The sequence below is a fragment of the Pipra filicauda genome, unplaced genomic scaffold, assembly GCF_003945595.2.
Source record: "Pipra filicauda isolate LSUMZ 115617 unplaced genomic scaffold, ASM394559v2 scaffold54_size4384275_pilon, whole genome shotgun sequence".
In the NCBI taxonomy this organism is placed as follows: domain Eukaryota; kingdom Metazoa; phylum Chordata; class Aves; order Passeriformes; family Pipridae; genus Pipra; species Pipra filicauda.
This window is the reverse complement of record NW_024104698.1, coordinates 380,548-452,636: the sequence shown is the minus strand read 5'-3', so window position 1 is coordinate 452,636 and position 72,089 is coordinate 380,548.

Genomic DNA, 72,089 nt, shown 5'->3' with positions numbered 1-72,089 from the left:
TTCTCTTCAACACTTTTATAGCAAATCATATATTAAAAAACCCTGTAAATTCAGCTCCTTACCTAGGAAGCACAGTGTATTTTGAATAGTGATGCTGTAACAGGTAATGAGCATAGACAAGAAAACCAAGTTCAAAGATATGTCTCAGCCTCATACAACGTATTTCAAGTTTTGTTGACCATGATCAAATGCAGCCTTTTTAATTATCACAGATCTTACTGGCTGGCTGAATTTCACAGAACTTAATGTTAGAAATTTTTACATGAAAAACCAAACATCTTAACCAGACAGGTTAAGATGTAATTACATCCTTGCACATGCTAATGTGGGATTTGGCACGTACAAACAAATGCACTCACAGATTTCATAGTACAGCAGTTAGAAGAGCCTTCTCAAACTTCTGTACTACTTTTGGTTGTTGTGGAAAATTAGGTAAAACAGCAGAAAAGACATCCCTGAAGTGAGAGGGGAAAATTTAAAGGTTTGCTTAGCCACTACATGACCAGTCTTATACTTGTTCAGTCCTAATATTGGAAATGAGGGTGCAGCAGTCTAATTCATCAGACTAATGAAAGTGGCAATGCAAGTGAAGGGTAAGACTCCAGTTCATCTCCTGCCCTTTGAGGAGAAAAGCAATTTCAGTCACCCAGTGAAGTGTTCATGGTTTGCTTTGACTGCCATTTTGTCTCTAACTGTTGGACATTTCTAAAGCCATTATATGACATCTAACAGTCTTGAGGATTCAGCTCCAGACCCTGTCCTGACAGACTTTAGGTAGATTGTCCCAGGCACTAGTTTTACTGAAAAAATGTTTGTTATTCATTCCCCAAATTGAAATAGTTTTTATAATATTATAAATATTATCTTTTGTAATCAGTTTGTCACTGTTGAAATTGGTGTTATTTGAAATTAAATGGTTATTTATTAACCTCATTTCTGTGTAATTCAACTTGTGTGCTAAAGACATTAGTCTAATAACATTTTGATGATCACAACACCTAAAATTTGCTTTTTCCTTGTCATATAGCAAAAATCTTCAGTGTGCACAAGAAAAGTAAGCATATATTTCACATTGGAATATTTTTTTTTAATTGAATTGTTGTTGAACAAAGATAGAAAGTTGCATATGAGATGAAATTAATTTATGTATGTAGATACGAATACAAAGCAATATCAGAAAAGCTGTTGCTCATTAAAACTCAGAAAAAAATAATACAATCCTTCTTTTCCCTTATGACAGAAATACATCTAGTTCACCACAGGAATGAAATCGAATGTCTTTTCCTGAGGATTTCACACTAATTTCCAGGGACATAATCAATTGAAACAAGATTTTATACAGTTCCTTAAATACGTTCAGGTTGTTTCATGTCCTTCTAGCAATGTTATCTAAAAGCAAAACAAAATATTGAGACTGTTAATAAATTTACATTCTTGTTTTATCTACCACAAACAAGGGAAACAGACATTTTAAGTAGAAAGAGGAAAATAGTGAAACTAATGATGCATAACATGCCAAACAACCCAAACATTACAGGAACTACTCTTTTAGTAAACTCAGCTTCTAGTAATCGTAGGTATTATTGGTAATAGTAAATACTTTTTCTACATGGTCTTAAGAGCTTAATTATTTTTTTAAGCAATCCTCAAAATTGTTCCCTTATTCCATTTTATTTTTAGTGTAGGCAAATAAACAACATTAGGAGACAATAATTTACTAGCAGCTCCCACAGCCACAGGATATCACGGGTGTCTTCTGGTCATCCAGGATCTCCTGCCCCACTTCTGATCACTGTTGACTCTGCATGTGTCTGGAATGCTTATCACATGTCATGCATGACTGCTCTCTATCTTTGGGGAATCCTTTACTGAATTCTCTTAAAGTCTTATCCTTTAAGTCTGCAGTGTTACTCTGCCCACATGCCTTTTTCTTCTTCTTTTGATATGATCTGGTTTTCCTAATTCTCTGTACTTCTTTATGTCTACCTCATTTACGATCGGTTTTCTTTTTCACATTAAGGATAAACTGACTGTTCTGCAGTGCTGCTGCGTCTGCTGAGAGTTAGGTTCAAACATGGGCCTATCACTGCCCAGTTTCTTGACTCAAGTCTTCTCAAAGAGGTGAAATTTCAGGCATGGAAATCTTGTTGGAATCATGCCCCCTGATTTTAAAGGGCCTAAGAGTTCCCCCATGAGCTGTGGGAATAAAGCATCAGGCACCTACAGCAAACATGAACCACAAAAATAATGGAAACATTTCATTTTCCTTCTTTGACCTTTTCCTTGTGCGCCAGTGGCAGGGTCGGTTGGACATACAGTATTCATGGTGGTGAACAAAAGCTGTGTGTTACTGTGAATGGATAGGTGTTCTGCCTTGCAGCCTAGTCCTGCCTGAATAGATGCCTGTATCCAGCACGTGTCTGGGCAAGGATTGTGTTGATCAGTTCACAGTACTGTCTTTCCTCCTAGCTTGTGCTCTGGACATTTGGGGAAGCAAATTCCTCTCTGTACCATGGACTGATTCAAGATTTACCAAAGAGAGAAGTGTCATTTAAGATCTATTTAGAGATGGTGAGTTAGACAAACATTTTGCAGACCTTCTACTGGCCTTGCACAGGGACATGAACTTCACCCTGAGACTGTGGTTTGGCAATATATTGTCTGACTTTAGAACTCCTAACACCAGATCAAAAAATCTGAAGTATTGTTCCATCTGTGACAGTTCAAATGCAACAAAAAATGCTAATGTTCTGGCAGGCTTCTTGTAAGATCAGGAGCATCTGTCCCTAACATCTTAACTTGAGCTTTGGTCAACCCTAAGCAAATCTATCCCAGGAAGGTAGCAAACCCCGGTGCCGCACTAGCGTGACATGATACCTCACCATAACTCGTGGATAACTACATGGCTTGTGCAAAATTACAGCGTTGTGATAGATCTGATTCAGGTCAGGCGTGGATAAGTCTTGGTTTAGTTTTTAATGACTGTGGAAATGCTGCCTAGTAATTGTAGGCAGCAAATCAAAAGATTTGAAGGGTTAAGTGGACTTGTAATATTGAACACCTCCTTCAACGACTGAAAGAAAAAAAAAAGAAGAAAATATAACTCATTTATGGGTACTGAAAGACAGAATATGATTTATAAGCTAAGAACAAATCAGATTGTTCTACCCCTTCCACTGATTCTTTGTGGAAAGGTATGATCAAGATGATCAAGATGAAAATTCTCTGGTTTGAATTGAAAAGAAAATCCTGGGTTTTGTCCAGATAGAATTTTTTCACAGAAAAGAAATGAACAACAGAGTCCTTCCTTTTGATTTTCTTCAAGGCAGAAATGATGTCATCTACCAAGTTGTGTGGCAGCTGATGCTGGAGTCAAAGTGGGAAAATTCTTTTTCATTCATTCACCAGCCACTTTCAAGCACTTCTGTTAAGAAATAGAGAAGGAAATTGGCTATAAATAAGGGTAAACCATCTGTGCATAATTTCTAGTGATCATGGTATTACTATTTGGGTAGCAAAGCATCTTCAGCGATGGTTAAGGCATATCACTTATCTGGAAATGCCTAAAATCAATATAGAGTATTTCAGCTGTTTACAGGAGGTGCCTTAATGATGCCCATTCTAGTTCCACTGAATGATTTTCATTGTGTAGTAGTATTACCTACTTTTTTACATAAAGAATTTGTCTAAAACTTGAAATTTAAGTGAATGTTAAGTGCTACCACTCTGCAGAACTCCATCTCTATATTTTTTTTTCTGATCTGTTGAAGTCTCCTAAAGATAATCCAAAATTCAGATTTAAACCCAAACTTTGTCATGGTTCATTGACAGCTGAGGTTCCCACTGAAACCTGCCTCTTGCCTCTAGCATTTCCATACATTTCTTTCACAGTACTGTTAGCAAAATGTGAATAAAGCATTCTGCAATGAATCAATTGATGTTATTCTATTGACCTAAGTGGAAGCATTTGTTGGAACAATTTGGTGGTCTTTGCACTCCCAAATGTGACAATAGAAGCCATTACACAATGTCCTCACGGTGTGAGATTTCCAGCTACTGTTACCTTCCCCAAACCATATTTTGTCTGAAATTCCCCTGTTGACAGCTGACCTGTTGAAGCAAGACCTTTTGCCTCAAACAGCGAGTGAAATACCACCTAACATGATGTGTCAGATTTCGTCACACACCCCTTGGCATCTTGCTAAAGTAGCACAAACTAATAGAGTTTTCTCTTTCCGTTCTAACATAGCATATGTATGCCTAATATTAGGTGAATATCAAGAGAAACTTAAAGTCAACTGGAAAAGTTTAGCCACAGGCTCCAAGGGCTTTGGTGACATGGAAATTCAATGCCATTTAGGGTGCCATCTTGGCTGTGATGTGAGCTGGGAAGAGAAGCATACTTGGATCACCACCAACTGTTTTACCTTATTAAATTTAGGTGAAATCAATGGTATGCATCTAAATTTTGAATGAAAAAAATTTATTAGAGCCAGCCCCTTTTTTTCTATTTTCACAAAGGACTTGGGATGTGTGTAAATTTCTTGAAAGAAATTATATTTTAAAGTAAGTAGAATTTTTGTTTCTGATTCAGCCTTTAGCTTTTGCTGTCAATACTTATATTTATATTAGGATGACTGTGTTAATTTTTGCAACCTCAAATGTTCACCAAAATTCTTCACAGCCTCACTCTTCTTTTATGAAGTTGATTTGTTTGAGTACAAGTTCTGTCAAGCTTTGAGGTTAATGTAATTTCCCCCTCTTCAACAACAGAAAATATGAAACATTATAAAATTTCCTAGCTTCAGAATCCAGACTAGATCTAGACCTTATTTCTTATCTGTGAAAATAAAAAATGACTGAGATACAAATTTAAATGTCTCTTGTTTATTATTCACTGGTTGAGGTTATTTGATAGAAAGACAATTTCCATGACAGCTCATCATCTCAGCTGTTCATTACTTTGCAGTCACATTCCTCTCCATTTGATGTCTATTTTAGTCCAGCAAGGTCTGTTTATTTAATTTTCCTTAGTAAGAAAAAAAGTTATCTATTTCTTCAAAAAAAAAATATGTTCCAAGTGCAAAGTAACTGTTTGGTATCTGAAACAAAGATTATCCTTGCATAAATTATTTTTGTAATTTTTCTATGTCATAACAGATTAACAAAAAGAGAAATGAGGGAAGATGATTCAGAAATACTGTCTCTAAAAGTACTCAAGGTTTCATCCTTTTCCAGCATTAGCAGGAATTTCCATTAGACATCCCTGTTTGATACTGGGACAACTTTTTCCCACTTAATTGGGAAATGCCAACAGTGGCACTGAGTAGCAGCTGCTTGAAGAGTACCGTTATCTTAATTTGCAAGAACTTTAGAAAGACGATACATTTTAGCACTTTCAGAAAATGGAGGCATGCCTACAATAGAAGAAAAGAGCTTTCATTGCAGTGAAATCTATATGTGTGGCATGCTCATATGCAAAATACCACTTCAGCTAGAGAGTACTGTCTAAAATTCAGAACCTCAGATCACTTTCATCTGTTCTTTGCTAACGACAGGATACATTTTTACAGGATCAGCTGCAAAACCAGCTATATTCTCCTTTGCCAGAACAGAAAGTCTGTCAGTAATAGTCTCTTTCTGAAAGCAGATAAACTACAGCACTGCACAGAGGTGTGTAAGGATGCATAGAAAGGGTCAGAGGAGGAGTAATCTAAATGTCAGCAAAATACCTCATTACATGTCTCGCAAAAAGGGTAGGGGATCACTGCTCTCCTTTTCACTGTATAACTGGCAGACATTCATCCACATAGGTTTTTATGTGCTCTGGTCAATGAAAGGTGACTTATCTGTTTTACTGCACATATCTATCTCAGAAGGAGTTGTATCTCACTCCCCTCTGTCTCTCTCCCTGGCTAATGGACTTGAGAAGATCAGTTTTGACTGTGTGACCAACTCTGTAACAGTGGGAGTTGAATAGTGTGGAAATTATATAAAGAAGGGAATGTCTGATACACATGTTGAAACCTCAGAAGTTCTGTGAAGTTGGCTAGAAGTATTGATCCTTACAGCTCCTAGCCTCTTACACAAAGTTTAGGCATGGAAAATAGGGAAAATTATTAGGGTATATTAATTTTGAAGGCCAATATTGTTGATTTCCATACACAACAATTAATTTTTATCACCTAGAATGAAAAAAGTAATGTCTAATACATGGGCAGAAAAAAAACCCAGAAGCATTTGAGAAGCTAAAAATTAAACAGAAGTCACATTGATTGAATTTTTGGTTGTTTACAGACAAAATTCTCTTGCTGATATTCATCTGTTCCCTGTGCTAAACAGGAAAAGTACACATCTCTTGCATCTATCAGTCTTCTTATGAAATCACGCTCATTTCCCTGCTTTGATAAAAATGATACACCATAGCTGTTACTCACACAGCTATTCCAGTTTAAAAGTTAATGCTGCTTAAGATTTAGTCATGTTGAATTTTAGCTTATACAAATGAATCCAGTATTAAATATTTTGTGCAACTCCAAACTCTACTTTTTATCCACAAATAACACAAAGATACCTTAGCAGTATTTTTCTAAGTAAGCCTCTTATGGAATTTAGTAATTTGCCCTGGAATTTCACTTAAAAACCAAGCAAAGTTAATTTATGCTTGCTCACAGACGTGCAGGTACCCTTTCGAACATCATATCCATATTGCTCCCAAAAATTGCAGATTATCACATTAAAGCAGACATTCTTTAGTCCAGCTGTGCAACATAGTGACAAAAAAAGAAATTCTTGAGTTTCAGTCCCAGTGGAGTAAAAGATCTGGATACAGAGTTAAACTGACAATATATAGTCAACAAATGTTGTATATAAACACTTCATAAGATTTAGTTAGTATGTGGTTTTACTAGTAACACAAGGAAATTCAATATGAACAGAAAAGTAGAAAGAATTTCTATTTCCTGGTAAAACATTAGCATAAAGATTCATCATTAAGGTGATAATATTTTTAATGTAGACCTAACAAGACCATTTTCATTCCAATATGAACATTTCTCATTTTCATCATAATTTAAAATGTCCTACTTCATCACTAGTATATTTTGTAAAAATATCTTTTATTGTATGATGAGAAGAAAGCAGTAATTCTTCTTTTTTTTGATCCTTTAATTTTTTGAACGGGAAGACAAATAGTTTTGTGCTTTGGAAGACATCAGAGTATTTTCTTGGTTGAGTTACTACACAGTAGTGTCATGGTCTCTTGAATTATCTTCCTCTTCATAACACTAAAAACATTTCCAGTTTCTGCTGACACTGCCAATTCTTCAGAGGCCTGATAATTATGACATCGCTTCTTGCAAAAAAGGGATGGGTGTAAGTCTTTATATATATCAAATAAATACTTTTACTCTCATAGTGCCCTTGGACAGCAACCAATGTGTTTCTTTATATCAGTTTCTTTTACAGCAATTTAATAATGGTTGTATTTGTTGGCCTTTTTGGCAAAGTCAAATGGAAGATAAAGTCCTTGAATTTTTTGCCTCACTCCTATTCCTTATTTTTCCTATATTTTATCGTATAGTGGACGTGTGTTTGTATGTATGGTGTGTCACAGATTTGTTCATTTGTGAATACTGGGAACACTTTCTGCTGCCTTAACAGATGGAATCAAATGCCTGCACTTGCCAAATTTTTGTATTGATTGTTTCTAAGATGCTTTAACTGTGTGAGATATTCCTATGAGTTATAACAAAACTACTTAAAAGTGACAAATTTATGAAAATGTCAAACCTTAGAGCGCCCTTCTTTTTACATTTCATATCATCAATTTAATGGATATGACTTATGCAGGTAACCTTTTCCAAGGTAATAATTAGCATCTTTTTTATCAAAGGTTTGCTTTTTAAAAGGTGCTCACCACATACTTTTGTCCCTAAAATGTACAGAGTTTTCCCATTATCTACTCACTTGTTTTTCTTGTTTTCTGAAACCTCAATGCATGTACATATTATGTAGAAATGTGGCCTCCTGTAGGAGAGAAGAAACATTCACACACCAGTATCTGCTTTAATAACGTGTTTGGCTTTCAAATTTCAGCATATAGTTAAAAAGTATACCAGATCCTTTATCAATATCCCGTCAAAATCAGCCAAAGCTTCCTCAGGGCTCTGATGCACTTTCATATCAAGTCCTACTGATATTAATAATTATATGCAATAGTGATTCTGAGGATTACTCAGGAGAAAATCATGCTTTATTGTATTATAAATCAAACTCAACAAGTAAAGAACTAAGTAAGACAGTTACTTTCTTGCCCAATTGGTATTTTGTAAACGCTGGTGTTTAATATCTAGGTTTGTAGAAGCACACATTCTATGTTCAGGACAGGTCACAGAGTGGTTTAACCCATTAGGATGTCACAGAATACAATGAACTTGATCATCTTATTCCAGAGCATACCAAACATTTTTTTTTCATCTGATGACTGTCCACTATTCCATTTGACGTGACTGACTGGCATTTAATCAGGCAAGGTTAAAGACTTTACTGGATTTATTAGACACAGGTTTGCATTCCATTGCCAAAAATGTTGAGAGTTGCACAAACACTAATATGATTCATGGTTGCTTAGATGTAATTCATACAGATCTTTCATTTACTTTTACTCAACAGCACCACTCATATTCAAGAAACTGTCATCACATGAATGTAAAGAGTGAAGGTTTTCCTAAACTGTTGCTTAAACTTCCAATTCATGATCAAAGAGTAGAGATGGGGGGAAATATGATAAAAGAGGATTAAAAAGTACTAAAACAGAATTTCAAGTGAAAATTGTAGTGGTTTTCCCAAATCAAAAGTGTAACTCATGAATTTCACATCAAAGAACTCCTTTAGTAATCTCAAAGCATTGTGATTTGATTCAAACTTTTACTCTTAGTAAAAATTAATTTATATTTCATTAAAATGTTATTTCTCATGAAAAAATGTACTCCCCATTTTGAGAGATCAAGATATGCTACTCTGAACTTTCCTGAAATCCATGTTTGAGCATTTATAACTGACAAAAATGGCTCTTTTCTTGAAACAGTCTTTTGGTTGTTCTTTGATGAAAGTTTTTTTTTTTCTGTGAAAAAAATTCTGATTTTTCACCTGTAGGAACACAATATCAAATACTAGGGAATCCAGTGTGTCAAAACCAGCCCATGCACTGTAAATCTGAATGACAAGCAAGTGAACTGTAAGCACTTCCTATCTAAAACCTCAAGTCTTTAAAGGACAGAGCAACAGGAGAGTACTGATAGAGCTATCTAGAAAAAGTTGGCATATTTCTGTTACAAAAGCACTCCTGAACAAAGCTGTTTTATCCTCCACTTCTCCCTCTTCTGGAGACTTTCTTCATCACTGTAATATGACTGATGACACTTTAAATGTCTTGTCAGTCTTGACTGAAAGTCCCTCTGGTTATACCTGTGTTATCTTCCCAGAGTAGATCTGAGGCTGGAATGATGGATAGCCATTAGTGATGGATGACTTGATGAATTATCATTTTCCCTGTTGACATTAAAGAGGACCACTGAAGGTGGATTTACTATTGATCAGGTTTTACACAAAGAGTTGGAGCTGAGGCAGTATGTAAGCTATTGGCATTGCAGGAGAGCTGTTAACTGCATTTCACACCAATTCCTGGCCGGGACAGATTCCAGCGTTTTTTTTAATTGGGCTCTCCCCATGTAGGTATATGGAAACAGAGGTGATCTGCCATTTCAGTATTGGCTCATCACAAGTCAACATGCTGAGATGCATAAGTCCACACAGACCTTGGTTTTTAATAAGAATGCCCACTGAACCCTAACCACAGTCATGTGAGAAAATCTCATAGAAATTTTTTTCTTCTCCAATAATGATGAATCATGTTAAAGTTAGTTGGTTATGAAAGACTTTCAATACTGCAGTAAATCAATATATTCTTTTTGTTACCAAATCTCAAAACACAAGCACATGACATTGACACTTATAAATTCTTATTTTAATAACCGTGAAAAAATTGTTGATGGAAACTAAAAATATCACATATGCCAGTGAAAGCAAAAGTAACAGGACATTTATAAATTTCTAGTGTTGGATCTTAAGGCAAGAAATTATCTCTCTCTCTGAAACAGTTTATTGTACACAGGACAGAAGTAATGCATCTCCCATTCTAACTGAAGTCTCAGAAATTTGAGAGTATTAGTGTGTTTATAGAACTAATTGACAGTAGATGAATTGCTACCATTAACAACATGACTCAAACATCATGACTGTCTGACAAAAATCATTCTCATTATTCCTTTTCAATCTAAAACTTACTTTTTTCTCTTGAATAGAGCTGAATTCACCTTATTTGACTGAATATTAAATAAGTGACAGAAATTAAGCTGCATATACTCTTTAGACTTTATATTAATTTAAAGTCATTAATGAAAGTATATATCCTTTATAGTGAAGGCAGAAGAATTCTGTCAATTTTAGGCTTTCATAGAAGAAAATTATAAAAATACAGGAAATGGGCATTTTATGAGCATTGGGGTATTCTGAATATATGACGCTAACCAACATTAGTGCACCTGAAATTGTGTGGTTTATGAACGTCTGAAATGTATAAAATACTTTTAAAGTATACTTATAGAGAAAGTACTTGATATAACGAACTTGTAGGTGAGAATTACTTGACCTTATAAAAGTAGCTTCTGCTTTTAGAAGGCAAAAGCAACTTATTTAGTACTCTTCTGATGAAGAGTAACATTAATAGGATGATTATGAGCAGTAATGCACATCGATTCAATCAACTCAAAACATTCTGCAGTTAATTACTATCTGAAAATCAGTATCTGAACATCCAAAAAAACAACACAAGTTGCCTGCACTCAGTATCTAGACTCTCCTCAGGACATGTTGGATGTCACAAAACAAATGAAAATGTTAATACAATTTAGTGCTGCAGTACTTTCTCGCTGCTATTGACTATTAATGATCTCATTGTACTTCTTGCAGTTAATTAAATGCTTGTGTTTGAGTCAGACTTTACACTGTCATTTCACTCACCAGTGTCTGTTAGCTGTCTATGATATTCTTTATGTTTTTGTTTTCATATTTTTGTTCCATTGGAAATAATCTAAGCAGTCTAAGGTATACCTCTTTTGATTCCAGTAGTAGAGATTTACTGGTAATTGTCACCTCAGTACTTGTTTAATGTGCATCACAGCCCTTTAGGTTCCTCCTCAGAACTGTAAATACACTAGTTTATAACATTCAAATCTGGTTTTGTGTTACCTTTAATCTACTTTGCTCTAGTTCCTTCCAAAATGGACAAGACAAGTAAATGAGGAAGCTGTAGGAGAAACTTGGGTATAGTATAAGAACATTGAATTTAGAATAAGAACTGAAGTATCCCTGAGTGGTCTTTCAGCTGTTTAAGGTACATTTCAGTCATGCCTCAAAACAGCTGCAAGTCTGGATACATTGATGCAAAACTGGCAAGTTTTAAGTGTGCATATAAATTGTTAACAGACTTTCAAAATCCCATTATCATCAAAAAGTGTCCATAATACAGGCAATGGCAGCTCTGTCTTCCACGTGCTTTGTACAGCTCAGGAGAGACAGAAAACTTTGATACAGTATTCTTGATGATTACTCTGGCTATTTTCCATTGATCCTGCTATGCAGAAATCCTTTCCCTTGGCTACAGGCAGCTTAGAGAAGCTTTGATCCCTTATTCCCCTTTTAATTCTGTCAGAACAGATATTATCACTTTACCATAGACTTACTACAGCTCAGTCCTGACCTTTCTAACTAAGTGGCACACCTCTAATAACAAAATAATGTTCCCTCACCCTGAAACCGAATGTTGTAACATAGTTCAGATCAGGCTGGTTAGACTTCTTCCAACAAGTAGATTTGCTTCATCCATACCCTTTACTGGCCCTCACATTGTCCCTCTCATCATACCCCTAAACTGTTTGCGAATATGCTATTTGGCTCAAGTCAAGTAACCTGCAGATAAGTTGATCATAGGGCAGTGCTTGAGCCTGACCCCACTTAGTTTCTTTGTGACGATATAGCCAGTAATTTCACAAGCAGCAAACTCAAATTACAAGTGAAAAAAGAGAAATCAGAACTGAATCCGTCCTGCAAACACCCATAATACCTTACTCATGAAAAAAAGATTAGCTACTGCAATAATGTTTGCTTTTTTGAGAATCATTGTTTTAGAAATCAGGAAGAACTGCAGTGTTATTGATACATTAAACAAAGCAGGAATGCAAAGAAGCAAAGAATCACTCATGCTAATGGTACACATAAAGAAACTGCTCATGAAATAATTCCAGATAATGCATTAATGTGAAGCATACAGTAAAGACCCTCAAATATTTACTCATTTCATAATCCAAATATCTAATAACATGGTTAAAAGTGGTTGATTTAAAAGATAGCTTTTACTCAAGAAAATTAATTTCTAAAATTTGTTGCAGTGTTTGTATTTAATATAATAAATCTGATATGGTTTAGAAATAAAATGCTCTAAGTATCTCGGTCTCTGATGAGTAAGGTCCATGCTAGTGGGGCTCCTAGTGTAACATTATTTTGGTGGTGCCAAATGCATCAACCATTTCATTAGAACAAAATAAACTTTCACTATCAGTACTAATCTTTGTAAATATATGCTGTTTGGAATTGATCATCTGTTGCTAATTAGCAGATAAGAATGTCAAGCTTCTTGTTTTGACTAACACTACAGTAAGTGATATTTTTTTTAGTCTGAGAGAACATTTAGTAATAAAGTCACCAATAAAGCGAAAGCAAAGGCCACAAGCAAAAGCAAAGGCCCCACACAGAAGTAAAGTAAAGCAAAAGATTTATTCTCTAGTTCCCATCAGCAGGTGATGTCAAGCTGCTTCCTGAGAAGCAGGGCTTTGATATGTTTAGTGTGTAGCAGTCACTCCAAAAAAAAACATCCTGATAATTAATGCCACACCTCATCCCACCCTGACTCCCATTTCCCCTAGACTTTATCACTGAGCAGATGCCATACAGTATGGAGTATTCCTTTCCTCATTTAGGATCAAGTATTTGTGTTCAGATTGATGTTATGTGTATGTTTAACTTTCTTCTAAAACAGTAAGGATTTAATATGACCTTTATTTTAAACATAATTCAAAGTTCTCTAGTGAATGAAATTAAGTAAAAGTTGAAGATTGGGCATATGTTAATTGATTTACAGAATCAAAATTTCAGATTTCTGGGTAAAAAATTATTTAAGTCCTGACCGACATAGAAAAATTAACCACGTTCATTGTTACACTGAAGAATACTCATTTCATAATTCAGTTAGGCAGTAAAGTGGTTGGATCACTATAAATTGGGCTTTAACTAATATAATTACATAAAGTAAAAGGATGCATTAATATTCTATGGATTAGCAAGCTAAATAAAATTTTTAACCTCACTAGTGAAGTTTCCCCAAAACTGCAGTAAAAACATGCCTTGCAATGAAAGTACAGTGGTGTTCTAGACCCAGTCAAGTGTTAAATCATTGGGCTACAGAGTCAGACCTCATCTGGCTCATTTTTTGTTCCCAAAAACATTGAATTTTGCTGGCCTAATGTGCAGAAATAAATGTTTTGTAAAAGTAATGAAGGATGTCCCAAAATACAGTTTCCTTTGAACTACCTTCCCATTTGATCCTGTGCCTATATAGCTCGTACACATGTCCCAAACGTGTAAGTTCTAGATTTAAATTTCTACATTTAATGAAGTGGATGGATTCAGATCTAGCATTTTCTAAGTGACTGATCTACCCAGATATGATAATAAAGGTATATACTACTATCCTCCTTCTCTGTCAGTTCAGCTAAGGGGATGTTTCAGTCAATTATCAAAAATAGCCTCTGAGAGAAAATTCTTTGGTAGAGTAAAGGAAAACAAACAAAAATCACCAGAAAAGAAGAAAAAGTGCAATAATTTACATATTTAATCTTTCTATTTTTCATTTTTTGTTCTGTTCATTTTTTCTCTGACACCAGTAAAATTGGATTATTTTTCATATGAGTAGATGTAGCTAAATACTTGTTGGGCTTTCATAAGACTTTTTAATTCAGGTGGCGAGTGTATATGTATATATGATTAAATTTATGTGTGTGAAAGATTTTACACTTCACTGTTACCCTGTAAGGTTGTTTACAGCTAGATGAAAGGAAACAAACCCAATATTTATATTACAAGATTGGTAGGAGGCCAATGCATTACAGTTTTATTTATTTTTACTTCATTGCTTTGCTTTTCAGATTATTCACTAGCAATGCATGGAGTTGTATTATGCTGTGTGATGAGATTCTTGCTGGACAAACACATTTTGTGACTGTCCACTGAAATGCAGGAATATTTTCCTCCCTGTCTGCAGCTCACTGGTGATTTTACAGATGGATTTTGAATTATTTTTGGACCCAATGTTTTAAGAGATGCTAGTGATAACTTAATTTAAAGTAAATCAGAGGTGTAACTGAAGATGTCAGAGGACTTGTCAGACAGAATGAGAGAGTATAATACTTTTTTTAACCATACGTTTTAAAGCCTTTCAGTATATTTCTCCCATTTATTTTTGCACTATATTAAAATCAGTCTCAACCAATGTTTAGCATTTTCAGAACGACAGAAAAATGGACTGGAGGGTTCTGTCTTATGTGTGTAATAATAGTACTGGTTATGAGACTGTGAGAAATATGAACACACAGACAGTTAGAAAAAGACCAAGGTGGTGTAGATATGAGTGAAGGTCAGCTATGGACATTGGAGGCATTGGCTTAAATACATATATTTTGGATTTGAGAAAATGCACATCTTCTGTTTGAATTTGACTTTTAAGAATTTCCATCAACAAATATCGATAAATCAAAAGGCACAACTGCAGTGGAAGTGTGTTACTGCACTTTCACTATGAATAGTTTTGTCAAAATTGTTTAAAAGGGAAAATCTAAAAGTTGATGTGCTTTTTTAGTACAGAACATTACTAAATGTCTTCGAGTTGCAGCTTGTAGAGAACCTTAAAACTACTACTGAAAATATTACTGATCTTTTACACTAGAACAAAGAAGTGTCATCATCTATGTTTTTTCTTAGATTTCCTCTTTTGCTGAGCTAGAAATTTTCAAACAGCAACAAACGCTGCCACTGATCTGTGCCTATGCAAACTTATCTGATAAGAAATCTGATTCAGAACCAGTTTAATTTTCAATGTAAGTGCAGAATTGCAACATAATTATTGGCAGTGATGAGAAATCTTCTTGCAGTCTTACGCCAAACTTATTTTAAGACCATTGTGGTTCATTCTTGCTGACGCCAGTCTACATCAATTACCATTACCAACAGTTTGGATCAGTGCCATTGATTAAGAATCACTGACCTTTGCAAAGATAACTGTGTAGAATTTACAAAAACCTAATTTCTGCACAATTTTAAGTAAAATACATGCGTCTTTTTTTTTTTTTTTTGAGAAATACATCATATAAGATGAAGGATTTCCCTCAGGGATCCAACTCAAACAGCTAGAAGTACTTGCCATGATGTTCTATATAATCAATTTTGACTGTTAGAAGTGTTCAGTTTGTAAATTTTAGCTAATTATGTATTAGATAATGCCCAATTGTACTAACTATGCAAGATGGATAAAAAGTTTTATTTTTCACCCCCAAAACTCTTTAATGATTACAATTCAGCTTTTTCATTTCCTCTTCCTTTAGAATTAGCATTTAGTTAAGGTTCAGTTGACTGATGTTTTGCTTCATAATTAGAAAAGACTTTGCTTAAAAGTAATCATCCTTTTACATTTGACTGGTAACAAGGGGGAATGATGTATACAAACTGTATAATTGAAGACAGGATACCACTTAAAATTAATTTAGATGATTATTCACTGTAAACATGATAAAAATTACTGAGTTTTTTTGGTATCCATAGGAATTTGATTTCTGGAAAGATTTCATATGTAGGGTAAATAATTCCAGAAGTCTCTATGTAAGAGGTGCAAAAATACTGCATCATGAGTCAAATTTATTAATAACACCATCAGCAAAAGTATAATGTTTCTCAATGTTTATTTTACTTTGTAGAGGCATAAAGGAATTTTGATTCTCATATCCCTATTTTTGGATTGCTAGTAAATGTCCTGTATTAACAATTTAAAGAAAATAAAATTCAGGATTTTTTCAATGATAAAAAGACCATCAAGATTTTACCTTATCTACGTGACCATTTTGCATATAACAATTTAATCCATTATCCTTAGTTGTATCCAGCTCATCTACTTGATCTTTTAAATCAAGTATCAGAATGCATGATTAACTGAAGTCAACCCTTGACCTTCTTTATGAATCTCTCAAAATGAAAGTCTAAGCCTGTATACTGCCTTTAAACTTTTATGAAGCCACCTAGCTTATTTCAGGATTGAAATTACAGGGTTTAATATATTCAAAGCTAATTATAAAGTCATTCTGAGTAGAACAGAGACAACCAAAGCAGATGGAATCCATTACCAATCATACTCCCGAGACTGTGTGGCATTATTAAAATGTATAATATTTCCATGTAGTGGTGTCTGTTTTGATCAGTTTCTGTTTAGGTACCAACACCAGAGCTACTTCTATAAGCTTTACATAGATGTTACCTCCACTCATTGCAGCAACAGGTTCTGTCCTACTTGACTCTTTCATCTTAATTAAACGAACAAGTCCAAAATAAATTCGAATGCTTAAAGAGCAACAAAACCTCAGAAAAAATTAGTTCAGGATTAATTGAAATAAAAAGAAATATGAGAAGTATGTTTAACAGTTGATGGGTAAGACAATGTTACTTTGGATGGACTAAGAAAGAAATTGTTTTCCATTTGGAAGACCCAAGGAAAAATCTGGAAAAAAAAAATTTCTTGTTAGCATGCCTGCCCCCACTCCCCCTGCTTCCTTCATCTTAAGGAAGAGAAAAAGTAGGGAAGCGGGACAGTAAATGCCACTAGATTTTTAACTTCTAGTAAGCTTTCAAAATTCATTTAGCCAGACTGAAATATATTTCTTATTGAGACAGAAGTGTACTTAACCATCTGCACTCCAAACTAGTCCACACTATCAAGTTGTGAGTGCAACTTAATATATCTTGCCTTCCATAGTAGCTGGTTAGCTGAATAATACCCTAACCACTGCTATATCATTTCCATCGCAGAGCTGGTTTGGGTCCACAGGTCCTAGGGCTGGTAGAGGGGTCTGTTTATCTGCAAAATCCACTTTGACATAATAGCACAGGAAAAAAAAAATTATCAGTAGGAAATAACTTCTATTAGTTTGAAAAATTATCAAAATCAGATATGAAACTAAGCATAAAATTGCAAGTTTAATCATCTTAGCAGGAAACATAGCCAACATGTCCACAGGACTATTGATTATTCTCTACTGTTTTAAGTTTCACAGCTGAAGAACAGGCTCATGGGACTGAAGATGTGGAAAATAAGATTTATAATTTATAAATTAAGATAATGATGTCTTAAATTCCTGCCTCAACATTATGTTACTTTCCATTGTATATCACTCACACTTGAGCAAGTCTCCTGGTTCCTGCTGTCAGCTTATTGGAGACAGTCAGAAGAGCTTCAAGTTACTTATTTTGATCTATAATCCTTTTTATCCAAAATTCATACTGTGTATGCTAGTTACACTTTCCAAATTAGATCATTAGTTAAAGAAATTGGGAAACAATTTATCAAATACTGTAAAATAACACAGTAAATTCTTAGTGACTATCTGTTAAAAAGTCACTAGGAAAAGGCCATAAATGGCACTAGAAGTAGATCCCATTTAAGCAGAGAGATGAAGATTAGTCCTTTTTCTTGAAGAATAAGAGCAGTAGACTCAAGACAACTGAGGCTCATATTGGATTCAAAGGTGAAGTTTCTGTTTCTTGGCATCTGCTCACCATGTGGATCTAGTATGGAAAAACCTGCCTCTACTCTGGTGTGCAGCACCTGCCCTCAGGAAAGGATTTTCAGATCTGAACAACTAGGTGGAGATGCTCATTGTGATGTTCTGTGTTGAACTTATCTATTTAGACCCCATCTGATATTTTCTGCAAGCTAGCCTGAAGCAGTGCACTCCAGCCACTGAGTTGTAGTGCAACAACTTCTAGCCTTTGCGTGGGAAGAAAACATGCTTTATTTAGGAGTCCTAATCCAAGGTGCACCTTTAAACCTGGCTGGCTTCCACTGATGTGGGATCACTTCAGCACAAAAAACTCTCACACCTGAAATCAAGGGAAAAAAGCCCCAGCCCTAAAATTTGTCTTTATGGAGGAAATTTTCTAACAGGGTAGCTTTTTTCCAAAGTCCATCTAGGAAACTGTTATAGTTGCCACTAAAAAGACTGCAACAGCACCCAGGTTGAATGGGTTCATGTTATCACTTCTTCAAAGTCTTAGCTCTTCATTCATCCAAGATGGGAAGTAGTAAAAGTGTAATACTACCCAGGAATTCCAAACTCCTGGATTTTTCAGTTTACTTTGAAGTACCACAAGTGAGATGACTCACCAGCTCAAGGTGCTTCTTCACTCACTGACCATAGCAGGGGTCTAGATGACTAGGTCAGACTAGAAGTCTAACTCTTACATAGCAAGATAAATCCCAAATTGACTTCATTGAGGTATATCTAGAAATTTCTTATAGATCTAACTCTGGATAGGATAACACAGAGAGTGAGGAAAAAATATTTCAGCAGTAAGTATGCATCAAGCTATGTTCCATAAAACCTAAAATTATTCTTAAAAATAAGAAGGCTTTCTCCACTTGGGCAAGACAAAAATAAGTATTTAGCTGAAATGGTGTGAAAGCCAGCTTGTTTCTATGGTTGCGTATTACTGGATTTCTCATTTATGAACTTTAAAATTAATGTATGCAATAAAGCCAACCGAGTAGAGTTCAATATGAAGCCTATGAAAAACCTATCACCTGCCCTTCTTATAAAGCAGATGGAAGACATGTAGCACAAAAAAAACCTAATAGGGGAAGCAAACTGATTAATATGGTAAAAATTCCTGCACTTGCAGCACTAATGTGTTTATTGGCAGAGATGCAAATATGCATGTAGCCTACTTTCATTTTCCCAGAGCACAACCGAATTAACACTGTCACATTGCTCAGGGTAACAGACTCCCACCTAAGAGTCCTCCTACGTCACAAGACCAATTGGACTCTGGAAGTTACAGCAGAAAGAAATTATAATGTGCACAAAATTATTGGAACTGATAAAGAAAACACATTTACCCTTCATGTATTTTTAAAGAGATTCTTTTTCATTATGACTTGTAAATGGCACCTCTGTGAACTGCACAGATAAAATTAAAAGAGGCTTTTTTCCCCCCAGCTTTTGGAACTCTGCATGGATCCTGTCTCGAGGATGTTAATATTTCAGGATTATAGATTAAGCTAGTCCACTTCCCTGTTTTGAGTCAAGGTCGAGTATAACTGAACAGCTTCTGACAGATATTTTTCTCCTATGTTAATCATAAAAACATTCAGAACAGAGATTCAACTTCCCAAACTAGCTTGATCCTCTGTTTGAAAACCCTTACAATTATCAATGTTTTCTAATAGCTCATCTTATTAACTGTTGAAGAAAATTTAAACTGATTTTTGGTTTGTTTTTTTTTTTTTTTCCTAGACCTGTGCTCTACGACTGTGTAATGTTATTCATTACCATTTTCTTTATTAAAATGTCACATATTTGAACTTCTTTGTGGTCCTTGCTCTGATTTTCTTTCTGACACTGTTATCCTACCTTTTCCTCTGCAACCTTAACAATCCCATTCCTGGATACAGATTATTTCCAAATTTCCTTTCTTACTGATTTTTCCTGAGTTCTGTCTAACTGACAAATGCTTGAAACTCTTCTTATATACCAGAAAGACCTTGGAATAGAATAATTACTGTCTTAACAGTAATGTATCTTACAATGACATCTGGGTTTAATGGAAAAGCTACTAGTTGAAAAGATATTTCCAGACTTTGTATTAAGCTTCTGCAACATTGCATTCAGCTAGTTAATTCTCAATTTGTGGTTATGTATTTGATTTTCTTTCCTGGATGTGATATCTCCACTTAATACTAAGAAAAATCATCTTATTGATATCACCATTTCTCCAGTTTATCCACATCATTTGAATTCAAATCTGATCCTTCAGAGCATTTTTGGGCTAAATATTATGCAGAGATTTTATAGTCATGGGCCCTATTTTATCATCCAAACATCCCACCAGATACATCCTTCTGATTTGACAACAGATCATTGACAACTGCTCTGAGAATGCTGGTTTTTAACCATTTGTACTCTGAATTATTAACACTTTCTTCTTTTCTCTCTTTCCCTGACTTCCCCACTGCAGCACTGGATAGAATGCTATGTCCAGAGGGATGTTGGTATCAAGATGCTGCAGTCATCCTTATGGAATTTACAGATCAGTAATCTCGTCAAAAGATGATGATCTGACATTATCTGCTCTTGACAAATTCATATTAGTGGATTCTTATTAGCTCTTAGGTAAATAAACATATTTCTGCATTGTTTCAAGAACCAAAGTTAAATGAACTGTTCTATCAATCTATCACTCCTGTTTTTCTCCATCACAGTAAGTTTTATCTAACCTAAGCATATATATCATCTCTCCTTCAGAGAGATGTACAGCATGTACAGATGTACTATGTACCAGATGTACCTGATGTACTGGTATTAACAGTAATAACAATTTCAGGTCAAAAATGCAGATGTCTTTGTGAAGTGTCAAAGCAGAAAAAAACGTTGATGATATTCTCTGTTTCATTCATGATATGTTCAGGCTAAATTAAGTAAATATTGTTTCTTTAAAAGAATATGTATTTATTAAAACATTTAAAAATAAATTTGATGTCCCTTACCAGTTGAAATGCTTGCTGCATGTCAAAATTTAGGATTTTTTTTCACTCTTACCCTGTTTTCTGCATTAATTCATTTACTAGAGTTCTCTTTTTTTGATTTTCATATTATGCGGTAGCTATGATATCTTAACACCCTGATGAATAAATGTAGGAAATTGGTATATTAAGCAGTTTCTTTATTTAACTCATTTCAATATGATTTATTTTTATCAAAAAAAAAAAAAGTTCTCTAAACAAGTTTGGAAGGAGCCCTTCATTCCAAAGCTTAAATGAAAAGATAGTGTAAAAACAGAGGAGACCCTGTTAATTTGAAACTAAGACAGAAAAAATGCACTAATTTAATCATGTAATACATTCTGATTAAATATTAAAACAAGTTTTGTTTTTAAGTCAGAAATAAGTGGAGTGAATCTCAAAATGATTGCAGTTTTTGAATTTCTGGAAGGTAAAAAAACAAATAAAAAAAACCCCAAACCCAAATGAACAACCCACAATACAAACCAACAAACCCAACAAACCAACAAACGCAAACCAAGAAACTGTAATTTTTTAAGAAAGGTTACCTCCTTGAGGCTGAGGAATACCTCTGTAAAATGCTTACATGTGGGGAGAGGAAGTGAAAATTTGGTTATTACACATCGTTTATGTAACATAACTTTTCTGGCTTGTTTGTCCATTATCTCAACTAGAAGACTGAATTAAACTTTCCTAGGAAATATATCAGGGTTTTGGTTTTTTCTCTGTTTTGTATTTTTTTTTTTTTACCCTGGAAAAATGTCTGATTTGAGGTTAACAAGTTTTAAAACTTTCTTAATATTATAAAAGTGAAAGCAACAGAGACACTTGAACCTCTTATGGCAAGCAAAGATCTAAAAGTGAGACACTGGGTGTGGGAAGAAACATCTTGAAGAAATGGATATCTTCTCATTAATGGTGGCCCCTAAGCCAGAACAAAAAATGGAAATTACTTCAAGTCCACATGGTAAAAAAGCCTCTGTGTTATTATTACCAGCTGAAAAAATCATTTCTTCCCTTTCCCTGTACTGAAGACAAATTTCTTGATGTTGGTATGACAAACCAACAAACATGCAACCTGTCAAGAGAATCTTAAACATGATACGACTTGTTGGGTTCCAGATAATGAGAACTGGATATATACAAAAAAAAAAGGAGGGGGGGAACCAAGAAGTTGGAATTGCTCAGTGGATGAAGTGGAGACTTCTAGATTAGAGTGTGAAAAATCCCTCTCTAGATCCCATTTACACTACTGACTAGATCTCCACTGACTAAAAGGAGATAGTAGGCACTTGGTTTACGTGTAGAAATCTTTGTTTAAGATTTAAAGTAAAAGATGTAGCATTAAGTTCCCCATGATGGATAAGGGATGATGGGTGATTCATAGTGTGAAATAAAACACATCACACAACCAAACTACTGACCTTTCTCCTTTGTGCTCAGCTTTATTTTTTTAAAGAGGGGGAGATGGCATTTGGGTATATGAGTTTTGCCTTGCGATTGATAACCACAGACAAATATCACACTTTTCTTGTTCATGCACATACAAATATCCCATGACAAGACAATGAGATAAACACTACAGGACAGGGAAAATGATTGAGGAAGTCCCCGCGGAACTTAGACAATCACAGGTAAGTCAATATTAGAAAAATATACAGTCTTATTAGGGGAATATTGTAACACTTTTAGTTTCTCTTGATCTATGCCACAGTTTTACATTTGATTCTTTTGTTCATTTGGCTAACAGCTTCTTAGACAACATAACAAGCAAGCAAATTATGTTTACTAAACACTTGCATTTTGGCACTCAAGGGGACCATCAACTAGCTTTGCTCTATTTAGTAATAAAAGAAGCATAGCATCTAGTAAAATATCAGTGAGTTCATGACAATTGTGTGCATCTTGAATATAACTGGAGTTTCAGATTTTTTTGCTAACATCAGTTGTAGTAGACTAAAGAGAAACAAACATGTAAGGATCATTTATATGATTAGAGGAAGCCATATATGAGTGAGTGTCCAAAAGTTTAACTCTGACAATTAACGTGGGTTATGTGCTCATTATAAATCTGTATTTTGCAGTTAATCAACTTTTTAGCCTTTGTATGAGGTTGATCTTTGTCCCTGTTAACTGGAATGTATATATTTTCTTTTGCATTAAGTCAATTGAAAAAATATGCAGCAAGTGATTACTTTAATTCCTCTCCTCCATGTACATATTTATATTCACAATGTGTACAAAGACACATTCCCTTGCACATGTGCACATACCTGTACATTTCTGAGTTGAGAGCAAATCCATCTTCAAAACCTTTTTTTTAATGCATTTTAAAGCCTAAAGAGTGAATTTGAAAATATAACTTCAGTTCTCATATAAAATATTTTGTTTACTACCATGGATTGTTTCTAAGTACACCTATCTACAAGAGATTCTAAACAACTCTTCCTTCAGACATAATGTTGATGTTTCATGTGTTCCCGTGGCTGTTTCTGTATTGTACTCTGCTATTCTGAATAATGAAAGTAGTAAGACAGATTGGCACTCAGCAATAGCCTAGAGATTTGGGCAGATTTAACATAAAAGCAAGCCTGGTAGGAGAAACAGAAAATGGAAAATTACTTCTGCAGAAGTAACCTAGCCACAAGGGAAGACAGTGGTCCAGCTGCCTGTTCTTGCTATAAGCAAAGAGAATTGTAAATTGATTGAGCTTTTAGATGTGTTCAGGTAAGGGCCAATGCTAATTCTGTGATAATTTCTTCTCAGTTTTAATGTTCTACTGTGACATGCAGTGTTAATTATTTCTTGAAATGTGAAGTTTTCCTGAGAATAAGGTTTATGCAGACCAGAAAAATAGGCACCTGCTGCTTCCATCAAATCCTGCAGTTATTTATCAGCTGTTTCTGCAGATCCATTATATATGCAACAGAAAGCACAATGGGTAGAACAAAATAGCAGTCTAAAAAGAGAAACAAAGGTATTATTTTGGCAGTCCAACAGCATTAATTTATTTTCCATTTATCATCACACAGCTTGACTCCAAGGGTTTGGCAAAAGAAGCAAACCCAAATTGAGTCATATTATAAGATCCTATTCCTATATATTTTTAGGAATACATACAGCATTCCTCTTTCTCTTCTTCAGCAGCAGCAGCAGCAGCTTTTGCACTTTAAGACTTCATTATGGTATCACATAATAACTTGCATTAAACCCACTTTTATTAATTCTCTTACTATAGTCAAAAGTATAGTTCCTTTCCAAACTGCTTTGACAACGTGGCGAATACACACATTAAGTCTGACAAAAATCTGTAGTAGTTTTACACTATGGACAAAAGTCTGCTATTTCAGAAGGATGACCTCATCAGTGTTGTGAAGCAAATGTGATTAAAAAGATTTGTATATTTTTCCCTAGACTACTTATTTCAGCATGACTGGCCTACAGTGAAAGAGAGATTACTATTTACTTTTATAATTTTTATAGGTTTCCACTGTAGAGCAGTTTAGACTGATACTTCAAACAGCAGATGAAAATATGGAATATTTGCTGCAGAGTTTATAACTTAATATTGTGTGTGCGCTTAGTACATCGAACACAAGCTATAAAACATTTGTGAGTTTACAATTATATTACATAGGAAGGGATTTAATTAAAAATATTCTCAACTCTTAGTTAAGGTTTACCATGTTTGCATCTTATGGTGCCATCTTTTTTTTTTTTCCTTTTTAGCATATACTCTCTGGATGTCTGTACCATTTAACATTATACACTTGTATGTCACACCTCTTATGTACTACCAATACAGGGAGTCTTCTGAACCCTGGTCTTCTGTTCTTTTTCAATTTTTCTCCTTTTTATTTTAGGGGATTTTTTTAAGATCCTACTTATTTCTCCTGTAGCCGTATTTTTTGTAGCTGTTTCACAGGCTACTATGCTTGAACCTATTCTTGTTTGACATCTTTTGAGGTTAGTATCGCGAAATGAGAACTATCTATGAGATCAACTACTTGCTGAATTTTGTCCAAAACCATCTTGGCTGCTTTCTGGCATAATTTTGTATAAATTTGCTGTCATCTGAAGCTCCACTAGGCTAAAATCTCTCCCACATGAATCTTTCCCTCTTAACTTTCTCAACTGTGATGTCATCCTTCTGCTGACATTTGAAACTCTCTATGTTTCAGAGAGCTTTCTGGACTTTCATGACTGGAATATGTTTTATTTCATCTTCTGTAAAACTTCTCACTCCTATCTAACCAGATTCGTTCTGCCGCAAGTCTCTGATGGTACAGCTGTCCTTTGTCTGGACCCAGAAATGCCTTATTCCCTTCCTCACCTCATGTTCAGAATCATGTTCTCGTGTTCTCTCATGTTCAGAACAGAAATTGGCACTCCAGGCTGCGTAAGAAGCAGAATGCATATTTTCTATTAGAGAACAGCTTTTATTGGCAAAACCACGAGCAATTCAGAATTCAAATGTGAGATTTGGGAACACAGCTGTTGTCCAGCTGTTTATTGTGTTTGACTGCATGTGACCTGGTCAGATAGGCAATTCCATGTCAGGCAACTAGGAAAAAATATATCTCAGCGTTTGCACAAAACATGTAATGACCACTAAACAGTGGTAGTCCAAAATTTAGTCACAGGAAGCCTTTGTGACTGATTATCAACTAACCTTTTATTTTCTGCTACTGCTAATTTTATCAGTGGTAAAGTGGGAGCTTCAGGCAAAGCTTTTTAGGCAGACCCTCCCACTGAATCACTAGGTGCAGAAAGAACACCCTTGCTTTCTAAACTACTTCCCATAAAGGAATCTAGGTGCAACTGGATCCAGTCTTAGACCCAGACTTTGGTTTATGTCTAAATTAGGTTTAATTATGTCTAATTTAGGTTTATTTCTAAAGGATTATATAGGTGTAATTGAATCTTTATACAACTTTGCTCCACAGGATTAAGGATGGCAAAACAAATAAATATATATATAAAAAATTAATTTTTTAATTACAGTGCACTATTTTTGAAGCAACATTGAACTAATTATATTAAAGGTAGTAAAATCAATTATTAAGTAGAGACTGATGTTACTCAACCAAACCAACATCTGTGGGCAAATCTCTTTCACTTGGCCTTCATGAGTAACCTTGAGGAGCATCCGCACTCAAGGGAGAAATCTCCACACACACGCTCCAAGAGGAGTTATATTAGAAGACTCCTTGGTTCCTTAATCAGGTACTTTATTCTGCCACATCCTCAACTGTGTCAGTTTCTATCAGGATGTTTAACTTTGGGATTGATGAGTCAGGCTTGTGTTGGCATTATTCATCACCAAAAGCAGCATGACATCTTCTTGTCCATTCACCACTGATAACTCTGCAAATTGGATATTAATCAAGTTGGTTTACCCCTACTCAAGGCTACATCCAGCTACACATGGTGGCCTGGCCTAAGACACTCTAGAGACAAGTTCTTGTAACAAAAGTGTTTGGAGTTTTGTCTTTTTTTTTTAGTCCCCAGAGAAAATTACAAATGTAATCTCTTTTAGAAGAACATATTTTAATCAGTTTCCTCTTCTATTCATTAAAAAAGTAAGAATTACTCTTATCTGTGCCTCAGGGTGTTGCTATCATGTCATTGGACTTCAAATACTGCTTCAGGTATAAGATTAATTATTTTCTTTTTCATTCATCTTTAAGTTCTTCTTTTCTATGATTCATTCCACCAACTCAAAAAACAACTCAAAACCAGCAGAACTGTTTGGTCGTTGAACTGAGATTTGTCTCATCTAACTGTAAATGTCTACAGTGTGGAAAAGTGTGTGTGAGCTATAATGGCCCTGTTATTATTAATAGAAAAATAGAGAGACTTTTGAAGGGTAATTCACCTGAATTACTTTATTAATCTACTTTATATTCAATAAATTATATCACAGACAGTGAAGACAGTCTATGGTACAATTTCCCTGACAAAGGACTTGCTCCAATGTTATTCCAGTCCACTCACAGAGGGTGTGCACATGCAGTTTAATTGCTGGGAGCATTGTAAATTCACAAGTTACATTGCTAAAATCTCTTGCCCTCTGCTTGCAGTTAGACAACTGTTTAGGGTTCGGGGTGAGCCAAGGACATTAAGGAATTTTCACCATACAGTGACTCATGCTAAAAAACAAACAAACAAACAAAAAGCTAAAATAGGCCAAGGTAAAACAAACCTAGCAAGCAAATATCTTGCAGTGCATGAGGGATGGTGGAAGCTTCCTCTCCCAGAAAAATATCACAGAAATGTTAACCCAAGTTATAAACCCAACCAATATAAAGTTGTAGCAGTAAAAAATGGAACAAAAGCAAAACATTTATTTGACATAGTGTAGCTGTAGCTGTCTCTTAAATATTGTAGAGTATATGCTTTTCCTGTGATTTAATCCCAGATGGCAACTAAATACCACAGAACAGTACACTCATTTTCCCTCCCCCCCAGTGGGATGGGGAAGAAAATTGGAAAAAGTAAAACTCATGAATTGAAATATATTTGTATTTCAATTCATGAGTTTTACTTTTTCCAATTTTCTTTTTCAATTTAATTGAAATAAAGTAAAAGATAATAATAACAACAAGAGTAATGAAAAGAAGAAGGAGGAAGGAATAAAACCCAATAGAAACAAGTGATGCATAATACACTTGCTCACCACTGACAAATGCCCAGCCAGTAGCCCAGCAGTGATCATCAGCTCCTAGCAAACTCCTCTAGTTTACATACTGAACATGACATTCTATGATGTGGAATATCCCTCTGGCTAGTTCAGGTCAGAGATCCTGGCGTGCCCCCTCCCAGCTTCTGATGACTTGCTCACTGGCAGAGCATGGGAAACTGAAAAATGCTGGGACTTGGAGCAAACACTGCTTAGCAATAACTAAAACATCAGTATATTTTCAAAAGAGGTCTTTGAAGGCAATGTTCTTGCCCCAGTTGACAGATAAAACCATAAACACAAATAGAAATGTTCCCTCTTTCACTCAGGATCTTCCTGACCTGTTCCAGCCAAAAGTAGGAACTGGCAAGAAAGTCTGTGTTTTCTGTTGCAGTGCTATGAGCCAGAAAAGAACATTTTTTAGTCCAATTGTTTGTCACGTGAATGAGGGGATGACTGACTCAGTCATTCTGTCCATACTTTCTGGACGAACACTAATCAATGTAATTGTTGAATGAATTTTGTTTTCAGCATAAAATTCACCTTATTATTTCCACAAAACAAATTACAAAGCTCTCTTTTTGCACATTTTAAGAGTACACTAAGCAGCTTACCGGAAACAAAAGCTAAGAGTAGTGCTTTCTGTTTGATATTTTGTTTGTTAAAAAGACATATTCCCTCTAAATTTGGTGTTCTTATCCAGATAAGGAAGTGGTATCCCTAAGAGAAAAAAACTTCTGCTGAACTTCATCTCTAGCTATGTAAAGCTTAAATATTACTAGATATGACTTCTCCCAGTTTTCCCACAAATATTCAATGATTCCTTTCTGCTTGAAAAGGCTTCAAAATACATCTTAAAACAGCTTATGCTAAGAGGTCATGGACAACCATGACCAATTTCTGCAACTTCTCATCTAGGCTCCACATTCCATTAAGGAAACAATGTTTCATTGAATTCATTTGTAGTTTCTCATCAGAAGAAGAGTTCAGACCCCTATGAGAGTCACTGAAACAAACTTCAAAGTTAGAACAAGGAATGGATTCCTCAATTCTGATTTGAGGAAGTCATCCATCAGTCCCACAAGGTGACCACCACTTGAAGGCTGAACAACTGGACCAGTGTTCAAGCAAAGTGAGAATGATGGAGAAAACTCTTGGGAATGTTCCCTTACCACTGGCTTCCAACAACTGACACTGAGATATTACTGATGGTTGTCTCATTGCTGTATACAACTCTGAAGCACAATTAAAACTATAATGTCTATTTTTGCCTACAGACTTTATAAAGGAAAGTCAAATTACCTGTCTTTACACATTTCATATTTAGGATATATATTATAAAAAGCATATACTTCATTTCAATATTTGCCTAAAATTATAGCTATTTAGAATTCTCCCCTTCCAAAGGAAAAATCAACATAACAAAAATAGTAGGAAGTTAGCAATGTTTTTGTCAGCATTTTTTCAGTCCAAGGAAGTGGTGCAGAAGTAAACTCTTCTACGGCACTTTAAGTAATCTGCCTCTCTTTCTCAGTAAGATACTGACATATCTTAACAATTTTGATACAAGCCTGTGTTATTGCACTGTCCCATCTTTAATAGACAGTTGCCTTTCCAGGACACAAGCAGAGTGACATTTTCTTGGTAATGATTTTTGCTTTTATTACAGTATGGAAGCTTAATCTACCATGATCTGGTACATCACCCGAGAAAAGAATTTCAAAGCAATCTTTTTCCTGTAAAATCTGATCAGATATTTACAGGCCATCACTGATAATTATGGCTATTACAAGTTTATGACAAGGCTAATAAACAGATTCTTGTACAAACTCAGAAGAGAAGCCTCCATGATAGCTTTATTATCTGACTTAAGGCCACGTAATTGGAGAGATCTGCCTCAAAGTCTTATTTTAGGATAACCAATAAAAAAGAAACTTACAAATGTAGCTCAACAATCTGGAACAGTTTGAAAGTAAGGCCAAAAAGGAAACATTTTCTTCAAGGGTATTAAAAGTAAATGAATGTTGCATATGGTCATTAGGATTTATTTAAAATTAGCAAAGAATTTAATGAGACACACAGGAAAAGTATTAAATAAATAAACTTATTTTTAGTATCTTACCATTCAGAAGCATTTAAAATTATTCTCTCTGACTTTTCCTAGGTATGTAATTTCAGAAAACTTGAGCCCCTCAGGAAACACTTTACATTTTTATTTGTTCTGTAAATAAATATACTGTCCTTTTTCCCTGTGCCCAAAATACTGTATCATTCAGTAGTTTATTTTAGCCACTTAGGACATGTAGTCATCTGGAAGCTTTAAACTTTAGAACTGTATTGTGAAGATAAATCTCAAAGCATAAAAATTGCAGCTCAACCTGAATGAAGATACAAAGCCTAGGCCATAGGGACTCTCTCCTCATAGATGTCTTATAGAAAAATTCTTTGAATATTCCACTTCACAAATCTATGCTTCCTAGCTAAAAGTGCCGTTAACGGATTTCATAGTAAGGCAAATTATTCTTCTCAGGTAGAGAAATCAAACAGCTGTCAGAGATGATATTCAAATGTGTTTTTAAACCAGATGTCATTGTAAGAACAAACAATATCTTCTTTTCTTATACTAATTTTTTGTGTAATTTTAAGTCATATTAAGAATGCTATATATTTTTTTCAAAAACTGGAAAGTATTTTTTTTTATGTTTCTTCAACTTTTTTTTTTTTTTTTTTTGGTGAAGGAGTGAGTGAGTGAGTGAGTGATGCTTATACTGCTGTCCCTCTGTGATGGGAAATAATAACTTTTTGCAATGGAACATATAAAAGAATACAATAACGGAGATATAGGTTTTTTACAGTTTGCCAATCATGCATGGTGTGGGGATAGAGCTGTTGTCCTTACACCCAGCAGTCACAGGACTCTGAAGATCAAGGTCTGTCTTTCCAATTGGACTTTTCATGAAATAGTGGCATAAAGACACCTAAATTCAAAGGCTTATTTTTAAATACAGTTCACTCTAGTCACAAGAAGATTAGCTGCATATTTGTGTAGCTTTCTTGTGAAGATTTTTAGGTCTATTTCTAGAAAAATTGCAATGTTAGGATTTGTTCTGTTTTCCTTTTCACAAAAGTTTGGTACATTAGTGCTTGTGTTAAATTGTAAGCGTTGGTAGAAACACACAATTAGTGAAATCTCTCCCATTCACACAGATGCAAGTTCTGTCTGGCTGACTGAACAATAGAACTCTGCTTCAGAACTATGGAAGAAAATAGAGTAGGGATGACATCATTACACAACCTACTTCAGAAGCTTTAGGGAAGCATTGTGTCTTAGGTCCTGCATAGATACTGAGGAAAGTAAAATTGTCTAATATCAACATTTAAAATGTAGAAAATGTTTTCAGGTTGAGAAGAGAAAAAAAATATTTTTCCCCATGATTGCAGAGGTTCTTCTACCCAACAAGCTCTCACACCAGCAGAAACTTTTCTAGTCTTCAACAGGAGATAAAATAATAAATCAGATAAAAAAGTCTTTTCAAAGAAAGAAGGAAATACAGGAAAACCCGACATCCTTAAGCCAATTATGTTGAGTGAAAATTAAGTTTTAAAACATTAATAGATTTTTTTTTTTCTCTTTGCCATATAAGGAGGTTGTCTTTTTTGGTTACACTTAATTCAGGTCATCTGGAGCACCATCTTTTGTGACAGCTACATCTTTGGCCCTTTCTGTGTGTAAATGAGATGAACCATGAAGTATTTTGCTGCTCCAGAATTTCCTTACTTTAGGAACTCCCAGCTTGCTATTAAGGTTAACTTCTCTGACTTTTGTATTATTTGAAAAGTACAAAAAAAAGACAGATGGGGGCAAGGAAATCAATAAGGGATATGGCAGTGATAAGGTGTAAAATAGTATGGTTTTTAAGAGGAATACAATTTCTTTATGATCATGTTAGACTTGTATTAGGAGATATTGAACTACAGGTAAGAGGTACTCAGCCTGTGCAGGGTGTGCAGACTTGGTCAAATACTTTGCTTCATTTAGGAGAAGAACATTACAAATGTTCCTATTTTCTTTCATTTTTAAAATGGCCTTATGTTTGGTTCTATTCTTGTTCTTCTCCTCCATGTCACAGCCTTTTCAGCCTGTCAGCTCTTTACTCTTTGTTTTTAAGCATGTCAATGAGGTACAGATTTCAACCTGTGAAATCCAAAGCTCCTTCAGTTTTCCCTGCTATAGACACAGGCTGAGCCTATGCACCTTAGAGGTTTCATGTACATACCTGTTAACATTCAACATGTAAAAAACCATAGCCTTCATATTTCTGATTGATCAAGATGCTTGTGTGCAAGCATTAAACCAACAAAGATGGTTTGCAACCACTTTGCACTTGTGAGTGTGTATGGGATCTGTCATGTTTGAATCTCTTCTCTAATGCTCATGATGTGGAACAAGTCTGATCTCTGACTAAACTGGACTTGCTACCCAGTTTGTCATACAAGCATGTCCATCACTTCACCTTCCACTCAGTGGAGCATGATTCTGTGCATGCACAATAAATATGGTCTGTGATTGCCAGATATCTCTAGTCCCTAATGGTCCTATTGGGACCACTTATGCATAGTAAGCTTCCAGGACTCTGTGAATTCCATACAGATGGATAAAGAAGCCTTATAATGGTAAATGATACCTTAGAAAATGTGCAGGTAGGGAGACTGCCTTGGAAACACATTCATGGCAACCTTTCCATTTGGTTGGTAAGCATTTTCAGCTATGCATTTACCACATATTTTTGATCTACAGCCAATTTTCTTCAGCCCTTTATTCACCTCCTGTGGAGTACACAGCTTTATATATATTTTTGCAAAGCCATGTCTTGACTAGAGTTACTGCTATTATGCAATAGAACTCCTTCCAAATCACAGCCAAAACTACAAACAGCCTGGAGAAACAGTCAATGGTATCTCAAGGGAAATTAAAAAATCCCCTAGTCTTTTACTACCTATATTTAACCTATTTTATATGAAGATTTTATGTCATTAAGCATAGGGGGAATAGTGCTGCCAATATTTCAGACCCTCAGGCTTCCATTAGAAATGGGCTACCTCAAAAATTGTATTCAACAGTAAGTATTTAAACTATATGCAGATCATTATATCAGTATCACAAAATTGACTCTCAGTGTAAGTCTGAGATTTTTCTCCTGAAGAGGGAACCACTCCACAGTACATTAGCTTCTTTTCTGTATTGTATTTCAACAGACAAAAAAATAAGCAAAAAAGCTATTAACTAATTTTAAGGTTTGTGAAATAGATTACATAGGATAAGGCTGCTGGTGCACTAAAGTTGTAAAATATATACATTCTAATAAGCATTGAAAAGAAATTCTAATTCTTTTGCTCAGCAAGCAGAAAGTCTTATATTTCAGAAGTATTTTTAACTTGTGGAAAGCCTACTTCACGAAGGGAGAGAAAAACATTTCCAAGCGTTACTTGACCTTTTTGAAATCCTTACTTGCAAAAAACATTACACTGGAGCCTTATGTATCAGGAAAATTGACCCAAAAGGCATACCCACCATAGCTGTTGCCAGTAGAAAACAGCTGGCAGTTTGAAATTCATCCTGTTCTCTTTTGCCACGCCTGAAAATGTACTCTCTTCAAAAGGCTTCATGCTGGGAGGTGTGCAGAGGAGTTTCTGTGGCTGATTATCTAGCTGCGAAGCATTATCTGTTTGTTATGAACTCACAAAGCAATGAGGACACAGCAAAAATGTACATGTCCAGTGCCTTGTGCTTGCTATTGCTGCCCTATTAGTGAGGGAAGGAGAGATGTATGTAACATCACACAGCTTATAAAAGTTGTGTGCTGACTTCACTTATGTAGCACTCCCTAAAATATGGGCCTGTTTCCTGCTAGCAAGGACAATTTGGTGCCAATTTTGGTAATAAGATAATTTTTAAATGCCTTAATAAAAGCGTTCAGTGGTGTACATTAAGCTCCCACGTGGACAGCATCATTAATGCTTTGACTTTTTCCTTCTGAGAAAGCAGGCGGTTGGGTACTAAAATTAGAAATTAGTCATGTTACTAGGAAGTTAGAGTTTTATATATGCAACATAATCTATTCTCATATATACTGTTCTGCAGTATTTAATTGCAAGATTTGAAAAAAGTTCTGAATGAAGAGTAAAAAGAATTTCCAAGAAAAACAATATTCTAGACTTTGTTTTACATTTCTAGATTATTTAATTGACAGAGATGCTATCTGCCAAACTTGATATAACATTCTTGACATTAAAAACCAACTTTTCATAAAATTACATTATTTTACATACCACTAGTCTTTCTTACAACCATACACTTTTATTCTTACTTCAGCAAAGTTTCACAAGTAAACATGAAAGAAAAGAGTATCATTCAGGCAAATAGCAATTGGTTGACTCAAGAACTATCATCTAAATGACATTTTAGCTATATTATATTACTTGTCTCCAATAAGTAGGCCTGGATATAAACCTTAGGTCTGAACTTTATATTCAGGACCTACACATCATCTTCCTTTTAATTGGCAGAACCCAAATACTCTGTTCTAAACACGCATATAGCTTTGGAGACTGAACTCACTGCAATGTTCATCTCAGAAACATTTTAAAATAAGTTCAGCCTGCAAACTGAGACTCTGGTTAGGGCTAGTTCATCAAGAATTAATTAATCTTCTTTTCCACTGCTTTCAAAGTGTTAGTGGCATTTGTTGTGAGTGCCTGTAAGATGAAGTAATCTGGCTTGAGCAGAGAGATCAGACTCCCTGGCTACTTGTGCCATGCTGGAGAAAAAGCGCTACAAAGCACAACAAAGGAAGAACAGGTTTGCTTTGAACATTGGTCTCCTACTGAACCTTCATTCAGCAGTGGACTCAAGCACTAAACAATTAGAAGAAAGATTATTCATTAAATCCTTATTGATTATGTAGTTGCACATACAGTCCAAAATCAATCTGAATCTCCTAAAATCCCATTGTATACATTTTCCAGACCACCCTTCTTCTGAGCCCCGACCTTACAATAATTTTTTGGCCAATTTATCCTTTTACTGGTCCTATTGAACTCTATCTGAAATGTTCAGCAGGTGTAAAATCTCCCCTATGCCTGTTGTAAATGGTGTGATAACTTTTCAATATTCACTGCTAGTTGTATCCATATCTTCTTAGTCTATACTATGATTTACAGATTTCAGTTTAAAGAATCACATCTTTGGTTTAATGCATAATTGTTGTTTAAGGGCACTGAAAGTTTCTAGGTTTTGTGGCAGCTAGTTAAGAACTGATTTCATAGGAACAGGAGGTAAGCTGGCTTCTCTTTGTTTTATATCACTTGTACTGATATCAAATAGACAAGGATATAAAAGACATCCTCTAATTTGTCTCTGTGTACTAAACATAAAAAGAAGAAGAAAGCTTTTATAATTCAGAGCAATTCTGTCAAAAGATTACTTTATACAGGTACTTATTCCACTTCTCATTTGCATATTAAATCCTTCTTGACAGATCTCTCAGTGCAGAGTAAATTAGAAAAGTTAACCTCTCTTTATCCATTATGTATGTGCTGCATAGTCTAAAATGACTAAGTTTTCTTCACATACTTGTGCTAAGGTATAAAATTAATATAAAAACTGGATCTAGAATATATTTTTTTGTTTACTAGAAATAAGAGTATAAAAGCATTAGGAATGGTTTTCTTTTTAATTAACCACTGATATTTTAATGTGTCAAGATGTATGCTGCAATAGAGAGCTTTTGAAACTACCCTGAAGAGAAATGACAAATGATTATCTATAAATTAATGAATTGAGTTCTGTAATGGACTGGGTAGAGCTAATTGATATGAAGTAATAAGAAAATGAAAGAAAATGAATAAGAGCTGAAAGGGAAAAATCTTCAACCTGACGTGAAATGACCAAGGAGAACTGATGACAGAGAATAAGTAAGCAGCAGAGTCTGTAAAACTGTCACTAGAGTTCCTGCTGAGTGAGGTTGCACTGAAGAATTGTTGTATGACTTCCACCATATAAAGGAGGATTCCTGATAGCATAAAGTGACATCTAATTTCAGTCCATAGAAAATCAAAGAAGAAAGAGTGAAATACATATATTTCAGTTTCAGACACTGTGTTTCTAATTGGATGTTTACTATATTGTCTTCAAGAAGACCCAGTAGACTATGTTTTAGTCTTATTTTCAACAGTATACCCACTCTAACACTTAATTTGGCTAAAATAGGTAGAATTTTCACATAGTCAGAACTACCATCAGCAAGATGAACATAGATAGCATTGATATCATAGATACTTTTTTTTTGAGAAATCTGAGTTACCTTCTCAGATGTATTTCCACTTTGCAAATCCTTCACCTGAAGAGAATTTTTAAAGAAACTCCCACTCCGTCCTGCCAAGAGCCATTTATTAATTACATCCTCTCACTCATTATTTCCAGAATCATAGAATCATTGGATGTTTGGGATGTAAGGGGACTTTAGAAGTCATCAATGATGACCCTACAATGAGGAGGGACATCTTTAACTAGATCAGGTTGCTCAGAGCCCAATCCAATCTGATCTTGAATGTTTTCAGGGATGGGGCATCTACCACCACTCACACAACCTGTGCCAGTGTTTCACCATCCCCATTGAAAATAATTTCTTCCTTGTAACTAGCCTGAATTTATGTTCCTTTAGCTTAAAACCATTACTCCTTGTTCCATCAGTACAATCCCTGACAAAAAACCTTTCCCCATCTTTCTTTTAAGTTTCCTTTAAATATTGAAAGGCCACAATAAGTTCTCTCTGGACCTTTCTTTTCTTCAGTCTGAACAACTCCAACTCTTTCAGTCTTTCCTCATAGGAGAGGTGCTCCATCCCTGTGATCATTTTTGTGGCCCTCCTCTGGGCTCACTCCAACAGGTCCACGTCTTTCCTGTGCTGGGGACCCCAGAGCTAAATGCAATATTCCAGTGGGTCTCACCAAAGCAGAGTAGAGGGTCAGAATCACCTCCCTCGGCCTACCGGTCACACTGCATTTTGATGTAGTCCAGGATCCTCAGCTGTGCCAGTGCAACTCCTTGCATGTCCATACAAAAAATGGACTAGTGAAATTGCTCAATTTAAAATAAAGGTTATCCTCAAAATCTGTATCTTATATTTAAAATGGACCATTAAACAGAACTGTCAGATGAACAACTGATCTATCAGAATAAGGAGGAGAGTAACCTCCAGTGAGAACCAGAGATCTAGAGGATGACGAGATGACAATTTTTTGATAGGGTGCACTTAAAGTGAATGATGGAAAGAGAGTTCAGCAGCTACAGATAAGTGCTCTCCCAGAAAGTGAGATGAGTTATTTAGCCTGGAAAAATGTAAATCACAGCTCCCAAATCCTGTATTAGCATCCTAATTACTTGCACACAATGTGCTAAGAAGGACTGAGTTATATAATTCATTACCTGTCCTGATGAAGACAGTTCAGAGGCTTGAAGGGCCATTGAGCAAGAAAGAGGAACCACATCTCTGTAGCTTGGTGATTCAAGCATTTGTCTGGGAGAAGGATACCCAACTTTCAAGGATTTCAAATGCATTTCATACTAAGCTGTTCTTAATGAAAATAATTATTACCCTCAATGAGCTAAAAGGTGCTTAATCTGTGAAATTCAATATGACATATTCGTCCTATGGTGGTCTAAAGTTGAGTATTTAGGCATCCAGTAATGGCAGGATTTAAAACTCACCCTTATTTTCAGCATTTCCTCTTGGCCAAATTTGGTAACTCCCAAACTGACACATTGACTGTTGTGATCCTGTGAAAAAGTCCCATGTGTTTCCCCAGTCTAGGAGGAGAGTTGAGATTTACCACTAACTGCAGATTCCAGTCTCAAAGTGTATGCTTCTAAATTAGGCATTGTAATACTAAGTAACACAATGCATAAATCACCTCGTGAAAGTACTCCTAAATGCTCAGGGTGTTTTGTGGCTGTAAGTGAGATTGGATAATCAGATTTCTACTCTTTAGTGCTTCTAATACGTTGTCCAAATTCTGACTTCAGATACAAGTAACGGATCCTGATAAAGTTAAAAAAAAATCTTTATATATTCTGTTTTAAGTGAAATGTCTAAAAGGCATCTTTTTCTGAAGTGAGCATAAACGTTTGACTTTCTGTGGCTGAAAAAGTCCGCTATGTCTGAGTCATGTTTCTGGTACAAGCTCACCACAGCCTGAGAAATTTGCAAAAGTGCAAACAGAGTGGAATTTTCCATAAACTGGTGCCACCATAATATGCACTGTGCAAAGTTCAGTTTATAAACATTTAGAAAAAAACCACAAAAAACAGAAGTCTGTAACTGGATGAGATATTTGAAGTGTTTCTAAAGAAGCTTTTGGCAAAGTGCAAAAGTAGATATTTGATCATGGATTATCTACTAAGTTTAGCTGACTCACATATATTTCAGAGAAAGTAGAGTTTTATTATTATTAGTGACATAGAAAGAATATCAAACAAATAACAGAAATTTCATACCTACAGTGTGTGTGTCCCAGAATGTATAAATATCACAGTCATGACAAACAACTGGGTAGCAATTTTTTCCTTGATTATTTAGGTCTCCGAAATTCAGGTATGTGTTTTCAGAATGGTGATAGACCTGAAAAGGGTCATTTATCCTAGGCACACTTGTACATAGGCAAGTTTTAGTCTCAAGGAAAGGGGCTGCAAAGAGCCTACTCCTTCCCCAACCTGCTTCTCCAAGGCAGAGAGACCTGTCCCACTATCAGTTAGTTGCCTGTGGGTGTCTGAGTTCTATAAGGAAACAAAGCTGCATACCTCTGATGAACCATTTCTAGTAACGAAGTGTTCCTGCATTTTGAGAGCTGAACATGAGACTGGAATTTTGCGAGCAGCAGTCAGCTCACAAAACACAATTGGCAAACACAGATTTGGGCCTAGAGCAGTAACCCATGCATGCACCTAATGCAGTCTCAAGTCTTGAGTTATCCAGAACAGTGGTATATGTCAACAAGGAGAGTCAGGAATTTAAACTCAAGATTGGTAGGCAAACACAGCCCACTGGTGACGTGAAGAGCACTATACACCTTTCAGTATACAGTCCTAAAAGTTTGGATTGCAAAACAAAACTGCGTTTAATCTATAGTTGAGCAGGACATCATACTAGTCTGATATCAGATAGAACTATAACTTAGTAGCAGTTTAAATCCAGATCCTGAATGAATCGTCCCAAACTTAGCAAGTGTTTGAGATACTACCTTAATTACCGTTTTCCTTATTTTGACTTTCAAAGCAATTCATAAACAAAACAGATATACAAGCTCACTCTACTAAAATGAGAGCATCTGTTACTCTAGGACAAAACTCTTCTGCCTTTGAATTAGAATCAACATGAGCTTAAAGTCACGCATATGTATGAGCAGTATGCTGATCTAAAGTAATAATGATAATTCTATCATTTAACAAGAAGCCTGCATGTTTTTAAATATAACTTTAAATTTAACTTGAAGTAGCAAATTACTTCTCAATGTTCAGTATGCACACATAAGAGTGACCAAAAATAGAATAAATGTACTCTTGATTTGCATAAAAATCATACTAAGAAAGAATGTGCTATGGTTAGAAAGATAAAAACAACAATGCAATGAGAACAGCAGGAAATAATGTAATTCTTGCATGAATTGTTTCTAGGTTCAGACATTGGATATTTCCAAGAAAAGCTAAATGTGCTTCTGAACAATTTTACATCTGTAGAGTTCAAAAACTGGTGAAATATTGCTGTTTAAAATCTAAATGTAATAAGCACCAAGAAGGTTTTGCCAAAGTAGATATTGACAAAGAGCAGCCAAGGGATTACTCATAAAAAAGGGAACAGAAGAAAATCAGTCATCTGCATCTTAAGGGAAATGGAAAATAAACTCACAGAAATCTCTGGCAGTGGAGTCTGTAAAAATTATGGCTATCAAAGTGATATGGGAGAAAATGAGAATTGATATTAACTCTGTCCCCAAGATTTTAGGCAAAAATTTCTGTTTATTGCTCTCCTAGTTTAATCCCTAGTTCTTCCACTAACAGCTACAATCTTCTCAGCTGCTACCTTACATATCACATTACAACGTATCAGCTACCTACAACCAATTGGTCACTCCCAGTATGACATAAAAAGGATAAATGTGATGCTTCAATCTCTGATTTTTCTCAGATCATTTTAATACTATTGATATAAAAAAGCCTCTTCACTGGGCAAAGAAAAAGATTTACTACTCTAATTGTAAGTGTTGTGTCTGAATGCTTTTGCAGATGAGAAACTGGAATGATGTAGCATGTACCTAAAAAAATCTCTTTAAACTGAGAATCATGAAGATATTTAAAGAAAACAAACCCCGCACCCACAACTCTAATAGAATACTTTGACAACTTATCGGACTTCTCTTTGAAGATAGTTTTTTATTAGGGACAAATGAAATGCAAAAATACATATTCCATGCAGATTGGACATATTTGTAGAACAGCTCATGTTACAAAAGCATGTTACATTCACCTGTTCTTAGGTAAATATAAGCAAACAAGAAAAATAAGTATAACTTCAATTAAGAAACATCACCTCCATTCTCTTCTCTTCTGATGCAGATTTACATCATCATGTCCCTAGCCTGTCCTGATCTAGGTATCAACAGAGGTTGTTAGATATCAAAAACATTTTGATAAAAAGTGTTTGCCTTCCTTTGCATTGCTTGGGATGTGTTCTTTTTATTGTCTTGGGAATGAAGAATATGTAGGGGATTAATAACTGTGAGGTGCAAGGGGGAGGAGTCAAAAGGGCACTTATCAAACCATTTTTGCAGTCCATCTTGTTCCCTGCCAAAGAAAACCTCACTCAGCCCAGCAGCTTGTGAAGAGACTGCTCCAACTGGCCACAGACAAAGCCTTCCGAGAAGTAGCTTGTGCTTGTCATGCTACTGTCAGGTATAAGTGGGCCATTGGGAAGGACACTGATCAGGTCACCTACCTGGTGGATGAGGGGAAGATTGTGCATGTGGTCTATCTGGACTTCAGCAAAGCCTTTGACACCGTCTCCCATAGCATACTCCTGGAAAAGCTGGCAGCCCACAGCTTGCACAGGGGCACTCTGTGCTGGGTTAGGAACTGGCTGGAGGGCTGAGCCCAGAGAGTGGGGGTGAATGGTGCTGCATCCAGTTGGTGGCTGGTCACTAGTGGTGTCCCCCAGGGATCAGTGTTGGGCCCAGTTCTGTTTAATATCTTTATTGATGATCTGAACGAGAGGATTGAGTCCACCATCAGCAAATTTGAAGGTGAAACTAAGTTGGGGGGGAGTGTCAATCAGCTGGAAGGCAGGAGGGCTCTGAAGAGGGACCTGGACAGACTAGAGAGATGGTCTGATTCCAGTGGGATGAGGTTCAACAAGGCCAAGTGCTGAATCCTGCACTTTGGCCACAACAACCCCATGCAGCGCTACAGGCTGGGGACAGAGTGGCTGGAGAGCAGCCAGACAGAAAGGGACCTGGGAGTCTGGATTGACAGGAAGCTGAACATGAGCCAGCAGTGTGCCCAGGTGGCCAAGAAGGCCAATGGCATCCTGGCCTGGATCAGGAACAGTGTGGCCAGCAGGACCAGGGAAGTGATTCTTCCTCTGTACTCAGTGCTGGTGAGGCCACACCTGGAGTATTGTGTCCAGTTCTGGGCCTCTCAGTTCAGGAAGGACATTGAGGTGCTGGAGCAGGTCCAGAGAAGAATACCAAGGCTGGAGAAGGGACTTGAACACAAGTCCTATGAGGAGAGGCTGAGGAAGCTGGGGTTGTTTAGCCTGGAGAAGAGGAGGCTCAGGGGAGACTTCATCACTCTTTACAACTGCCAGGTGGGCGTTGGTCTCTTCTCCCAGGCAATCAGCAGTAAGACAAGAGGGCATGGTCTTAAACTGTGCCATGGGAGGTTTAGGTTACATGTTAGGAAGAAATTCTTTACAGAGAGGGTAATCAGGCATTGGAATGGGCTGCCCAGGGAAGTGATGGATTTTCCATCCATGGAGGTTTTTAGGATGAGACTGGATGTGGCACTTAGTGCCATGGTCTAGTAACCACAGTGGTGTTGGATCAAGGGTTGGACTTGATGATCTCAGAGGTCTTTTCCAACCTGGGTGATTATATGATTCTATGACAGCCACCATATTTCCGTGGGCACCTCACAATATTAAAGAGCCTGGATGTAAAGTAAATTTCTTTATGTGCCATTTGCCTATTTTCTTTATGTCTCACCCCAATATTTCCACCTCTGTGAAGGATAATGGGAAAGATTGTCACCAGGCAGAATGGGGAATAAGTGGGTAGGCTGCACTGGTAAGAACAGCAGAGAAAGGTTGTGTATAATTTTCTCTGGAGTTTGAAATAGATACCAGTCATCATGAAGTATGTGACAAAAGACCTTAGAGAGGATCCAAAATTTTTCCTCTGAGGTCAAAATGCAATCTGGAAGCATCTTGTCTAACTTTACTGGTCCTCATTTACACAAAGAATTAACCTATCATGATGTCATGTGAGTGTTGCATATAAAGGGATTGACAAAATGGTTACATCTGGGAGTTGGCCTTCTTTCCTTTTTAGAACTTATAATTATAGTGCCTGAAATAAGATATTGCCAAGTACCAAATGTACCAAAAACCACGTGCTCATTCTTTCTGTTTTGTTTTTGTTTGTTGGTTTTCTACTTTCTTTTTTTGTTTTCTTCTTGCACTCTTACATCTTTCAAGGAAGGACTACCACATTCTGGCACCAGCCAAAGGAGTAATTCAGTTTGTGTTTGAGTCTGCCTTCAGTGAGACTATACATTGCTGAGTCAAACATTGGAGCTGAAGTGTTGTCCCAGATTTGATCTAGAACACTCACCATTTTTGACTCTGACTTGGTAAAGCATTTAAACATATGCACGATGCTCAGTTTTTACTCCCCCTGATCCGAGTGAGACACTAAGGTACCAATGTGGTAAAAAGCATTAACAATTAAGAATGCACATCACTGTTCTGCTGGCATAAATATTTTCTCTTAAACAATTTATAATAGGGCCAATCCTGTAGTTATGCAGCCTGTGCTCTGGCTTTCAGTTGCATTTCTTTCCATATTCAAATGCCTTTTGAATTCAGTTCTACTCTGTGGGCTAAAATGAACACTTGTAAGAATACGGTAATTAAACAATTACAAAAATGTGAACATTCTATGCTGAACAACCACAGGCCCCTTTCTAACAACCTTTTTGTTCTTTCTTCATCATCTGTAATTTTCCTGGCTTTTTATTTATGCTCCTCAGCTATGAAACTGGTTTTATGGGACCCTCGTAATTTCTTTGTAACTTGGTTGCTGTTGCAGACTCTCACTACACTTCTCTGATGTGTAAAAAAATACAAACCCAGCAAGGTGTGAAGATTCAGTAATCTGTGGAATCAGCTCTGAATCACAGCTTCTATTGGTTTTGTCAGCTTTTACTTGGTGCAGGGTTTATAAAATAGCCTAAGCAGCTGCAAAAATAAAGAGACTTGGCTTAACTGCTCATGGTCCATAGTGATCAATCTGTGGGAATAACCTCATGAAATAAAGGCCACATTTGGTTTGTCAGCATTGGGAAATGTCAGCTTCCAGATCACCTGTGCTTCAAATATGAAAGAACTTAATATTTTCTGAAAGATTTTGTGAAATATGTCTGTGTTATTTTTTAAAGAAATTAATTGTAAAATCTGCAAATCAGCTGAATAGATATGGGGATTTTTTTTACATAAAATATGTTATTTTCATGTAAAATCTTTTAATGCCATCTAGCAGACTGGTTTTCAAAATGCAAATATTTTGTGGTCTTACATTATTTCCTACTGCATGTAGTTATTTTTACTTGTTGCCAAGCAGCATCAAGTGCTAGATCTCTTAGTAGTCACCCAAACAGAAGACAGATGCAACAAACGCTAAATGTTATGTAGTGCCAAATGTAAGCATAGAATGGTCTAAACCTTGTGAATCACTTCAGAACCCTGAAATATTTATCGAAAACAAGAGTCGTGGTGAAAAACTTCCAATACTATTTGTTAAATTGATGCCTTAAGGCCCTTTCAGTTTTTTTTATTTTGCTAATTTTTATAAGCTTTATATATAACTATAGTAGAAGTAGATTTTAGAAGTAGCTATATCGTATTCCTCACGTTTTAGCACCCTTTAGTTTACACATTCCTCAACCTTCTTACCCTATTCCATGCTCCCCATATCAATTCTACCCCTGAATTCAGTAGAAATGTTTAGTCTCTTGTCAAGGCAAGGCCTGTGCTGTTTAGAGAACACTCATATCTTGGCCTGAACAACAGAACACAGTCAAGAACTGAGTGACCGTGTACCCTTTGTGCTCTGAAGATGGTGATGGTGATGAAGAGGTGGTCCCAAAAAGTCCCCAGACACAATTCCCAGGGGGTGGGCCCGGGGTGGACCAGAGCAAAGGCTACGGGGTGGAAACACTTGGGGTTGGACAGATATTATTATAAAATGTAACATCTCAGGCACAGCCAGCACGTGCGTCCTGTAACATCTATGCCTTGGCACAAATTAAACCCTTTCCTTATCTCACCCTCACTTAGCTGCTCCTGAGTTTTTTCTTTAGCATCAGCTGCTGGCATCAAAATTAACAGGTTATTTTATGGCTAGAAAGAAGTAGTCTTTATGACAGTACTGCACTGTAGTTCTTTAACAGCTGTGAAGTCTGGCATACTGATCCCAGGTAAGAATGAAGCTCTAATGTTTGTAAGTCTTCAAATGAGAGATCTCATGATCTGTGGAGTATTTTTATTATAAAATAATTGAAATATATAGAATAATATATATTGTAATATATACACTGTATATAGAACATATTATTCATATGATATATTCAAGATAAGGTAGTATCATGTTGTATGAGAAGCAGTCTAGTTTTCTCATGTTCCAAAAATAGCCAATGGATAGACAGACTTCTCCAAAGAGAAATTCAGGGCATTCTGCTGAGTTTCTGCACTGCAGCATCTTCTCAAGGAGCTCTTTTCTCCTCATCAGTTATACAGGTAGCTCAGAGAGACAGAAGAAGCAGCAAAGTAAGATGTGTGACATTATGTGATGAAACCTTCTCCTGCCAGTCCTAATTCTAATGAACTGGAGGTCAGAATATTGCACATCACAAAAGCATAAGGCAGACAATACGAATGAATATGCTCACAGGCATATATGAACTGCTTGTCAAACAAAAAGGAGGGATAGAAAAGGGAGGAAAAGCACCAATTCTTTCTTTCTTCTGTCAATGGGAACTTTGTAAAATGTTTCGTTTGGCAGAGATTCAATAATATTATTTTAGGTTTGCTTCTCATGGGCCCATTGTCAACTGCAGTGGGATTTTGTGCTCTTTTTTGGGGTTGTTTTGGCTTTTTTTTTTTTTTTACAGTGTAATCTTAATTCAATCCCATAAATCCCACTATTAACTACATCTCAGGACCTCACACTCAGATTTGCTCAAGAGAGGCCCAAAATGGGAAAAGTAAGTAATAACAGATCGTGTCTGTGGAGTATAGTACTGTTTGGGACAGGCTGTCACACACTGATTGCTGACTAGTGTCCAAGTCTAGAAGCACAGATGTGCATACCAAAAATGGTGAGAGAAATCAGAACCAGAAAAGATAGGAAAAAGGAAAAAAAAATAAAATATATCAATAATAAAAAGAAGGAAAACACTACATATCCTCATGGGGAATCAGAAATTCCTATAATTTTAAGATTACATTAGCTTGTAATATATTACTACTTTTTCTGCTTTCTAGAAGTTTTAATACTTGCCCTTGTTATTTCATCCTGTATAGGAGAGTGCATGGCTGCATAGTTTGAATACTTGCACCTGGCTTTATATTGGAGTGTGCTGTAACTACTTTTCATAAGCCAAGCATCTTTTGAAAATGACAACAGATTTCAAAAGCTAAATTTAAGATAATACCAACTGCCTCTTGCCATCTATGAATTTGTTGAGAGGTATTGTATGCTAACAGGCAATGCAAAGATTGCCAAAGAATTTTGGAAAATGAAAATTGATCTGGAACTACAGGAAGAGGAATTAAATCTATTTACTTATAGGTCTCACTTGGTTACGACAAAATATTTAAATCCTAATGCTGAAGGGAAATTTCCAGGGAAGCTTTTCAGCAAAAGCAAGCATTCAGGTGTTGTCTCTGGCTTTGAATCACTTACTAAGAACTTTGCCTCCTCTGCTTATATCACATGCTGCCAGCAAAAGCTTTACTGAAACCATCAAGGTGACTCATGAATTAAAGATTTTCTCAGCCTTGTTGATTTTCTCAGGCCTTGCTAACCTTTAAAAGTGTGATATCATACTATAATTTTCTCCTTTAAATAAGAGTTAATACACACTTGTATTTGCAGGGGAGCCAACAGGTGCTGCCACTTATGGTGACAAGATGCTGCCATACTGCTGCTGTGTTTTATCTTTACTCAGTATGAGGCTCAAGCCCCTCCAGTTTGTGATTCTCTGCTAAATGTGTTACATTCCTGCCTGTCTGTACCAGTATTGTCTAAAATATCCATTCTTTAAGCAGTAACTTAGTAAAGACCTGTCTCATGTGCAGAAATTCTTCTTTCAGGGCATATGCATGCTATCTCAGTGTAAGTATGCATTATAAGGTGAATAAAATAGACTTCATTATTTCAAATATGATATAACGTATAATAGAGTAAATAAAACTTTTGATTATGCTCTGTTTTCTGCAACATTTAATATTTTATAACACTTTATAAATAGTTATTCCAGTGTAATGAAGCCTGGAAACCACTATTCTCATATTCCTCTATGCTTTCTGGGCCACTAACCAGTCTAAACCTGGTGTTGAATTATCCAAGTGTCATATAGGTATTACCAGGAGCTTTTGTAATGGGACTTCAAGTCAGCCAAAGCTTTGAGTTGAAATTCTTCAAATTGTATTTTTGAAGTGAGTGCTTTAATGAACTGAAACTAATACCGTTGTCACCAGTCTTGCTTTCCTCCAGTCTTGCTGTCCAAGCCATTGACTTTCCAACAGCTTTCAGCTGAAGCAAACTGTACACAATTCATTTTGATTCCTTTACAATATTTCTTTCTTTCCTCTTAAGGTTTGAGTTTCTGCTCTTTTTGTCCTTCCCTTCCTGCCATCCTTGTTTCATGTTTTCTGCTCCACTCAGACGAGGTAAATGGGCTGCCTCCTGTTCTACTGACAGTCACTGTACTTCAAATACTTGTACACTGTATTCAACATATAGGCTTTTAGCTAACAAATAAAAACAGCTATACCATCCATCACAGTCTAGACTGAAGCAAATGTTACTTTTTTTCTAGGAAAATCTGATACAGACCAATTTTCAGACAGAAAAGTCAGTCTTCTGCTCCAAGTCCAATCTCATAAATCTGGTCTGCTCTTTTATAGTCCTTGGCCAAGTTTTCAGTCACATAGAGTCCAGCCTCTTGGGAAGAGAGCTAACTAGTCTGAGGAAACAAACAAAAGAGGAACAAAATAGAAAATTTGAAGTCACCAGTTTATGCAATAAGTCGTCTTCCAATGCCAAGTGAAATTATTTGCAAAATATGATTCTAGTGACAAAAACATTACTAATGTTAGCTTGTCTCTTGAAAAGACAACTCTACCTCCTTACCCACCTTATAATACTTTTCAGATCACTATGAGCTTGTCTTACTGCAATTTAGTAATTACATTGTTGCCTAAAGAAAACTCAGGGAGAAAAACTCCAGGGCAACCCAACTTGGAGGTAAGGTAAGGGAAGGTTTTAATGAAGCCTCTCAGGCATTGGGGTTACAAGTCATGCGCGTGCTCCCCCCCAACCAGTGTTACAATTTTATAATAATGTCCATCCAATGCCTGATTTATCGACACCCCCCCTTTGCCCTGTTCCACCCTCTGACCCACCCCTCGGGAATTGAGTCTGGGGGCATTTGGGGACCCTTCCTTCCTCATCTTCCTCTTCTTCAGGGTACACTGTCCTTGGAGCTTGTCCAAAGTTCTGGGTGATATCTGGTGGTCCAGGCCAGGGAGCAGATATTCTTAAACGAAATGAAGGCCTACCCTGGAAAGAAGATTAAATATGCTACTGGAATTTAGGGGGACTTGATATGGGGAATATGGAATGGGTAAGAGGGTTGGATGTATGTGTAACTACTGTGCTAAAGGGTGAGGGAATAAATGCAGCTGCTTCTAAAATCTACTTTCACTACATAACTAATTCTAAAACCTATAAAAATTAAAAAAATCAAAAACTCCAAGGCAACAACATGTTGCTTGGGTATGATTGTTTTCACAGTTTTTTTAGCATAAACTAAAATACAGGAGGAACTTTTAACTAGTTGTATTTGAGAAAAAAATTGTTGGCCACACCAGCAGTAGAAGCAAAGGTGGCAGGAATACAGCTTATTGTTAACCAACCTGCTTAAGTTAGTGAGTTACAGGATGTCCTGAAGAAAATTCCTCTTAATATGTCAGTTAGCTGGGGTTCCACTGTACTTGCAAAATTGATGTTAAGGACTTGAATCTGTATTTATGTTTTTAATCAACTTTTGCATGAAAATATACACGAGTAATATTTTAAATTTCTATCAACTATGTATCTACAACTATGTAGACATACTTTCTTCTCCTCTGTGTTTATGAGAAACCAGAGGTGCATTCTGTGCAAGGCAGAAAGAATGAAAACTCTCAATGATTTAAAATGGCATCAATATACTCTTGGTAGAGGTGATGATTCTGAGAACAAAAACCCGATAGCTACTATTCTATTAAATGCAAACTCTTCTCTGCATTGTAAATAAGGAAAGATAAAGCAACATGTTCAAGCATTAAAGGTTTACTGCCATGAAAAGCTATATAGTGTACTATTCTCTCTGTGAGACCATGAAACATCACAAAAACAAACCATAATGCATCAGTGGGTTGAGACATTGGTGAGTCACAGCATAAGTATTTTTTCAGAACAGAAACTGCATAACAAAATTGTTCAAGTAGCCAAGAAGTATGTAGAAACCTGTATATTTTTCATAAGAATAAACATTACTGAATCCTCAATCAAGACAGGCAAACAGTGAAAATGTTTCTGGATGTATTCAAATGACATTTGAAATGAATACTCTGGTTATATTACACTGGGGTGTTTTCTTCTGTCAGCGAACTTTCTGTCACCAGCAGACAATGAAAGTGAAGTTCAAATCACAACAATTATTCGTATGTGAAGAAAAGTGTTTAGTACATATGAATATTGAGCTAAGACATTGCACAGTTTTTCAAGTATTGGAGGAAAACTATGCCGTAAACATTCTCTAAGCAACCAGCAGACTCTCAATTGTAAATAAGCACAATAAATGAGCAGCGTAAGAGATGTACAAGTTTCTTTATAAATAATTTTAAATACTAATAAAGTGAAGGCATTATCTATAACATATCAAGGGGCTAAACTCATCAAACCACTCATTTGGTATGTACCACTAGTTTATTGGTATTCCAAAGCTAAAATTTTGGCTGAGTTCTCAAGTAGTCATGAAGTATATGTAGCATGTGGGTGATCAAATTGGCAGCTTCAGTAACTGCCTTCCATCTCCCTGCTGATTTAAGTCTCTTCCTCTCTCTCTGGCTGTTAAAGGAGGATCTTCTGAGAGGGCAATGCCCAGTGTTGACCTGTCTGTCTCCATTGATTGTAGAGGAACACAAAGGATAGCCGCCTCCTATCCCAAATACCTATAGCTATTTAATAGGAGATGATGCACTGATGCTACCCTACTGCAGCAAGGACTTGATTTACTTGGGTGTCTCATTACACTGAGAATACCAGAGTTCCCAGGATATATTTAAACGAGAAAACTTTAAGTCTTAAACCAATATTACTGGCAGGGTATTATCAGCCAAATATGACAAAATCTGAGTAATTCAAATTCCTGTCAAACATGGAATGTAATATCACTGATTAGATTTTGATTCATTTCTCCATGTTTTTCTCATGCTCAAATGATATAAACATCATAGTTGCTATCAGTGAAGAAATACAGCAGACATTTGCTATAAGCCTTTGTTTTTAGCTTCCTAAAAGATCTGTATTCTGATTTCCTATTTGTATTATCTATGTTCATAGCATTATATTTTTCTAATTTCCTTCAGGACATATGGCATGGATTCATGGAAAATTCTTTACTGTAAGGGTGGTGAGGCACTGGAACAGGTTGTCCAGAGAAGTTGTGGCTGCCCCATCCCTGGAAGTGTTTAAGGTCAGGTGGGATGGGGTTCTGAGCAATCTGGTCTAGTGGAAGGTGTCACTGTCCACGGCAGTGGGTTGGAACTAGATGATCTTTAAGGTCCCTTCCAATTCAAACCATTCTATGATTCTATGATTTAGGAAATTTTAGTGAGTTGCATAGTAAAATGAATACATCGGTTCTGTAAGTGATTGTCTTGGCATCAAGTCATGGCTACTCAATGGTTTTACTATAAGCAGACACTGAACTAGATGTCTGCACAAATTTCTAAATTTTGTTCTTCATAAAAGTAAACAAAAATCTAAATAGCATGTTGAAATAGAAATGTTTTGCTAGAGAAAGCAAAATGTGTGTACTGTGTTTATTTCAAAGTTATTTATTATACTTAATTTAAAAAAGAATATATACAGAAATATTGATCGGAGGACAAAGTTCTCTCAATAAAAGGTTCTGGGCAAGATTTCAAAGTTACTGATTACAGATCACTCAAAAAAAGGGCCTACATTTACAAATTTAAGTGTTCAGCGTTATCTGATGATTATTTTGAGGTGTTTCAAATTCCTCAATCATTTTTGAAACTATTTCTTCTAAATATGCCCTGAAATTAAATTATATGTTGCAACTGATTAATACAGATTATAATTTTTAAAATATTTGTTGCAAAAGACAACTTTGAAGTCCTGGATGATATTAGTACATAATTTTCTTAGCAGAAGTAAAATAATAACTGAAGTAATGTGGTGGTTTTGGACAAGCACTGGAGAATTGGAACGCTGAATAAGTCACTCCCCTTTTGGTCTTTTTCCTCCCCCCTGCCCTCTCCAATAATGAAGGGGCAATACGGGGAAATATAAGTAAGAATAACAATTTACTAAAGGAAACAGCCGTAACAGATGAAAATGGCTTAAACCATTGGAGCAGCTCTGACCTGTAGCAGGGGTGGCTGCAACCTGCTGCCTGATTTGCAAAGCTGTAGAGTGGTTTTTCCAGGTTTGGGGTGGCTCTCCTTTCAGCTGGGACTCACAGAGTGACCCCAACTTGCAGTGAAGTGGTTGTCTCTCTCTCACTGGGAAAATGGCAATGATGGTGCTTCTGTTTCTACCCTCTGGCTTTAAAAAGGGGCCTGTCCATTCCCTTCTGCAACTCAGACCAGGAAAAGACAGTTCTGCTTCCCATGCTGAAAGAGACAGTCCATCAAAAATGATGAAACAGGATAGAATACATGATTAGTCATACCCACCCAATGCTAAACCCCTCCTTCTTTGCCTATAACTAGGGCAAGTGATTATGCAGAATCCCCTTTTAAAGTTGTAAATGTTCATTATGATGAAGGAAGCAACTGTGTATGTCACTGTTGCCATTTTCCCTGATTCCAGAATCTTACAGAAAAATATCACACTAACTGATGTGTTTCAAAAGCTCTTTTACACTAGCTTTGCATTAGAATTTCAAAAACTCAAACTTGTTTAAACAAATTTGGATTTCTTCACATTCCATGTTTCAGAAAAGAGTACCTAGCTGATCTGCAATGAAGACTTTACAGACATATTTAGCTTAGAACTTACTGGTGACCTCTTCAAATGAACAGCTATATTAATTCTTGTAGCTGAGTAAAACTTTCACAGTGACATTCTCAACTATTTTATGGATCTCTAGAGGGGATCAAACTGATGTGATTCACCTCAGACTGGGCTAGGCTCATCAGCTCCTCTCTATTACCCCATTTTTAAATGAAGATCCTCAAGCAAGGCCTCTTTCCTTAGCATATACATCATTGACTTCTTTGTATATTCCCAAATCCAAGGTTTTGAGTTTTCAGAGTAGCATAGCGTGAGACACTGGATCATTTAAATGTATTATTTTATTATTGGGTCCAAACTAACTCATGTGTTTGAGGTGAAGGGTAACCTCAGAACTCATATGGCAGGGCTCATGAAGCCCACCTGGAATAGCTGTCGGTCAAAAGGGCAGCCTGGGAGCTGCCCACACCACATCCCCTGCAACTCCTAACCCAGGTCTGACTGCCTACATCACCCCTCACTCCAGCCTGCAGGGCACTGAGTGCTCAATGCCGGATGTCCCGCCTGGGACGAGTGGCCACGGTCGCCAAAACACATAAATACAGGAGCACATGGGCTCCATCTCACCTTTGCCTCTCTGAAGCCTGCCATTGCTATGTGGAACTGGACTTCCATAGGACTCTTTGGTGGTAAGTATTTAATAATCTGTTTCTTCACTTAATCTCTTTCTTCTTACTCTCTTCTTAATGTCTTCTCTCTATATATCTTTAACCCTTTTCCTTCTCTTAGTCTCTTTCTTTCTTTAATTACTTAATATTTTGGGCAACTTAAAACCAGTGGGTTGGATTCTGCTAAGTTGTGTGGGTTGGTCAGTGCTGGGTCAGTGCTTTGTGGAATGCTCTACTTGATTGTATGTCAGCCCTTTAAACTTTTGCCAAGATCCTTATTTCCTCCTAAAATTAAAAGTGTCTCATGAGAAAAGCCAGTAAATCCTCTTTAGGCTATCTCAAGGTGTTAAGAACCAAAGGCTCTGCAAAAGTTCTTTGGACAGAACTTCTGGAGTCTTGTATATTTTTAAAAATTAATAATATTCCCAGTTAAGGTTATAGCTCTGGGACTGCAGTCTTATACATAGCAACAAAGCTCCCCTACCTCCTCCTTCTTGCACATCTACTGGGATGTATCTTCTCCTCCTATGGAAATCTCTTTAACCAGTTATTACGGAACTAAAACATGAAAGCTTTTTCCTACATCCATTCTAACAAGTGAATACATAAAATAGCTGCAACTTTTCCTGGCTTATTGCTGAAATACTCATTTCTAGAGAATATTTTGGACACCAGGAAGAATTTTTGGTGATAAGAGAACACTGGAGTGGCATTAAACAATATGAAAGAAAAAGGATGAGCAGAATAGCCCCATGATAATATTCATATTTATTCAGGAAGCAGAATAACTCTAGGTCTTTGCATTTTTATTTGTTGACATGTAGACCTGTACTAAAAGGGAAGCCAGAATTAAATTGACGTGTAGTCTTCATCATTCTGAACTTTTAACTGTCTGTCCCTTTCTTTACTTAAGCTGCTTATAGATTTTAAGCATTTGAGGAGAAGATCTATGTCTAAGAATTTACAACAAACAGGAAACAGAAAGATAAATCTTTGTATGGTTCTGTGGATACTATCTCAAAAGAATCAATAATGCAGACATGTTATTTGAAGACTTCTACAAATAAAATGTTTTCCTGTAATACTGTCTTACCTTGATTATTGTGTAGACTGCTTCCACAAATGTGTTTCCTGTCACATGAATGGAACATAACCTCTGATTAGAAAAAGTAATAAGCTAAAACTGTAAAAATCTAATAGAAATCTTTTTTTTTTCAGTCCAAAAATCATCCAGTGCATACCACAATTTAAAAATGGACAAATATAAAGCTGGATATTCTGTCTGAAGCCTTGTGAACAATAGACTAAACAACCTCAATGTCAAGCCTAACCTGCCTCTATCTTGCTTTAAAAAATATACACAGTGAGATAAATGGACCAGAAACAATGTTTTCTTTGGAGTTTTATTGTCCTTCTAATATTGGACAAATAAACAAGAGTCTAAATTCACAGAATAGGAGCAGAGTTGATCAGTCCTTAATGACATTCACAACCATGAAATCTTAACTTTAAATGTGGATACTGGAGCCCAAACCCTCTATTTCTTAATCAATGGATGCATTTCTGGATGGGTCTTTCTCAGTCTTGTTTAGCATTCAGAAGTATAATAGAGAACAGACTGGAGCACACATTTCTTTACCTGCCTTTAAATGGTTCTGAAAACTAAGGGGGTAGGGAAATATTCTCTGTAGATCCATGCAAAGTAGAAAAGCTCTGGCCGAACACTGTGAGACCAAATAAATTTTTGTTTTTAATGGTGAGAGGCTGAGCTGGGTCTCCTAGATGGTGAATGAGGTCCCTTGGAATAGACCTACTAGTTAAAGACCACCTCCTCCTGTGGGCATTTCAAGAGGAAAAAAGTATCACACCATAATTTCACAATTCCAGCCATAGCCGGATTCTGGGGCATATATCTTGTGCTTGCATTCTCCTATATAATGTTTATTACATATCATCTCTTATTTTCAAAGGGTAACATATTTTAATGCTTTGCAGTCTACTAATATGATTTTAACCACTGAAAATGGGTGTGCATAGGTAGAGAATAATGCAGCTGACTCTGTATGTCAATACTGGTTTTAGAAAGAAATGTGAATCATATTTGATTGTAAATTCAAAGCAATATTTGGACAAGCAAGAATACAATTATGATAACTTGCAATTTGCTGTGATTAACAATAGTCCTGCTCATTTGAAAAATGGTGTGGACTTCTTAGTGACTACAGGTTACCAGGTCTATTGCTTTGTATTTCAGCTGAGAGGTAGCATTTCCAGCAGCTAATGTTGTCTCCTGCCATGCTGAAATTGTCTTCTATCAGCGGTTCCATAGAAATAAGAGTAACACCTAGTGAATCATTAACACTTTCAACATTTTTTCTGGGGATGAAAATGGTGGATAAAGACCCCTTATTAATCTCTCAACCAAGACCAATCCTGCTAAAGATCTGATGAAATTTCAGCCTTAAATAGTTTAACAGTATTACATGACAAGATTAAATATTAAATAATTATATTAAGTCTGCCTGGTGTGTCTAAGTTTTTATTTTGATAATGCATCTGGTATAAGGGTCCAATGAAATACAAGACTTCTCCAAAAAAAAATACAAGCTCTTCATTCCTTTTCAATGACATGATATAAAGAAAATGCAAGACCAGGATTATTTTTCACATTATTTTCACCTTATACAACAACTAAAAACCAAATCCCTTGGGCCTTACTAAACATTTAGGTTATCTTTATTTTCATGAAAATATAATCAACACATTCTAACCATGAAAGAAAATGAAAGAGATATTTCTGATAATCATACTTAGGGCAATTTAGAAATTATTCTTTGGAAAGACTGGCTGAAAAGTGACTGCAGAGCTTCCATTTTAACAGGATTTGCACACTGTTTCATGAGTCTGGTAGTGCTTTAAGGTTTAAATGAACATAATGTTCCTTTGCTATCTATTACTGTAGCGTCATCAAAAAGTGCTGGCACTGAAATAACTTCTACTGTAATATAGTTTCTTTTACCTATTTGCTGTTCAAAGAAAACAAGGCAGCCAAAATCTATCAGGAGACCGGAAGGGTGAGCTGTAGTTTTCATATCTACTGATTCATAGCGCTGAAAGGTAGATGGATTTTATTGCAAAAATATATATCTCTTTTTTCCAAGGCAATAAAGGTGTCTAACAAGTCATAATGGAGCACAGCATAACTTTATTAATTCATGCTATAAGGAAAGTAAATTTTCCAAGTTTTTAAATCAAAGGCATGTTTCGGTTGTGGTTCTGTGAAGACTACCACTTAAAAATATATTACAGTTATCAGAATAAAATACTACAGTCTTCTGAGAGATCTGTATTCAGCTTGTGATGATGTAATTGCATGTCAAATTCAGCAAAACCATTAGATTTCCACAGTGTACCAGATACCAGCAGGTCAGGACCTATCGTAAAGCAGAACTTGCAATCAGGAGATAGCTTCGTGACACAAATTAAAAATTAGCTATCAGTTAAGATCTGTGATTCAGTTTCATTAAAATTCATTACATGCTGATTGGGATAATTTCTGGGTGGAATTTTCAATATCCATAGAGATAAAAATGATGGGTACATCTGATGAACTTTACTAAAATCAAAGCAGGAAAGTTTCTCAGGAAGCGATTTTTAGGATACTACATTCTACCTAATTGCATGCCCAGATAATCTTAGGTATCAGTGATAGCTCTCCTTTTGACACTGTTGGAAAAGTGTGTGTGTGAGGGGGAGAGGGAGATAGCAGTGCATCACTACCTTTATTCCACCTCATATACCGGTGATACTCAATCTTCAGAGTTACAAAGTGGAAGTAACAGAGTTAAAAAGCCTCTTGCCCCAAAAGTAGTGAAGGGCTTAACACCCTTCAGAGGGCAAAAAAGAAATTCTTACTGTGCGTACCTTCCTGTTCCAGGGCTAGATGTGCTCAGCTGTAGAGTGACAGATAGTTAAAATCATTCTGTCCAGCATCAGTAAGGACTTCTTAATGACAGGACTTTAAAACTGAAATTAAATTTCCCAAAAGTTCCTATCCTGTATATCCAGGTTTCCCGAGATCTGGAGCTGGTCTTGAATGTTTCTATGTGTGTGCTGATTTACATAAATGCTATAGCATAATATAGCCTCCAGCATGTTACAACACTCACTGTTTACAAAATAACCTGGAGTCAAGAAAGGAGAGAAAAGAGCTTAAGAGTAAACTTACTTAAAAGTGTGTTGTTCAAAGGTATCACAGTAAAATTATCAGTTCAACTCCTTCAGAAACAGAAAAAAGACACCTAGAAGGAATTTTCTACGAAGGTCTTAATGTTGAAACCTTCAGAAACTTGATATATCTGAAATACTACCCTGCAACTCACACATATTCTTTTCAAAAGAGCAGATACTTGACACCCCAAACAGTCCCAAATACAATTGTGTTTCAACAGGTAATTGCTGACTTTTTAACATTGGTCAGGAATTCTTCAGTTTTTGCTTTCATAAAGATACATTTATTTAATTGACCAGTGTGAAGGACCAGGAATCAGAATGGGGAAAATTTCAGAAGTGGAAAAAGATGTACAGTGATTGAAAGGACTTTATGATACAGATTTTACAGTTATTATGTATATACACATTGTATGCTTCCCCAGAATTTGTATTTCCCAGGCATGTTCAGGTTTGCCTGCTTCCCTAGTTTCCCGCGGATTGGCTGGAGAAGCTGCAGAGAGGGGACAGCCTCCATTCACCCCTTCTCTCTCCGGTTCCTCTCACATTCCTCCCTCTTTCGCCTGTGCCCCTATCCTGATTTGCTTCCCCATTTGTCTGTCTCATGCTCTATCCCATGTCCTGGCCCTTTCCCCACCTAAAACTAGTAAAACCCAGACACACCTCAATAAAGGATCCATTTTGCACCTCTACCTGGTCCCCGAACCCATCCGTGCTGTGTCACAGCCCCATTCCCCTCCCCCCTTGGACTGTGGCAGTCCAGGGACTAGGTCTCATGAAAACTTTGACACGTATTTTTGAGACTGCACTGAGCGTAGTTTTCAAGAACATGGCTCACAGCAGGATCAAAATCCCACATGGTAATTGTATGTGGCTATATCTGCCTCAGACATTCCCTTCAGCCAAACTCTGAGCATCGAAGAGTATGTAACCTCTGACACAGCATTGTGCAAACCCTGTTAATTGGCTTCTTCAACAGTCCTGCTTCCTGTCTCACCAGTATAACAAGTGCAGAGTTTGCACTTGTCCATGTGACATCTCTCACATGTCACATCTCTGGGAAGCATTTGGCCCCTCATGTTGGAGTAGTTCCAGTCATGATAGTTAAGATACAATAGAAGCTGTGACTGAAATCCTACACAATCCCAATACTTAGGTAAGGCAGAGGTAGACACTTTCATGCTATGCAATTTTAGAACCCCAAATCTGTTCCTGAAGGTAGAGACAATTGTGAAATACCAATAGGTATTCACTGTTTTCTTTTTTAAAAGTTAGTTCTATATTCATAAATTCCACAGCATCTTTTATTTTTTGGACTTCTAGATATGCTTTCTGCATAATAATTTGACAGAAGTGGTTCTTCTCTTTGAAATTCTTGTCATCTGAAGTATCTGATTTCTTCTAACAGTTCTGCAGATAGAAATTTCCCTATCCAAGTTTGCCTAAATACACATGAAGAAAGATAAAGATAAAATTTAAATTTTGATTTTGTGTAGGCTTACGATACCTCTCATTAAAGTAATTTCAACATTTATGTATTCATATTCCCAGAATCCTTAGAGGGTAGACAAGTATTATAATCCTTTTTATAGATGAAAAACTTTGCTGCTGTCAAACAAGTTGGTTACTCACCCTACAAGTTTTACAGACTTCTGAATATAATCTGGACATCTTGAGTTGCAGCCAAGGATTTCACTTAAATGTTATCTCCCCTTTCTTAGTGTCAAAAAAAGGAGACAAATCTAGGAAGAGTATAAGAAAATATATGAATGCCTGGCAATATTTCCTCAACTGTATTGCATATAGCTGAATAAGAAAGTAAACCAGAGGATAAAGTAAAACAAAAGTCTTCCTATCAAACTACAGGACAGGTCCAGATGATCTCTCATTGTTTTTGTCTTCATTAAGAAGAACTAGGGACATATCTGCAGAAATCACCAGATTGTGTCGGGGACCTTATGTCCATGCTGTATGTGTTTCAGGATGCTTTAATTTGAACTGTGGGCAACCTGGTCTTATGCACTGAGCATTCTCAGACGCTGCAGTGCTTTAGATGTAATTTGGGAATGCACCTTTTGGCTTCTCTTATCCAAATGAAATTCAGTTTATTTACTCTGAGTCATCCATGAAATAAGGACCAAAGCCCAGTGAATGGAAGCAGCCAGGATGTTTGCTTTAGTGTGCTCCAGATTCAAGTGAAAATGCTGAAGAGGGCATATCCTTTTTATCTGTTGTATCACTTAGGTACTACATCTAGTTTGCTTTGGAATGGCCTGAACTTGGAATTGGAAGAGATTTTGGGAATTCCCTGTCTTCTCTCCAATCTTTCTCCACTAGCTATGGAAAGACAGCTCTGGGATTTTGAGCAGCAAATTGTGTGCCTCTCTCACCACTCTGCACTGGTATCTCTGAGCTCTACAGGACCTGCATCATAATTTCTCCTCTCTAGAGGAAGGATAAGCAGCAACTTGGCCTTTAGATTGTATCTGGAAGGAGTTATATAGGCAGTTATCAAATGCTGGTGAAAGCAACTGTTACAAAAAAAATGCAACCAAATCAATTTAATCGATTTAATTAATATCTCCTATATTTTATAAACTCATTGGATTAAAAGAATTTGCTACCCTAAAAAACAACAACAACAAGAAAGAAAGGAAAAATCACACACACACTCATACACACATAAAACCAAAAACCAAGAAAAACCCCACCCCAAAATGAATGAAACAAAAAAACCCCAAACACACCCTCTGCCCAAGTTCACTGTTTTCATCTCTAGTGATTTGTAGGGATTTAAAAAACAATTATAGAAAATTTTATCACAATTTATGTAATACTGCAATTTAAAAAAAATCAGGACAACCTTATTTTGAAACTCATTTCAGTGTTATTTTGAATGCAGTTATAAATTGGCGTTGCTCTGTTTTTTCTTATCTTGCCATTACCTAGAAATAAATACTTAAAATAGATATGTACATGTGACTACATATTACTGGAAAATCACAACTTTAGTTTTAAATACCATAACATTGTAGGTACAGAATACTGCAGTATTATAAATAATACTGCAATTCCTTAGATAATATTAGCAGAATAAAATTGGTTTCTGCTAAATTTAGATGACAAGCAGTATCATTCTTGATTTATATAGATCTTGTTATTTCTCTTCATATCATGTCAGATTCATGCCTAGATGTTCTACATTTCTGCTATGTCTTAGATATGAAAGGTACTTTAAAAACTTTTAGGAAAATAGATTGAGGAGAAATTTACTGATTCTTCTGGCTCTGTCTTATCAGCCTGGTTAACACTGTGCAAAATGAAATGACTTATTACAACAACTTCCGTTGTCCTAGACATTACAGAGAAAAAAATGCACAAATTCAGGGTTCAAAATGCCTCGTAGCAAGCCACACAAAAATCACTTTTTGTTATCAATAGAAGTAAAAAAAAAACCAAACCAAAAAAAAAAAAAACAACAACAGCCAAAAAACCCAACCCCCCCAAAAAATAAAACAAACAAAAAAACCCAAACAGACTGTTAAAAGAAGTTATATTCAGAAAAAGGAGAATATAAATGAGAAGTCTATGAAGACATGAAACAGCGAAGCACTGTTCTGAGCAGAGTACTCCTAGTAGCAACTGAGTTGTAGCTCTATACAATTGTGGGAGACCAGGAGAAGTGTGCTGTGGAAGATTGTGTCTACGAGCAATGGAAAGCAAATATAAAATTTCTGTGGGGAAATTCAGAAGAATGCACCTTTTCTACCTTTGTTTAATGAGTTGGATTGTTAAAGTACTTTATAGTCATCATTAATGTTAATGTTGAATGTTTGGAATGGTATTACCTTATAATATCCCTTTGATTGTCAGTTTACCACATGCCCCTCAGTGTTTGGTATCTCAATTCGTGCCCTTGTTTGTGATTGGTTCAAAAATGCTGCATTGCAGTATCTAATCATTAGTAATCCCTTGTTTGGATATCTCCGCCCTTGTTCTCCCTCCATTGGTTTGTATTTGCATGCTCCTCCCAAACTCCTCCCCTTTTTCCAGTGTCTTCCCTCCTGACCCTATTGAAGTCCGGTTCTCCCCTCAATAAAGGACCATTTTTGCCACTACTCCGAAGTGGTGGAACCCTCTTTCCTAATGGGTCATGTCATACACTCACTTAAAAGGCAAACAAAATATCTCTAATTCTTCGATCCAATGATTAGGGAATTGAGGGAACTGTGGGTTTTAATACCACATGTGGAGAACAGTCTGGATGGCTACCTCCTAGGAATGCACATGGGCATACAGCATGAAGCAAGTATAAGAAGCATGAAGTTTCCTCCAGCCATATTTCCTCCTCCTATCAGACAGTAATTTCCAGACTGTTATGAGAAGAGAAAGTGGGGCATTTTTTGTTGTCACGTAAAAGAGAATAAGACAGAGTGGCATATTCATTCAGTACTTTCAACAGATGAGGGTTAAGTAATACAGGAATTTTCTGCAGTAAAAAGAAAGATCTTCCAGATTTTAAAATTTTTCTGTTTGCATAGGTTAACAATGCTGCTACATCCCTGTTAAAGAAGGCTAAAAAACCATAAACCAAGTAAGAACCTAGAATTCAACTCTTCTTGGAAATTTTTCCTTTTGTTCACCTGGTATAAAATGGCATAAGAAATAGGATGCGAGTCTTAGCCAGATCTAGGCTGGCGGTTCTTCGCTCTATCAGCTGATGGTAGTGGGTTACATTCTTTGATTTTGTACTAGGTAGTAAAATCCTCCTGATGCCCTTTAGAAAAAGTAAAGACATAAGGTGAACGGTGACATAATCCAATAAAATGATGATCTAACCAAACTGAATAGAAAAAATAACAGGAAAGCATGTAGTATAACAAAATAAGTCAATAACCTCAGTGTTGGTCTTTCAGTATTGACTGTTGTCTGTAGAGGCTAAGTTAGAGCCCAAGTCTGAGAAAGACTGTGCTACTAGTTTCGACAGGAACTTGCCCAACTAAGACTCCAGAAGTCTTGCCTAACTCGTTTAGAGAAAGCTCTGCTCTTTAGGGGTAGGCTTAGGAAGTGGTTAAAGAAAATGGAGAATCACACTCACTATTTATATAGCTCTTTAAGTTTATTCGGGACTGTACAATATGGTGTTATGACAGCCTCTGGCCAGGAAATCTTACAGTTAAACAGCATGAGCCTGAAACAATATGTTCAATTATGCAAATAAACATAGAGTGGCTCAAAGGGCCAGATGGTGTGAATCAGTCAAGTCTTACAAACTTAAGTGTTACCCAGGCAATTTGCAGGAGTTAAGAATCTTCCCTGAGATCTGTTAAGATAGGAGGCTTGGCAGAACATCTTCATTTACAGCTGTTTTGTGAGAAAAGGATGAGGAGTCACTGTGAGAATGCTGTCCAGGCACCAATGAAGAACAAAAGAAATCATTAGAAGAAAAGGAAACAAACAGAGTTCACATAGTGGAGAAGAGAAACTCATGTAGTGTGATTACGGATGCAGTTACAATCACACTTAGTAACTTTGACAAGCTAATACATCACAGATTTCTAGCTAAGTGGTAGTCTATTTGAGAATCTTTTAAAAGGAAAAAGTTATAAATTTTCATCCTTTACACAGTAGATTTTATTTGGCTTTGTTTTCCTAGAAGGTATACAAACTTTTGTCTTCAAATGTTTGACAGTTGACTTTGTGCAAGGAAAATTAAAAATAAATGTGGCAAGCAATCAGACCTTTTGAAAAATTAAAACCAACACTTCTTGGACAGATGAATGCTCTTTCTTTTTCTTTATAGAGATGCTCTCTATTATGTACTAATGCCAGAAAGTACCCCAGTAGTTCACATAGGCACTGCAATTTTTCCAAGCATAGGCTATACAAGCATCCCCACAGACTGTCTAGGAAACATCTCGGGACAGTTCATCGTTATTTGAATATGAGCTCCCAATGCAAAGCAGGAACAAAAGGGCTCAGCTAAATCTTGAATTTATAGACAGTTACTAACATAGAGAATATATTTTACTTTTGGAGTAGTCTGGAAGTCTGTGTTCAGCTCTATGCAGCATCCCAAATTCAAGAAAAGTGGTGAAAAAACTATTGGATGTTCAGATCTTAACCACAAGAATGACAATTGCATTGAAATGCATGACCTAAAGGTAGAGACATCTGGAGTCTGTCTGTTTAGAGAAGACAGATCTCAAAGTTTAAAGATTTTTAAAGAGGAAAGTTTAAAGCAAAGTTTAAAGAGGAAAAAGAAAATCTAGGAAATAAGACTACAGTTCAGCAGCAGGAAGCTGAAGTTAAACAAGTTGAAATTAGAGGAAAGGTAAATATTTCAGGTGAGTCTCAAAACTCTTTCTCTTTAAACAGCTTTATTCTAAATAACTAACCTTGTCTTCTATAATCCAAATTTAAGCATCAAAGTAAAATAATATCCTGAAAACTAAGCATTAAAAAAACCACAAAACCCAAAACATTACATATAAAACTGCATTCCGTGTTTTTTCAAATCTTGATCATAAAATTTGGTAGTATAAGTTTTCCATGGTACAAATATTTGCATGTAGTAGCTTAAATCACAGAAATAAAATTATTATCTTGTGATGTGCAAGTTCAGATGTTACAGTTAATAGAACTGGATGGAAAATAAAAATAAAGCCTGCTCTAATAACATATTAAAAAAAAAAAAAAAAACACAAAAAACCCACCATTAAATTTTAGTGACTTCTTTTTCTTATTAAATGTGAAAGCTGTTGTACTCAGCAGCATGTCATCCACAGACCTTAGAAAAGGAATCATTGTTAATTAGGAAGATAGCTGGTGAATAGAAGTGTAATTATTTTAAGTCTTCTACAAATATGCTTTTAATTGAAAAAAATTAAATGTTAAGAGGAGATCAGAAGAAAATATAAAGAACTGATAAATAATTGGCATAGAGACTGATTTGATTAAAAAGAGATTAAAATTAAAGAACTAGAATGACTTGATGAATGTCACTAAATAGATAGCAAATGGAGGTGGCACTAAATATCTGTAGGTAGCAAAAAAGTAGTGGGAGGAAGAGAAATCCTTGCATTTTGTTCTGAAATCAGCTCGTGGAAGAAGCCGGCTATAGGGCTGGCTACCATACAACCTACATACCTCTTCAAGATCAAGAAAGATTATCCACCTCTCTTTCTGAAAGTTTTGGAGTTCCGAAGGTAGGATTTTTTCATTTTAAATAGTACTTTGGTTAGTTTTCCATTTATTTTTCTCAATTAGCTCACAAAATCATCTTCATAAATTATTTTCATATGGGAACAACTGAGTTCTTTCTAACAGGTGAGTGAACAGGGAATGCTGAGGCTCCTTAAGTAAAGAGCTCTTATGGAAGTCAGTTGTAAAAGGCAGCAGCTACCTTTTTGCTCTGCTGATTAAAGGACATGATGCCACTGAATACAGACACAGGAATTCCACTTCTTCAAATCAATAATGTATGTTTTCTCAGATTCTTTACCTTTGGACATTTTCTTATTTTCACAACTCAGGAGTTTAATATTCTACTCCACTATTCTACATCAGGGAGACAAACAGAGAAATATCTGCTATGATAAAGTCAGTCATTTCCTAGCCCAATTTGTACTAATGTTAAAAGAAAAAAAATCTACCTTTGCCCTTATCATGAGCAGGGAAACAGATTAAATATCATTAAAAGAAACAACCAAACAAATAAAGTTGAAGTTTAAAATGTAGAAATAAAAACAATCCTATAATTTAATAATGGTTGTATTCACTTTTTAGTCAATATTTAGGTCACAATAAAGAGCAATGACAGAATCTTAGTAAGTACTCATAAAACATCAACTGCTTGTCTGTGGAGTGGAAGGAAGAAGGATAAGAAGGTACTGCAACTGAATGAAAGCTTAAGTCCTCTGTGCCACCACACTGTTAGTCATCATACCTCAGAAGTCATAACAACCTAGAGGAGGACCTCTACGCCACTATTTTAATTTATTTTTATTTTCTCAGGAACCTATCTAGAATTCCATCTTTTAATGAATGTGTTCCCAAATAACTCTGATCTTCAACTCATGAGAAGACATGGATTATTCTCACGGAATTATCTGTCTGTGCAACGAAAAGTTTGACAGTGTGACAAAATGATTTTAAAGTCACATGGAAGCTGGGAACAGTACCAAACACTGTCAACTTTAGAGTCATATTTTTAAGACTCAATTTTCATGTGCAAACATCACAGAACATCACTGTGTATCTGTTTCATTCTTTTCTTCTAGGAGAAATCCTTTTCTCTTTTTTGGGCACAGGCACAAATACGTTCACAAGTGGACATAAAAGTAAACCAGGCATCAATTTGAAAACTTGTTCAGAAATAAGGATGAAAATTAGAAGAGGGTGAGGGGCAGGAAGGTGTAGAAAAGGTATGCTTGGTCATATGAGAAGAGGTAAAGACCAGAAGTCTTCAGCTCAATTTCGAAACTTGATGGGTGAAGTCTGTCCCACTGCTTCCTGTGTCTCTTTCTGTCTGTCTCTCCCTTTGTGGTGGATGGTGTCTAACAGAGTGCCCAAGCCAGGACAGTCTGCTGCCAATAAGCACGTGGTAGATCATATTAGTGTAGACAAAGTGCTCCATGAGTGGCTGGTTAATTAGCCAGGCAAAAGGAATAGATTCACAGCTACCTGCCTGGAAAAGCAATGCTTGCTTACAAAAATACTGCAGCAAGTTAAACACTCGGGAGAGAAAATTAATGTGCCTCAAGAACAATATTGGCACAACAAATACTAATAAGCAGATTTGGAAAAAACAGTGAAGCTGAAGATGAGACAAGTTTTCCAGTAACCTTCAAAGAGAGAATTATCCCTGCTCCAGAGTATCTACCCTTTTCAAGGTGAAGTTTGCCATATTTATATGTGGGATTACATGATGCCTGTGACAATGGCAAATCAGACAAGATGCTGTCTAGTAGACCCTGTTAGTCCTATACAGATCTCTTTTAGCAGAGGACTTTGAATGTACTGGGGGACTTGCTAGAATTAATTTTCATTAAAATATATAATAGTACCTAATTGAAGCTGGGGAAATGCATTTGCTTATTACATTATAAATACAGCCGGACAAAGCAGCTCTGGAGTTATCCACTGGACATATTGGAGTATCCAAGTGTATTGGATACATAGGAGTAATCCATTTTTCAAGATGGATTTCTGCTCAAATGAAATTTCTTCAGTTGGCAGAATGTCATATCAATCTCTATTTTTAATGTGTGTTTTTTCCTGCACTGACTGTGCTTTGTTCTTGAATATAATGCAGTTCACTCGACCTTGCCAACATGAACTGTTAATCAGTTTCTCTCTTTTTTTGGCATGCTTCTCTTCAGCTCAAAGGTTAAACTTACTGAAATCTTATTGAGGCATGAGATGTTGAAAGAGAAGAATTGTTTTTTTCTCTGGAGCAAGGACCTTAAAATCTGACACAAATATCAGTCAGTACAATTGTAAAAATGTAGACCATATGCCATTTTATTCTAATTGTTCTTGATAGAAAATGAATGTAAAAAGATTAGATTTAATGTAGCATTTTGGTGATTATTACACAAATTATGCATAAGTAGGGATGTGGGATTCTGTTATGAAAAAGAAGGAGTAACATCAGAGAAGAGTGTATCGCTTTAGGTGCTGCCTGTTAAAAAGAAAATAATAATGATGTGTTAAATAGGATTTATGAAAATCAGATTATGAGGCTTTCAAGTTAGGCAGTTTTCTAGAGGTGTAAAAAATAATGTCCCTTTTTATATCAAAGTAATCAGCTTTTGCGCTTACAGGGAGTCTATTTACTGACTGTTACAGGAAATGTCCTGTTTTGCTGCCCAACTCAGCTAATTACTTTAAAGTTGAAGGAATAGATTAGTGGAAAATAATCATTCTAATGCCTACTAGCTTGCTGGAGCTTTGGTAGAGATGCAAACTATCCATTAATAGGGAATAAAATACATCATCATAGCATTAAAAATTCTTTTTGAAATCTCTGAAATAATAAAACAATTGTAACAATGTCAAGCTGTTTGAGGTCCTGATAAAACTTATATATAATTTCAAATAGTTAAGAACTCAAGACTGTAATCTTACATAGTCAAGGTTTGATATAATGACATATAAGCTTCTCTGAAGATTAGTGCTGCAATGCCTCTGATCAGAATCCCAATCCCTGAATTAAGTGCCCAGAACACTTAACATAAAGAGAATCAAGGGAGGTGGATTCTGCAAAATGGTGGTCCATGAATCTCACACACTGAAAAGGAAGCCTCCCAGAGTAAAGCACTGGGAAATGCTATCTGTGGCTGAAATATTTCCTTGCACAACAGAGGATGTAAAGTAAAATGCTAATTCCTGACGAGGATCCTAAGCTTTGCGTTTCCACCTCACATTCTTGTTCTTTACTCTTCAGTGGCACTGTCTCAAACAGTAACGGAGGTACAAGGAAATAGTTTGAAATGGTTTTTTCTGGTCTCCCTTCTGCTATTTGAAAGTTAGCATACAGTCTGAGGCAGCTGACTAGGATTCCCCTAAACCCAAGGCAGAAGATTAGCACTTCCCTTCCGCCTGGGTTAGACACCATCTTGGAAATAATCAATGTTCTGCTGAAAAAGGCCTCCAGCAACTAGACCTAACTTGAATCTCAACCCTGTTTTGAGCTGGAAGTCCAACTAGATGACTTCTGCAGGTCCTTTTTGACCTAAATTACCATTTGACTCTACGACCCTGGGATAGGACAGCTCACAGAGTATCCTCAAGATGGGGATCTGGATAGAACCTCTGGAATGGCTTATTTCAATTCTACTCAAAGTAAGTCAAGATAATATCTTAGGCCAATAATTTATATGGCAAAAGTAATGAATTCAGAGGTAGCCTGACACTTCTCAAAAGAGTAAATTATGCCATCTGATGAATAGCGAGCTATACCGAGGAAGCAGAAGAGAATGGAGGAAGAAAACATCTTAGCAATCAGAGTCTGCAGATTTGAAAGTGGAACAGGGAAGACAATTACTTTTGCTCTTGGAAGGGGCTTCTCTCGCCTCTCCCAGAGCTGCTGCCAGGGCATATATGCTGACTTCTCTCACAGTTGTGGTAACAGTCATCTTGGTTTTCCAGGACTCCAAACATCTATGGTTATTTGCCATGCATAGTTTCTACAGCCATAACCACCACCTCTGTCTGCCCCAAGCTGGCCTTGTTAAAATTAAGTCCACCTTTAAAATCAACTTAAGATCTGTTTTCTTTTATTGAAGCTGTGTCAAGATAAAAGAAGTATGTAAATTCACTCACTAAAACACAGAGGGATGGCTATAAGACCAGAATCTGAGTTGTCCCGCAGGTGGAATTAAATCCAGGAAAGGACAGAGATACATGCTGGTTCTACTTTGTCTTAACACAATTCAATCCAAACTCTCTAAGAATGATACAAAGACTTCTTCTCCAAGATAGGTTGTGATGATACCTTCCCTCTGGGCAGTCTAGGCTTGTTCTGAGACCCCCGTCTCAAAATAATTTTTAAGAGCACTATCACACTATTTTTTTAGTCTCAGCCCAGTTCCTTTGCCTGCAGCCTAAATCCTAAGCTCTGTCACCTCGGGCTGCTGGAGTGAGGGATAAAATCCAGTTTTTTGGTTCATATGCAAAACCTTTCGGAGAGCAAGCAACGGGATGTTTGCTGTGTCCATGAGCTCTACTGGCAGAGCCTGCATTGAGTGGGCTTGCTGTGCATTGCTCTGTCTCTCTGTCACATGGAAGTGCAAAAGCAGGCACCTACACAGCATTTGCAAAATCCTGAATGTACACCTACAGCATAAAATACAGCACTATCTAAAGTGCAACCTTTGGCCCCTCAAATCATCTTTTTGAAGGGAATGCTGATGACTGCCTCCTAAACTCTTAAAATAGGCATGGTCAAGTCACAAGAGGGTTCTGTGGTTATGGTCCCTTCCATGGTTTATCCAAAACTCAGCCTGCAAATGTCAAGGGGAATGTAAGCTGTAATTATTCCAGAAGGACAATAACAATGATGACATAAAAGCTCTAAATACTCACAGTGCCTTTCTTACTTATTTATCTGCAGAGGTCACTTACTCTTGCAAGATGAACACAACTCTGAAGTGCAGCTCTTAGTGGCTTAGTAAAAATGGAGATTTTGGTGAAGTCTGGGTCACAGGTGCTCTATTAATAACTTGGACTTTGAACTAGCACTTTGCTTTTTTTTATCATTCTAGTGACATTTTAAACTTTTTGTTTTCTTTGCAATAGTTTGATGACACTTTTGTGAGTGTTTCTGCATTAGCCTTTGTAGATTCTCCCTCATTAGTCCCTACAGGTTTGTAATGGTTCGTGACATTAACTTTGCATCCCTTGGGTTTGTTTCTTCTTATACATTCTATATTTGCTTGGCTTGTACAAATAACTCTGTTATTTGCCTTGAAAATTCCTCATGCTAAATTAAAATGGCCTGCTGGTTCTTTATTCCACATTAAAAGCTTTTGAAGGAATTATCACCTGGGCTAGAAAAAGCAACATTAACATAAAAGTAACCCCAGACCTTTCCAGAAGTTAGAGAAACTTGTTTTGGTTTTGAGGTTTTATCCATTTGAAAGTACCTTTGCAGTGCTTTCTGCTTTTAGGAAAGAACCACAAGCAAACATACAAACAAAATGGTTCTGTCACTGAATTTTCTGAGCTTATTAATTCAGGAAAAATAGAAACACAGGAGAAAGTATGCTCTTGTAAGACATCCAGGAGAATCTGCTTGACAACATTATTTTTTATGTTTACTTTTTTTTAAGCATAAAGAATCAGAATATTAGGTACTCCATAGATTCTCTTGAGCTTTTGAAGTTTAGCATCTATATATGATCACTTCACTTACTCTATTTATTTATTCTATTCAGGACACAAAAATACACATTCCTTGCAGGCTCCAAGTGCTCAGAAATCCATTTTTCAAGTATGTATTTTTATGTAGTATATATAAGGATATTCTGCAGCAACAGAAGTAATTCAGAAGACGAATTTTGAAGTTGTATAAACAAAACAACCAAGATTATGGGAACATAATCACTAAAAAGTACTGAGTTTTTTGACTATTTTTTCTTTCTGTGATCAATTTAAATTTTAGCTTAATCCACAGTCTGATCCAGCTTACCTTTTAGGGCTCTGAGGGCATGACCAACCCTGATTGATCCCACCCAGGCCTTGCAGTCCCTACACATTACCATTCAACCAAGAGACATCACACTGACAGGAAGGAGAAATGTAACCAGTTACTGGTCATGCAACCAGTGCCTTACTGTAAAACACTTTTTTATCATTTACACTTATTTATGATCTTTCAGCTTGACTGCTTTCCATCATTTTATATTATCACCGAAACTGACTCTGATAAATGACGGGTGGATAGAAGGAAGAAGTGTAGTGCCATAAAAGAAGATATTATTGGATAATGAAAATATATTTTTATTAACTGGTGACAAGAAAAATAAATATGTAGGTTTGTTTCTTTATTTTACACTTGAATTGATCAACATGTTTTCTATGGTTCTGCAGACAGGGAAGGAAGGGGGCAAAACCAGACTCCAGGAAGAGATTTATGTGATGTAATTATTTCTAAAATAACTGTGGCTGAAATGGAGTAACAAGAAGAGAGGCTGGTTTTACTGTAAAGAAAATGAAGACAACCCAAAAATGAAACAGGGGTCTTTGGTGTCAGCCCAAAGCTTAAGGGCTTTGTTGTTTTCTCTTGGACTAAGCTTCTGCTTTTCATTCTAAAACAATGCTTCTTTTGTTGTGCTTTGCTTTAAAGATATCTGGCTGCATTGTTTTGACCAAACCCTCATCGAACAGCCTTTATTGATCATTCAGGAGGCTATTTGATTCCCTCTCCTACTGATCATATGAATTTTTAAGCTTTTTGAGTCTCAAGAAAGTCCAATTACTGAGTCTGTCTTCAGACTTTTAAATATGATGTCTAGAAGGTCCTCTGTTTAATATCATTCTTGAGGACTAGGAATTTCTAATCTAACTGCCAAGGTCCTAGTATTAATGCCTCTCTTCCAGACATATACCCTGAGGACACTCATTTTCCAGAAGTCCAGGCATGTGGTTACTATGATTTACAATAAACCTCTCTAAGGATACAGAGTAATTGAAGCTCATGAAAGCCAAGGGTCTCAACAATTTCTACTACTGTTTTCACAGTTACAGTCAGAACAAAAATACAGAGCAGAAAAACTACACAACCTCCCCTTCTTTATATTCTTCAGCATCAGAATTGTATGGGACTTTGTCAAGAGGTCTTCTGAGTTGTACAGGATCACCCTCCTTAGCTGTGTATCACTCTTATTTCCCCTTCTCATTATCAGTGACCTTCTAGTCTCTCTGAAGTGGCTACTGAAACCTCCTTCCCTTCATGACAGTTTTTCAGATGAGTTTGATCCACGCCAACAGCTGATGAAAATGTATAATTGTTTAATCTTCATTGACTCCTTCTTTTCCACTTTAACTGCATAGCCTTTGCAGACCTATTAAAAATGCACGAATGAATGTCAGCTGTTCACCCACCTGATTCTGATTTATATACATGAAATAAACATGTTATCCTGTTATTTATGAGCAGTATACCTCACTTACAGGTGGAGTATCCTGGGAAAGGTGTTAAACCTTTGAAAACAGATAACAAACAGAGCAAGGTCAGAAAGAAAAATGTCAATGTTATACTGAAAGATTAATTCAAATATAAACTATCACACTTTATATTGCATTAGAAAAATACAAACTTCTTCCTTTCTCTCTGTGTATTGTGAAAGCGAGAAGAAAAAAACCTTCTACAGTGGTCAAGATTACTGCTTGTTGGTGGTGATTAATGAAACAGTGAACTGGAGCTTATCACAATGACAAATATTTAACATAAGGAAAGTCAACAAACATGAGAAGAAAGATTTTGGAAGGGATCAAGAGAGAAGCATTCTACTTCAGGCTCCTATCACAAATGAATTACCTACTAATCTTGACTGAAATCCTCCAAAGCAGTTGTGTTGAAGCCCAAGTCTTTTAAGGAATCAATTACCCACACAGTGATCATCAGCTGAGGAAAAGTGGAGTTCATTTCTCTCTACTGAACAAGCCATTGATTTTCTAGCTGTAGGTTTGGTTTGGCTTATTTTTTTTTCATATACTGGCTCCACAGAAGAAAATAAGAGTTTTACTAGTATCTTTGCTATAAATAGGTTTTCTCACTGAAATTTCACAAATTTAGTGGGACAGAAACTAATATTTTGAATATGGGGAAAGTAACATTATACAGGGCACCCAGTGGGTCTCATATGTCTCCCAGCTTGCAAGAGGGGTAAAAAGTGTTCCTCCTTCTTTGACATGTAAGCAACAGTGGTTACACAGGGTCATTTTCCAGCCTAAGCAGTTGCTATGAATGAGACCTAGGATACACAGTTCCTTAAGGGAGGTAAGGACTCTTTCCTCTGAGTCACCTAGAAATGCATATAAGAGGGTAGGACCCATGTTGTGATCACAAAGTGGGTGAACTCCAGCCTGTGATGAGATGCTACAAGAGAAAGAGGAAAGCTAGGCAAGAGAAGATAGTTGCTTACAT